We start from the raw sequence: 66,628 nt of genomic DNA, 5'->3' as shown, positions 1-66,628 counted from the left end.
CTATTACACCTTAATCTCAACATTGAAACGACTGCTACAATAGTTGATTAATACGAGTTGTTAAAAGCTTTTCAATAAAGTTTTTTTTTAATTTTTAATTTAATGGGTTAATCGGAAAGCTTATGATAGGCAAGTAGAAAAGATACTCTAAAGCACATTTTTCCGATAATTGTTGCTAAGAATGTTTGACATTTTTATATGTCCGGCTTAGTTTTAGAAGTTTTGAAAGTTAATTAGTTTAAAAAATCAAATCATTTGAAGGTAAGTTCATATTAAGTTCGTTGGTTTTTTTTTTTTTTTTTTTAATTTTAAAAGTTAAGTTTAAAAAAAACTATTTGGTGACTTTTATATAACAAATTCCTTCGGTTTTCGGTACAAAAGTAGCGTGAAATAACTGCTCATTGCGAAGAAAAAAGGTAAAAAAATTTTGATTTTAAATTTTCATTACATCTAAATGTGAATTATCTAGCTATTTTAACTAATTTTTGTTGCATGTAGTATAAAATAAGCAATTATTCTTTGCATAATTGCCAGAGACTACTTTCCTCGAGATAAAAATGGCACCATAATCTCGACATTGATGCAAATGAGGCAGTGAGAAGCAAAGGGATATAAGTGGCAAAATTAAAAATTTGGAGATAACCAGTACACATGGTAGGTGAAACTCTTCTCTGTTTTGGACCAAGAGATGGTACTAGCAGCTTTGGTAGTTACTGCTATACAGCTAGATTTAAAAAATTTCGATGAAAGACTACAAACTAGTATATGATCTTTAAACGCATTTTACTTAATAGAAAATTTTTCACTTACATCCCTTTGCTTCTCATTGCCTCAAATGAGAGAAATGTAAAACGAAAATACATATCGTGGTCTTCGAATAGGGCGCTCTACGGACACTAACTATTGACGTCATCAACCATTACCACGGAATAAAAGACGCAGGTTAACCATGAAGGCTCTTCAAGGCTTCTTTTTACAAAGAAGGAAGTATTGTATTCGCGAAAAAGTTTCACACTCAAAAATCGACATTAATTTCCATTTTACTCACCCCCGAATGAATGTTGAGTTTTTTTTTTCGACTCGACCACACGTGGATAAGTGCCTAAGAACGCATAATACGAAATATCCATTTTGACGATTCTCGAGTTAATTACAACGAGGTTTTCTCGTGACCTCTGTATGTACGTATTTGCGTATGTGCGTATGTGCGTATATATGTCGCCATTACTCAAGAACGGTATGTCCTAGAAAGTTAAAATTTGGTACGTAGGACTGCTAGTGGGGTGTAGTTGTGCACTTCCCTTTTTGGTTGCATTAGGGTATTTCTAAAAGGGTCTTTTGCCCCTTTTTGGGGGAAATCATTGTTAATTTCGATGTAAACTCAAGAGGTGTTATAATTTGGCGGACACTTGGCGATATCACCAGTATTTTTGGTCACCAACTTAGCAACAAATTTGGCGATTTTTTGTTTTTAAATCTGATTTCAATTTGGCAACTGTTGGTGATATTTAGAGAGTAAACTATAGAATCACATTAAAAATGCCAATAATGGGGAAATGACATTAAATTGGAGTAAAACGGAAGTCATTTGATGCACAACATCAGCTCGTTTTAAGTTAAGGGAAAGTAAATGTTTCTATAATTCGAAAGCTTTAAAACAAATCTTTTTTATTTCTCTCATAAAAGTCCCCTTTCTCTTTTACTGTTTTTTTAAAACAATGCCGCTTTAATTCCAAATTCACCCAAATATCTATTTCCCCTCTTTTCGACTGCAACTACTCCACCCAAAAAATAGAGAAACAAATTACTTTTACTTCCACTACACATTTCGAAAAAATAAAAAAAATTACTTACATTTCGTCTTATCGGAATCTAAGACAGTACAACGAAACGGAACACTATTTCGCCCTAATTATTACTCTTTGTTTCAGCCTTTTACTCCCAAAGATATCTGGCAACAAATCTCCTTATCACATGCCGCCATTTTTATGTGGTCGTGTGCCATAACCACAGATAGAACATTCCAACTGCCGGAAACTAGAGCACAATTCTGAATTGTGTCTTTTGCATTTTTTCACACTTTTGAGCAGTTGGCAGTACGAAGGTGAAAGTAAAATTATAGCTTTAAAAAGATAGTTTCTTTTTGAAAAATAGAGTGGGAGGTACAAACTTTTTTGTTTAAGCTGAGTAGGCGCATATTAAAGTTGAATTAATGTATTTCTTTCAGAAACTCGGAAAAAATTCATGTTGATTTTGTTTTTGCTAAGTTAAGTTTTGCGGAAAAATATACTTGAAACAAAGAAACACTTGGCTAGTAATTTCCTCTTATTAAATGTCTTTATTAGCTACAACAATAAGAAATTTTATATCATGTGTGGAGCAGTTTTATGGCTTTCTAAACGCGGAATATTTAAAAGAAATAATCGACTTCTCTAGGAGTATCTTTGTCGTTTAATTTTCCTAGCTATTCATTTTTTTTTCTTTTCAGTTAAAGAGTTCACGATGAAAGTAATTACTATTCAATTGGATTTTTTTTTCTTTTTTAACAGAGGCAAAAAACTACTTTAGTGTTTGTGTGTATAATATTAGGATATATACAGAGATGCTACCACGTTCTTTTCTTTTTTTCCAAGGCATGAAAACACTCCGTGAAATTTTTAGAGGAGTGACAGGAGAAGAAGAGGCTGCACACTATATTGAATTTTACCATTTAGAATATTCAAACTTAAAAAAAAAAAAAAAAACACTCAAATGTAATGACTTAAAATTTTTACCCCATCTCCCTTCTCTTCGATGCTAAATTTTTTTTACAAAGAGCGAAAATACGATTGTCTAAATACTTGAGGGGCACTTCCGATTTTCGACTAGTGAATTACTCCAGTAGTGGGACTATATATAAAATATGTCTAGGCTCATTATGGACAAACGTTTTTGCAGTAGAAGTCTCTCTTTTAAAACGTTACTGACGCAAATTTGCGTAGTGATAAAGAGAGAGAGAGAGAGAGAGAGAGTATATATTTTAAAGAAGACTTAATAAGACATAAAAACTTACTGGAAATACAAAGATTTTCGAATAAATAATTTAAATCAAGTTTATGATTGAAATTAATTATTCGAGAAATATCTACGCTTCAACTGTCAAAATAATTAACATTGTTTTGAAGTTTCAATCATGTTTCTGTATCAGCAGCGCTTTTTTTTTTCAGACGATTTTAACTTGTAATCTCTAACTCTGCTTCAAATCTGAACTGAGTCATAAATAATATTTCGTTCTAACATCAATAATGATTATTTTTTTGGAATTACTTTTGATACACTATCAATTATTTAGAGCTCACAGTTACGAAAATAATTCAGCACTGCAAGATAGACTTCTGTTCTCTTATTTATGTACACGAAAATCGCCCGTAAAGGTGTGACGGGTGAAAATTGTTTCAACATTTGAACGAAGTCATTGCCTGTTTGGTGATATTTTGATACTTGAAATTGCAACCTTAACTCCAGTGGATTAACTCTAAAGTCCAGTGGGTAGCGTTCATTGTTGATCATTTTTTCGTTTCTGCATTCCCCTAAAATGACACAGTCTTAATAGTAAAACAGTTAAGTTACCGGATCGAGTTCAGCCTTGTCACAATAAAGTCTTTCCCTGCATGTTAAACACTACCAAAACATATTATCAAATTATCAAGCCTTGGCGCATATTTCACTGTTGAAACTCGCGGTTTACTCGATCATTATATATATATATATATATATATATATATATATATATATATATATATATATATATATATATATATATATATATATATATATATATATATATATATATATATATATATATATATATATATATATATATGAGGATCTGTTAAGACATCAGTTAAAATTTAATCGCAAAAAGGATGAATAATTTGAAAAAGTTTAAACAAAGTTAACAGCTTCCTGATCTCTTTCTCTTCAAATAGATTGGTTTGATTCTCAACACCTTTTGTATTGAAAGCAAAAGTGCACAAAGCGTAAGAAAGCAAAAGCGCACCACACAAACTGCATTGTGAAACCAGCACATGGCCGTTGTAAAACCACAAAGAGTACACATTTATGACACCCGACTTCCGTTCGACTTCGAAATGATGAAGAGCCATGATTAATTTATTACTTTTATAACGAACTGATTCATTACTCTGTTCGATAATTAACATCCTTAAACTCAAGAAACTTGCTTCATATCTACATCCTTAATGCAATAAACGTTTGAACGATTTTTGAATGGCCGGAAACGGAATTGTTGAATGGAATCTACCTTCAAAACTTTACTCCAAATGTTTTTATGTTTTCAAGTGTCACATACCTCTCTGTTAGAAATTGTCCTTTCTGTGCGGTTTCACTGTAAGGAAAAAAACTTTCATGAAAAGGAAGAAGATAAAGAAAAACACGACCTCCTTAGGTTTGATTTAAGACTTATAGAGATAGCAATCAATTAAACAGTTACTTCTTTTGTATTAGTTTTTCTTGTTCTTCTTGAAAAAAGGAAACATAATGGAGTTGAATTCTGTAGGAGTTGCTTAGTTTTGATAAGAATGTTTTTTATAACCAATTAAATTAGTTTTAGGTTTTTTATGCTCAAAAATTGAAATAGTCGAAATGATTTAGTTAGAAATAAATTTTACGTGATTAGTGCTTCGATATGTATCAGAGTTCTGTAATTCATTACACAAAATTTAATTCGTTGTATAGTTTGAAAAATACAATCCAAGGCTCCGTGACGGAAGTCGTCATTAATGCTTTAAGAGTTTAGTAGCAAAATGTTTACAAATTTTTCACTATACTACCGTAATTAATTGATACTAAAATATAAAATTATGTGATGCTTTTACACGTGTTTTAAACACTTAAGATTAAAAGGAAATTACTGAAACAGACTTTTTAAAATCCTCAAAAGTTTCATAAGTTCTAAACTGCGTAGTACATGTCAAGTACTTTCTACTTTTAGTCCTTAAAAAGATTAAAAATGAAATCTTTTGTATCTTTCATATTTTCAAAACAAATGTGTATATTGCAAGGGGTAATGTCATATTTACATATGTAACTATTATATGAGACAACGAGAAGCAAAGGGATGTAAGTGGACATTTTCAAGTTTTGAGCAAAACGCGTTTAAAGATAGTCCCAGGTAGGCTTCCATTGAATTTTTTTCTAAATCATGCTGCACAGCAGTACATACCAAGGCTACGAGTACTATCCCTTGCCCCAAGACAGAGGAGAGGTTCTCCAACCATTTGTACCGGTTATCTCCAAATTTTTAATTTTGCCACTCTTATCCCTTTGCTTCTCACTGCCTCATATGTAGGGTAGGGTGGTTCATAAAAACATTTTTTCAGCTAGAGTCCAAGACGCTCCCTATTTTTTTAGACTTACTAATAGCATAATGCTGTAAAAGTTTTAGCTTCTTACTCAAATTTTAAGACGATGCTCAATGACCTCCCAATTTAACGTTAGCCGTAGCATAGAAAATGTCACAAATTTAGAAGCATTTAATTTCCCCAGCTGTTTTTTAAAATAATTGTTTTAATGTAATGCATATGCGTATTACTCGTGTTTATATTATAAAATGTAGCATTGTATTTCAGTTAAATGTATTTTTAACCCCCCTCCTCATACTGGTGAAGTTTGGGGGAGGGAGTTGAGCACCCTCTTTCGGTTGAAATAGGAAGCTAAAATTCTTCCAGTATATTGATGCCCACAAGTCTAAGACGGGGTGTCCTGGTATCTAGGGGAAACACTTTTTTAAATGTATTTTTGAACCTCCCTAATGTAGGGGTATTTATACAAGCATAAGTAACATCGAAAGTATCGCACAGCTTTTACTTTTTGTTCTGTCGATTGAAGGCGGTTAGACGTGCAGTATACTTCCATGGGAATGAAAACAGCAGTATCTGCAATTTTTTCATTTTTGTTATTTGTTGTACCTAAGCATCAGAATACAAGCTTGCTTATATGCTTTTCGCTGATAATAAAACATGAAAAGAAAAATCTCAAATTTCAATATTTACCTATTGGTTGTAAGGAAACCAAAGCACGTTTCATCAAATATTTCGAAAACTCATTTTTTCAGGTAATGCCCTTTACCTTCCCACGACAGTATAGGCGAGTATGTAGTGTGAATCCCAGTTCGATCAGCGCTTTTAACAACGCCGTTATTTGAAGATTTGCGATTAATTTCGTTACTTAGGGTCAGTTCTGTTGAAGGACAACGTAATTTCAATGTTTTTACTTAAAATATTCTTCCAGTTTTTGAATTAATTCAGGTGTAAAATTTTGTTCATTGTGTCCGACTACAACTCATATTTATTTCTTTTTCAATGGTAAGTGTTCGAAAGAATTTCATAAAGACAACTTTATAATTACGTAGACTTTATTAACTGACATGGAATGTAGAGGCCATCCTCACAGCATAAGAATTCTGGCATTCTGAAAGAAGTTTTCTTCCATTCTTTCTCACATAGCCTCCAGTAAATGCGAATTATTTTCCAACGCACATTTTCTTCTACCGCATCTGCTTTATCACACAGAATATCACCAACTGTGTAACCCTCTTTATCATCCACAGTTAGAGTGAAATTTCCGCCATTTGTCCCTTCAATAACCTGAGGATCACAGAATTATTTTATTGCAATTCAAATATGTCTTTTCACTATAAAGCAAGAGATCATTTTTTGATTGATTTCAGCAGCAGATAAAAAAATATGCAGATTAAAAAAAAAGCAGATGCAAAATTCACGCAACAACTCTATATAAGTAAAATATGAGTGCGTAACGTCTGTTTGTCTGTGTGTGTCTGTTACCTTATCTCCATCGGACTGTCAATGATCTTCCGGACTATCAGTACCGGAGGATATAGGATATTCGGAGGAAGCCATTCCCTTCTTTCCCACTCTTCCAAACCTTAACGAGCCGGAATTATAAATGGAAAACTATACCATTCAACTCCTTAAACGTAATATCAGCGGCGTCAAATTTGCCAACGTTAATCCGATTTGGCCACCAAAATTGGCGAGAAATTACCAGCACTTACCAGAAAATACCAGTTGGCAAATTTGTCAAAATATCACCAAATGACAGGCTGCAAAAGGGAGGAGGGAAAGGGACAAATTTGACCAAGGTCCACCGCCGAATGCGGGTTTGTGATCGAGGGTCGCTAAGAAGCAAACGGAGGTTGGCGAGTGAAGTGGAGCCCCCTAGTAATATTGCATAATAAACTAAGGGGTTTTTTTTTTTTTTTTTCAAAATGGAGCAGAAAATTTGGAATATTTTTTTAAAGAAGAGATTTAAATGCATAGTTAAAAAATAAACTCCTAAAAATGAAAGTGAAATACATTAAATTAAAGAAAGTAAATGTATCTAAAAAGAAAGTTCAAAGTGCTTATCAGACGTTCTGTCAGTTTGCGGATTATTAGTCGTCACACGTATTTATCTTTATAACTTCGGAAACATTAAATTTCACTATAGTTCCTCCAATTAAATCATGAGGTTACTGAGGTTTCTTTAGAATACGCTTACGGTAGGAAAATTCAATTTGACGAATTTTTAACACGTAATATACTTAATATACAGTTCGGAAAGTTTGATGATAATTCTGGCGCTCTAGCAGAAGTATTCTTCCTCAGACAGTCTCCAGTAATTTCGAACTGTGTTTCAAAGCATTTTTTTTTTCAATCTCATCTACTTTGTTACAGAGAATATCACCAAAAGTTCTGAGAGTTTAGTTTTTTAGCTAAATTAATAAAGCTAAGTGAGTTATGCGAACGATGGCAAATAGTAAACCCGCTTTCATTCCATGGTCGGCAAAATGAAAATTTAAGCCGCAATTTGAGGGCAATTTCAGGCTATCAATACTTCTTCCATTTTATTGAAGAATGTAAAAAACAAAAAATAAAACTTCAATGCCAATTCCTAGAACATATTGGAAAATGTTTGCCACTTTTTAATTTAGAAAAAGTGTTCGAGTATGATGCAATAAAATGTGTTCAAATACGCTCATCCAAAAAGAAAGTGCAGTGAAATTTGGTGCCAGTTTGTTACGAAAGTGGCTCTCACATTCGTAAGATGGCCTCAGATGGTCAAAGCATAATCATTGCCCGGTGGTGGTTGACTGTTGCCCCGAGAGATTGCTGTAGAATTAATAACAAAAACTACTGCTATAGTCAGAAAAGAATGCTCTAAAAAATCTTTTAAACATGTCCCAAAAAATTTGCTACGAAGTGTTCTAAAAAAGAAACATGTGTCACAGTTATAAAACTCTCTAAAACGCGTTCCCTGTTTAAAACATGTGCTGAGCCAAATAAAGGTTCTGAAGGATTTTCTCAAAAGTGTTTTGAAATCAGTTCCAAAAAGGGCTTCAAAGTGTTCGAAAATAGAGGATAGTGTTTGTTTTAAAAAAATGTGCTGTAAGTGCTCTTAAAAAAGTAGAAGTGGGCATTTTCAGCGATAAAAATACTAATCCATTGCTGGCAACCGTAATTAAAAAAAGAAACAAAATAAAAGCTTTTTAATAACTTTGTTTTGGTGATTAATAACAATAGTTTGTAAGAAGCTTTGTTACATGGAACATCTGAATGAAATTTTTACCTGTTTTTCCACTGTGCTTTTGCATTCCTCCTCATTTTCGTTGCTGCAGGAAGAGAATTCAGAAATAGTTTTCCCTGCATCTATAGGTCTTGCATTATTTTCATCTTTATCCTCGATGAATGCAGCTAATTCGCATACGATTTGACTGTGAGAATAAAAAATAAATGAAAAGCAAAAATTTGCAGTTCTTGCCGTTTATTTGACCACGGCAGTATAATCAATTGTACCATTTTTTGCTGACAAAAAATATGCAGATTGCAAATCAGCAGTTTGCAATCTATATCTAATTCTAAAATTGTAAATATTTTTCTATTTACAATTTTAGAAACAAAAGACAAGCAATAAAATGTCATGTAAGACATGCAATAGATTAACTAAATGGTTGAATGTTCTTTCTAAGTCATAACTTCCATGATGGAGATCATACTTGAAAAACGTTACAATTTGAACATTCGTGCCTTTGAAGTATACTAGTAGTATGTGGGTCATTCTCCGAAAATGAGTCAATTTTAGTCTCAGCATCTTTAAAAAAAAAATCACTTTATTTATGTCCGTGCTTCTTTTGTAACTACAAATATTAAGGGTATACCGGGGCACGTTTAAGCGGAGTTTACTCAATGAATTTTCTAATTTTTATCTTTTAACTTAGGAAATTTTAGACATTGTGGTTTTATGAAGCAGTTAATGGAGTCAAAATTGGTAAATTCACTTATTGCTTAGCTTGTGTTTTTAACCGTTTCAAAAATTATTTTTGAGTCCAAGTCGGTTCCTTAAACTTGGCCCGGACACTAGGCACGTTTACGCATATTTATTTTGACACCTAACTTGGTTCTGTTAGTGTTTTGAACATAATGTCTTACCATCGCAAAAATAAAGCAAATTTATTACATATTGAGTAGTGAATAAATTGAAGCTGAAGGGGGCATGAAGACAGCACTATATGATTATAATATGAATGTAACTTAATTAAAATATAAATGGTAATTTTCAAAACTAAATATCCGGAAAAACTAAAAATGTTTTGAGACAGTTTGGAGCGAAAAAAGTGTCAGGGCACGTTTAAGTAAGACACAGTAAGATCGACCGTAAGGTGCTCCGACGTTCGACGCGTAAACTTGCTCCGTTGCTGAGTTTGGATTTATTTTTAACGTGCAAAAAAATTTAATAACACTTCAGTTCATACAAATACAATTCTCAAAGAAGGATAAAATTCTGCTAGTTTTTATATATACATTTTTTTCTTAACTAAGTATTATTTATTTACAATAAGCTTCAAAACGTTCAACACAGAAGTTACTTCACTTGGTAAAAAAACAGATTTTTCTTTCTGCATGCTGTACCGAAGCTCGACTAATGCTTAAACACTTGCGAGAATATTTGCTAGGGAGTAGATCAATCTGTTATTACTGTTGGCTCTCCAGTTATAATTCGCTTTGAAAAAAGGGCACTGCGTAAACGTGCCTCGGTCTACCCTACATTACATAAGATCAGCTTGCATGATTTATAATGATATCTATTTGCATTTTAAAGTATGTGTGCAAAATCAGACCTTCGCGGCTTGTCCATATCCATAAATTTTATAATTTTTGTCTTTCAATGCAAAATAAATGCAAAGCTAAAAACTTTTACTGTGAATTTCTCTTTCGTGAGCTTTTGCAAATGAAAAAAAAATATCATAAAAAGTAAAATATTTTACACAAATATATTTTTATTTTCATAACGTTTTGTAACAGAACAAAATCGAATTTTCGAAAAATCGCTTCGAGGTTCACACCCCCATGCTACAAACTAATTTTGAGACAAATTTCATGAAAATTGGCCGAACGGTTTAGGCGCTGTGTACACCACAGAGACCCAGACATCCAGACAGAGATCCCGATATCCATACAGAGAGATTTTTAGCTTTATTATTAGTAAAGATTAATAGTATTCATACGATTCTTGAGATTCTATCCTGAAAAATTCTCCTGTTTTTGATCATTTCTTCGAATAACGCACCAGTATAGTCCTCCCTAGCTCTTTCAAAGTTCGTTAGGATTTTATCAACAAACAACTGTATTCCTTACTAGTGGTACCCGCACGCCTTTGCCCGTAGTAGAAAATTAAAAGGTCATTTGGTTCGCCTATATATTTACAAATAATGGATGATGAATTTCTCGCCAATTTGCTATGTTGAATGGCTCACCCACGTTACGCTTCCACGTTACGATAATTTCATAATTTGCTATTCCGCGTTGTGATAATTTGCTCGGTGAAATGTTCTTAAAATTGGAATAGAAAAAGAACAAAATTGAATTTTCGAAAAATCGCTTCAAGGTGCACACTCCCATGCTACAACTTAACTTTGTGCCCAATTTCAGGAAATTTGGCCGAACGGTCTAGACGCTATGAGCGTCACAGAGATCCAGACATCCACACAGACAGAAATCCAGACAGAGAGACTTTCAACTTTATTATTAGTAAAGATAAAGATTAGAGATAAAACAGTAAAATAAGTCAACTTTGTTTGCTAATAACCAACCATGCTTTGCCATCAAAATTAAAAAACATCCATATTCAAGATTTTTCAAAGCATATATAACCTGATATCATTATCATTAATGATTGTTTATAACTTCAGATGGACTGTATAGCTTAAATAGTCACTAATTTTTACGTAAATATGTACTTTAGATATACTAAGTAGACATCAAACAAATGCCTGCTTTGACGTTTTCATGGATTTAGCTAACACGTAGCTCTCATTTTCACTGTATCTTTGAGAAGGCAGAAACAGGAAGAGAGTTAAACGAAAGGTAGCATGATAAGGATACTTACTACAAAAGAAACTGTTTCCCTAAATAGATGAAACATTTATTGAAAGTTAAAAGACAAACCGAATCTCGCACGCCACAGCAACATTTGTGCATTTTAATGTAGCTTAATCAATACCTCTCTGACTTTAAAAATAAAATTGATGAGAGTCGGATAGTGTTAAACATCTCACATTGTTATCCTGATAAGGTAGCGTGCAGTAGTTGATTTTACGTTTGAAGTAGTATTTATGTTTCATTCATAAGGTGGTCATGAAGAATAATGTTGTTTTCTACTTTACTTCCTTGGTGGCATGATCATTCCTTGCTTTAAAACGAAGCGACGTTTCGGTTTTTAGGTTAAAAGTTGCTGAAGTTACACTTTTAAGGAAACTTTGAAGGATTCATTTGTAACTGGTTTATGACTATTGTGAACTTATGATTATCTGCGGAATAGGATGGAACGGTAACCACAGATAAGCGAAAACCGCGGAAAATCTGAATGGGAAAAAAACGATAATAGTGTACTCAATAGCTAAAACATATAAATAACACCCACACATACATTAAAAAAAACATTGCTACATTTCATCTACTAACATTGAATGTAAAAAAATATTTGTAAAAGCTAAAAGCGAACAATAAAACAAACATTACTTTACAAAATATTGAATAACCGTTAAGGAAAAAAAAAACGTAAAAAGACCCGCGGAAATTCCGACCGCCGATAATCGAGAGTTTACTGTATATAGATTTATAGACAGTACTGAAACATGTCATGAAAATCTCAAGCTTTTACTGGGTGACAAGAAATAACTTGGTCGCACATAATAAATACATCATAACTTTAATGTTAATGAAAATATTAAGACCAAACTTCAAAATTTATATGAATACATTATTTCGTCTAATTTATTAATAACAACTTTTTAAAGTGGCTGCCTTTAACTTTAATACAGAGTTTTAAATGTGTCACAAAATTTTTGACCCTGGGCTGCAACTCACTTAGTGATATTTCATGAAATGCCTTGCGTAAAGATTTTTTTAGAGATGCCAAACTTTTATGAATTCATCACACATCCTTGTCTCCAAAACTTTCTTGCATTGTTAATTGGCGTCAAAGGTCCAAATGTTAGGGTTTGGGGTGGGATATGTGCTAGTGAGAAAATATCACTTGTTTTTGATAATTAAGGGTTAAAGATTAATACAAAACCATATTTCAAACTCATTTTGGACGTTGTTGTCTTACCTTGGCTACAAAGAATCTTTGGAAAAAAAATGGACCTTCCAACAGGAGTCTGAACCTGCAGACAGAGCTGAAGGCACTCAAGATTGGGTCACGACACATTTGCCAGACTTCATTGGAGCTTAAGAATAGCTACCGTATTCCTCAGAGGTGAATTTAATTAATAAATCTGTTTGGTCCATCGTGAAGACAAAAGTGTGCTAAACCGTCCCAGAGCCGAAAATTTCGTGACACGTTTAAAGCTCTGTATTAAGGCCAAAGGTAGCCACCTTGAAAACTTGTGAATATACTAGATGAAATAATGCATTCATTCTTATTTTGAAGTTTGGTCGTTATATTTTCATAAGCATTAAAGTTATGTCGTGTTATGTGTGTCCAAGTTATTTCTTGTCACCCTGTAAAGACTTGAAAGTACCGTATATTTAATTTCATTCTGATATCTATATTTAAACTCGTCCATAGATGTAAAAAGATGACGGAAATATTGAGCATTTTAGATCGTTAAAAATAGTTTTACTATTCGTCCGGTATAAAACCAGACAATCCTAGAGTTTTATTGCTATTCTGGATAGTGTCCTGTTTTGAAACAATGTCTAGGGTTTTCAAATTTTATGACCAGCAAGGAATTTTTAAAAATAATTTTGTACCTATTTATTAAACTAAAATTGCCTGGTATAATTTAGGAGGGAGTGTACAAGTTATTAGTGAAATTATAAGTATTGCATAAATAATGATGACCTATTTATTGATAGTGTTGAACTGTACCATTACAGCGAGCTAAATTTACTTTAGCTATCAGTTGGTTGGCACACTCAGCTTCAACGAGAGAACATCTGCCTTCAGCTCGGTTATTGACTGATGAGTACATAACAAGAATGAACCTGCTGTCTCTGGATGGCATAACTGGACTATCGGTATCTTGCATGTAATTCTGCCTTAGCCTTAGCCTAAGTGACTTACTGCTTAACTGACGTCACAATTTCTAAAGTCCTTGAGTTTGCAATATTTTTGCTCAGAACATTCGTCCCGGTTGAGAGAATTTTTTCAGTTATGGGAAACATTTGGAGCGCAGAGAAGGATATCTTTTGGTTTCTAAAGTTATACCTATGCAATTTTTTAAAATTACATGCTGTGAGATTTAGAGGAAATTAAAGCAAAATTAGCCTCTTCTTTAAAAAAATCAAGTGTAGTACAAAGTGCAGCTGAGTCACTCCACGTAACGTTTTGTGTGTTATTTTCAATAAAGTGTTAAGGCTTCTACGAAGTTTTAATAAGTTTTTTTCAAGGCTAGGAAAATCAACAAAAGATTAAAAAAACAGAAATTTAGTAATAGCAAGTTCCTTGTAAATGTGTTCGGTGTTGGGTCTAAAAAAGACGATTAATTCTCGTTATAAATCATTTTTTCATTTCAAGCTCATTAAAGGATATAGTGTATTTAGACTTATTAATTTCAACAGCGCATAGTTTAAACCGTGGATACCCATCCCCCCCCCCCAAGGGTGATGGAGTACCTCCTCAATTGCTACCGAGAACGAGATCCCACGAATGAAATAAAAAAAAACTAATGCTGAATGAAATCAAAAATACAGACTGGTGCAGTCTGCTTCATGAATCCTCCCTCGTTGGCATCCTTGGTTCAAACACATCGAGAAAACAGACGATATTCAAATGAATTAAAAAGTAATATGAAGTGAAACTCATTACTAAACATCCCACATATATAAATACAGTGGATCAATCAAGTATCGTACAATGGCATCCTGAATGCGTCACAAGAAAATTTACTCGTATGTATAAAGCGTGAGTTAAAAATGGTTGTATAAATGTGTATTTACAAATGTGCCATATAAGCATTAATACACACACGTAACACAAAAAGATATTTACAACAAATTTGAGTTTACATTCAGAAAAGAGTTTGAAAATAAGTTCTTGGTATGTTGTAAAACTCAAAAAGATTTTTTGTGTCTTAATAAAAATCCAAGAAAGAATCCATTCGCAGCAGGTAGGCTTTATTGTTAAAACAATATTTTAAATACATCCAAGAACATTACTAAGGCATGTCGAAATCAAAAGTTTTTTAAGAGACTCTATTGGATTGCTGTCATAATTTAAACTTATTGATGTTTTGTGAAAAGGGAAAATTTGTCTTGACCCTTTCAATACTGCTGTCTTCTCCCAACATAAAATTTTTAGGGCGAAATAGCGATGTTTTTAAACTCATTCGCCTGCATGAACTTAAAATAAAAATGTCTTTAAACGTTATTACTTTTATGAAAGCTAATGTTTAATTCCAGCACAGAAAACAGAATCACTGTTGCAATTTAAATGGCTATATCGGATCATCTTTATGACTTCGTGTTTTCTTTAATATCCATTACGACATTGCTGAAAAGGAACAAACTAAAGACACCAACCCTGCTCCTGTACTCTGCCAATTGAGCTTTCCAACCCTGCCCTACCCATTCCATATGGTATCGAATATCATAATCCGAAGCCAGTTTGTTTCGTTGGGGTTCAGATTGCAACGGCAGATATATCCACGCCAAGGTTCAAAGTCATTATTTAAAAAGCCTATGCCGTGCGGAAGGATTGAATGGACAGTTGATAATGGGCAAGAACAAATTTGGGTTACCGTAACGAACAATCGAGGTTTCGTTCCGTTCAAAAGACGGGGGGAGGGGGTATATGAAGAAACGTAGCTCGGTTGATATGATAGTTTATGCCTTTCGCGGTCGATTCGATTGTATGGAACAATGTGTGATTGCGTAGTCATATGTTTCTCGAAACCATTATTAAATGCCCTTCGGTATTTTTGGTATGTTTGGTGGCTTATGAGATTGTTAGTCAGAGATTGTTAGTCATTATTTGATGAAAATAATAGAATGAGAAAGAGAGATTATTACATATATCGGAAAGAAAGTGAAACATTACATGAAAACATTTGCTACATTTAGGTACATAAAACAATTAGAAATGGTCATGGCCTCATACATTTTTAATGCAGCATTTTGAATTCAGCCTGTAAGCTGTCACTCAGTAAAATGTAATACAAAAGTGTAGAAATTCTCGGACGAACAACCCTGAAAGTATGGGATGACTTTGACCGTTGTACTTTTACTCATTTAGTTATTTATTTTTTTGTTTTTATCAGTTTCCTTTGCAAGTTAGGTTCATGGGCCTTTTCCCGATTTTTTTCTAATACAGTCATTCGTAGTTTTATCAACATCCTTAATAACTATAATTCATGCTCATAATAATGTTTTAGACTTATCGATTATTTCGCGATTTTTATTTTTGTTGTAATTAATGTTCTTTTTTTTTTTCATATTATGAATTTACCGTAAGTGTATTGTAAAATCAAATATAATCTGTTTCGGTGTTCAAAAAACGAGATAGGAATAACAATCAAAAGTTTGAAGCATATGTTTTTTGAGTTTAGAAACATTATGGACACTGTTACTGCGATTGTTATTTAGCTCTGTTTAAGAGGTCTTTTTTTTCTGTGGAAAGTGAATCACTGTTTTTTTGCTCAGTACATTTTAACGGATAAGTATTAAACTACCTCTAAGGATAATTCCCGTTTTCTTAACAAAGTTTAAAAACTTCTACATTGCTTTGGAAGTACTGTACTTTTGGAAAAAGTTACTCTTTTTCGGTTCATTTTAAAAATAACTGTACGAGAGTGCTTCCACATTCTCGAAATAAATTGCCCATTATTCCTTTTGAGTGGATATCTCACCACTTGAGAACGCAGAGTTTGTAACAGTTCATATTTACTAAAACATTACGACTCACAACTTTAAAAAAAAAAAATATATATTCATATCGGTGTTTCTAATAGACCAAGACAAGCCAGTTAGTCATTAATATTTATTTAATTCAAAAATCTAGTCACAGGCAATGCCAAATGAGTATTTTTAATATTATAAATCAAAATGTAAAAAAATATATTCTCAATAAATATAGATAAGCAAAATTTTGTTTAAATAGTTGCGTTTTACAAAAATGATTAAACGTACGTAATTCATGTACATACATTCTTGTGCTAATGGAAACTTTCGATAGTGACAGTAGAATAAGTAAAGAATTAATAAAATATGGAAAAAATCAAAATATAGCTAAAGAACGTATCACATTTTATAAAGCTGAAGCAATTTCGAATATTAAAATGTTAATCATACAATACAAGAACTCAAAAGGTATCTTTTTTTGTCACAATCTGTTTAAGTTTTAATAAAATAAATTTAGAGTGCTTTTTAACAACGTAAAGATACTCAGATTTAAACTCCATCTTTCATTTAGCGATTAGCAGAAATAGGAAGTAGATAATTGTTACTTACTTTTTGCACTTAACGTTATACACGGTCAAATATACCCATAAAAGCAAAACAATTTCCAACTTTATAGAAAACATGTCAATTTAATTCATATTTCTGTTCCTGCTGGGAATATCTGGTATCTGTTGACGTAATCAATTTCATTTGAAGTACACGTGTGTTTCTTCGAGATATCTTTATCAGCTAAACGGCCATTAAATAGCTTTTTTTTCTCTTCGTAAATATTATTCCGTTTTCACTTTCATATGTTTTAAGAATGTGACGCAGAATTTTAAAAATATGATCAGAAATACCGAAGAGTTATCTTGATACGAACTCCCGCTACAACGAATTTCTGGTCTCGCATTCGTTCAATCCAGCAGCTATTTCTGTCGTTCATTCAAACAATCACGTTCATTCGTTTAATCACTCAACCACTCATTCAAATTATCTAATAAATCATTAATTTAATATAAATTGAATAATTCATCAATTGTTCATTCATTTATTACTTCTTGTGCTTCATCGTTCGTTTATTCATTCAATCATTCAATCAATCGTACAACCAAACTACACCGTCAATGCTGTACTTCAGTTGCATGTTATTTCATTCATTCACTCAATGAATCAATTAACCAATCAATAACAGTTATTTTAGCACAAGGTCCTTAACAGTTTCATTTGAATAAGAACACAGATCGTATATACACGCTCGTAAACATTGTTGTTGTCGTGTCCGTAGCTGATAAACACTGCGGAAAGATATGTGGCATTGGATCGAGAGTTAAACTTATTTATCTACTTACATATGAGAAAAAACAAGAAAGCTTTACTGCACACAGATATGAAATAACACCCAGAGCACCGATGGGAATCGAACCAACGACCCCCTGCATAAAAAGCGAAGCTTCTACCGCAGAGTCATGGAGGTTCAGTATATAAACGTTTATATGCTAATATACTTATGCACCATGCCTTGAAGATTAGAGATTTTACATGAGCGTCATATTTTTCTTAGTAAGAAAATTTCGAACGTATCACTCCACCTGGTGTTTTAAAATTTGTCTAAACCGATCTTTCTCTATAAATACACACTTTTCAATGCACATCCTTTTAATTAAAGTTGTAGTCATATTTTGCAGATTTGCCATAACTGCTTTTGTTAGTTCTACAATATTTCCCTTATAAACAGGTTTTCTTTCTAAATCCATTTCTCTACGAATAAATATTTTCATTATTAAATGTATAGACAACCCGACATATGTTTTTAATATGAATAACAATATTTGCTGAAAGTGCTGCTATACAGCACATTTCGTGCCATTAGTAAAGATTTTATGGTATGTTTCAAATGTCGTGAACATAGGTAAACGTGCGGTAACGTCCCAACATATTAACAATATTACTAATGAAATTGACTTGCATATTAATGCATGAAAATATTGTGTCATGTTCCATAAATAAACTAATGTCTTTATATTCCTGTAGTTGCATACAGATATGTTTGGCGATAAAGGTCAAAACAGTTTGGTAATTGGGCGTGGAGTATGACTGCTCTCGTAGTAAATGCCCCTGGCACTCGAAATGCATACAAATGTGCTAGGGATTCCCAACCACTTATTCGGCAGCGAACCCTATTTTTAATTTTCGGAAGAAGTTCGGACGTGTAAGTGTCTCGGTCGAGTCCCTTCCAGAATCGTGATTTAGCAAAGCAATGACAGATTCCATCAAAATTCACGCCTTTGGAACACATTTAGAATGGCGTCGCATGGAAACGACGGTCTGTTTTGGCTTTTCACCACCAATTAATGTTCAGGCTACCGTGACCAAATTCATTTGCCTCATGCTTCGGAAATGTGAGTAGAAATAACCCCATGTTCCAAATCACCCCCAACTAATCGCACTATATAAGCTTGCAATCATCTCGCCCTTGCAGTTGTCCATGCATCATTCCACGAATCCTGAATGTCTTTTATAACAGAAGTTCTAGCTGGAACAACTCCGAATCATCAATTTTTACAACATTTTGTATGACTTTTAAACAAAATTTTAATTGGCCCAATGGTAAGAAATACTTTTAAACATTAGTTTCAAAAATTCAACCGATATTAGTTATTTCTAATAGTTAACATAGTATCATGATGTTATTCTATGCGATGATGCAAGATAAGTAAGTTGCATAATCGCTTCCTGCATCAATGTTCATTGAAAATTAATATTTGTTTTTATTGAATATCGTTCTACTTTCAATTTTTTGCTATCTGTAATAACCATTTATTGATTTTAGATTTACAAATTCAAAACATGAAAAGATATTTTGAATCAAAGGAATTTTATATATGTATTTTACTAGTCGATAGGGAAAACTTTAATGTTAGTCCCAGCGTTTTAAACTTTTATGAAATTTATGCTTTAGATTTACGCAATAAAGCAAAAAATGTCCTTTTTAGAAATCAATACTCGTTGAAAATATAAAAAAATTTTATACTAAAACACGGAATAGCGAATTATTTTCACGATAGAATAAAGCACAAAATTTTTTATAAAAGTAAGGAAAAAAATGATTGCCTTGATTATTTATCTGACAGCTGAAGAAAACAATCTAAACGTGATCTTTATGCCATTGAACATTGTAAAGAAATTTGTGCTTAAATTCTACGTCATAAAGCGCTTTAAATGTTTTTTATATTCTTCTTGTAAAACATTGTATTGAATATTTGATTCTTTCCTCAAAAGAATACAGTTTTTATTTATTTTAATTAAACTTTTTAAAAATTATACCCGTGCTTTATTAGTGAAGTCTAGTGTGTGAGAAAAAAGTTTTTAATCAAAAAACATAAATATTGCAAAGACGTGAGTTAATTTTATCTTTGCCATCTAGCTGAGGGAACGAGGAAGAGTGATTACTGTGAATTTGAAAAATAACTTGTGTCTCAATTTCACACTATGAAGCCCTTAAAGTGCGATACATATTACTTTTGTTTCTAAGTCATATTTTAAATTAGAGTCAGTTCTTAATCACATTATCAATAAATTCATTTGCTTAAAATATTTTAAAATTATAGTTTTCCTACAGAGTTGCAGCTTTAATTTCATTGCTTGAGAAATAATTTTGAAGAAAGATTTTAGCACGCAACTGTGTTTTAGACGGAAGTTAAAATTGATTGGTTTGACTGTTTTTCAACTAATAAAATAATTATGTAAACTATACTCTTATCCCATAGACATAAAAATTTTCTCTAAAATTGAGTGCCTTCTATCATGCATTGAAGCAACTGAAATGTCATTTGTATTTTTTTAAGCATCAATGTATAAAAAACTTCAACCTGTCAGCATATAATACTGTTACTTTATATGCTGATTATATATAAATATAACATGCGATAAGTTGTAACCTTTATTAACTTGCAAAACGTTATCTTATCAACACAGATTCTTTAATTTCACTAAAAGACATTCTTCGGATAAAGAATACAACTACTTTTAAAAGAAATATCTCGTTCTCGATCCGATGATAAAAAATGATGGAAAATTTTGTGTTTAATTTCTCATTATAAAACAAATTATTACGACTTTCAGCGGAATAGACGACTCTTTTTACATAGAATATCGTTTTCATATTAACAAAATGATTGTTTTTAATGTATAAACTTTACATACTGGTGTTATTAATCTCATATTAGCCCATTAACTAACGTTCATTTTAGCAGTGGAATGATTTGTTAATTTTCTTTGTCTGAAAAAGGCAACTACTGAGTTTATCTTTTGCAATGACGGAACAGTTAAACAGGAACAGTCAGATACCATTAATACGTTGCCAACTACTCCCATGGAACTTTTAAACTTGCATGCTAAATGTGGAGAAATTACACATTGAATTAAATTTAATTACAACTTGCTTGCTGGTGCAAATAATAATAAAATAATTTTGAAAGCCCTGAACTAACAAAATAAGCATTCTTGAACGGAATTATGACTTTTATAGTTAAATAATATCACATAAATATTCCCATTTCGTATTTATTCTATTTAAATTATTCTTTTCTATTGTTTCCTTACAATATGCTAAATGTTATATTTAATATTTATCCATAGTACCATAGCTCAAATCTTCAACATGACTGAAAAAAAGAAAATCAGATAAGTTATTTTGAAGATTCCCTGAAACAGACCGGAAAGAAGCTGTTGTACTATTGATAGACAAAAGCTAAATAGCATACCATTCATATCAAATCGTGCTACATCACAAAATGACTCTTTAAGCCAATTTACTAATCCCGAATCACCTAAATCATTCTATCTCAATTCCAAACAAATACGAGGTAGACATCATTACTGTGTGTCAAGATGACATGAAATTTTCCTTGACAAAGGTGATATCTCATACCAAAACCAAACAATAACAATAACTTATATGTATCTAGATAAATTTAGAGTTTTTTTTTTTTTTTTAATGTTTGCTAATTTAAAAAACATGTGTCTCACTGTTCCCACTTTCCCTTTTTCCACCACTTTTGATTCAAAACATTTTTTCATGTATTGAACTTTTAGATCTAAAACACATAAATCGTTATTACAGATAGCAAAAAAATTGAAATTCGAAGCATTATAAGCAAATCAAAGCAAATGTAAGTTTTCAATGAAACTGCATTCCGTTTTTATTTTTTTCTGTTTGCGTGAATTCATAGTTTCTTCTAGATCCACTTTATAACACCTTTTTCAAAATCAAATATTACACCATTTGAAGAGATTTGATTTTTTTTCAATAATAAAAAAAATGCAGTTGAATTTTCGTGTCCCATTGTACTCTCTTTTCCCTTACGTAATTTTCTTTTCAAAAACTTCGATTTAATGGATTTAACAAAAACTTAATTTTCAAAGCTCATTAAGCAAATTATATAAAATAATTTTTTACGTTTAGCGGTCAAACAATTTGTTTTTTGTAATTTATTTTACTTACTGGAGACAGTTTATTTTTATTTATCTTATTTGCATGCAAAATTTTATTGATTAAACATCGTAACTTTGGATAACATTGGATTATAAAATACTTGAATCGATTAGTTCAGAAAGGGAGTAAGTCCAATGGATTTCTGTAGGACTTATGCCCTTTCTGAAACAATCGATTCACTTGTAGTTTACATCTTTTTTTTAGACATTCACCCACAAACGACATGAACAAATACACGAAAATATTTAAGTGATTATATTTTATTGAACATTGATTGCTCTTTTCATTTTTCAGATTAATGTAGAATGCAAACTAAGTGTAAATACATATTTTCTGCTACTTTTGATATCAATATTCTTCATATTTGCTGGTAAGTTAATGCTTGGTTGTATTTATTCTCTAAACGTACAAACTATTTTTTGAAGTAATATTTTCTGCAATTTGTAGTAAGAAATATTGGACTTCGTTGGATGTTCTCGCATCCATGTATCACGGGTTCGATTCAAATATGGGAACAAAGGCTTGAAAAAGGCCATGTCTAAGGGCTGTAAACGATGCGTAGTGTGTTCTAGAAGAGGAAGCATTATTGCATCGTTATCGTTAGCCAAGTTTATAGCATAGCACCATCAGTGTTGCCAGATGGTCAAATCCAGATTTCCCCAATTCCCTTCCAACTTTTCCCCAAAAAGCGATGTTTTCTATCAAAATTCCCCAAATTCAAAAATTATTTTTCCACTAATATTTTCATAAAATGAGTCGACTTCGTCTGATATTTTTGTCTCTTGAAAAACATTTTTTCCCCCAAATAGCGAAATTTTCTTATAAAATTCCCCAACTTTTTTTTCTTCCATTTTCGCTTTTTTTTTTTTTTTTTTTGTCTTCTTTATCTTTTTTTTTTTTTTTTTTTACTAATAATAAAGTTGAAAGTCTCTGTCCGGATCTCTCTCTCTGTCAGGATCTCTGTAACGAGCATAGCACCGTTCAACCGATTTTCATGAAATTTGGCAAAGAATTAGTTTGTAGCACGGGGGTGTGCACCTTTAAGCGATTTTTCGAAAATTCGATTTTGTTCTTTTTTCTATTCCTATTTTACGAACATTTTCCCGAGCAAAATTTTCATAAGATGGACGACTAAATTACCAAGTTATCATAATGCGGAATCGTGACGTGGGCAAACCAATTGGCGAGAAATTCATCATGAATTATTTGTAAATATACAGGGGAACCAAAATACCTTTTAATTTTCTACTACGGGCAACGCTGTGCGTGTGCCACTAGTCATAAATACAAGCACCTGACCGAAAGATAAGAAATAACCAAATATTTTCTTTCTACTCGCATTTACTTACTCTGCTTCTGTATGTACATTTAAACTATGATTTTTGTATATATTTATCTAAGAACATTCTTCATCACACTTATTTTTGCCTGTTTCACGTATCAACTAGTTACTCACGCAGAACTATTAATGCGAATTCCGTAGCATAATATTCCACATAATGCGAAATGCGAATTCCATAAAGTTGAGCTAAGCTAAACCAACGCTGTTTGATACAAACAATGTAACTACCAGATGTCAAGACGCGAATTTAAATAAAAAAAAAATCCTCAGGTTTTCCCCAAGGAAAAAATTTTTCCCCAAAGAATTCCCCTCAAAACCCATCTCCCCAAAATTTCCCCAGAGAGCACCAGATTTCCTCAAAATGGGGAAATTTCCCCCAATCTGGCAACACTGAGCACCATATCATCCCTCCTACAAACAGCTGACTCTCTTTCCATTATTTTTTCTGCCTAAGAACCCCATTTCCATTTTTAGACATCTTCTAAAACCAAAAATGATAGAAATTAATGTAGCTTGTAATTAATTTAAAAAAAAACAGCTAAAAAAGGTTAACGAGCACAAATTTCAGTTCAATTTAGAAAAAAAAAGGAAATTTATCTAACAAAACTGAAATGAAGCTTCTGACTAAAAAGAAAAGAAGAAGAAAAAATCTATTTTATGAGGTTGAAGTTTCTAAGAGACTTATTGAATAAAAACCAGTGTTCATGCTTTAATAAGCCTTTATTTATTTTTAAGTAATCCTAAATGTGCATTTAAATTTCACCACTAAATTATTTTCAATAAAAAAATTAAGAGTTTGTTTGAATTTCATGTTCTTAAACTTGACTACTAGTCCTTGTAAGTAATAAAATAACCGGTCAGCAAGGGGAGAGCTCCTAAAAAGTGTACTTGAAAAAAAAAACAAAGTCAAAATGAATTTCCTGAATTAGTGCTAAAATATGTTCGAAATACTTCTAACTACGTTGTTAAGATACACTAATCTCTTATTTTATAACGTGATACGTAAAAAGGCTTGCTTAGTTACATACTCTTAAATTGGATCGCCGGTCTGATATAGGAAAAATTTTTAGGTCCAATAAAGGAAAACACGCCATTTTTTATTCTTTTATTTATACCTTGTTAACAAGTGTCCCAATCGTGCATGTAAATACATTGCTGTAATCCCCGTTAAATACTGTATATAGTACTATAAAAGTATTTTTCTCAATTCACAAATTTTAGTGTTATTCTACTAGATTCAAGTTCTCAAAATAAAATCGAACACGTTTTCAGACACAAATTACATCCTAACTCAAGCTATGCAGGTCAAAATGTGACAAAACTTTATCCTCAAAGGTTTCAGACACAAATCGTTATATTTCCAGCATTAGAGTATAGCACACAACTCTACACTAGATTTTAAGCCCCGGTACAGTTTAAGCAGTGGTTCAATATAGGCGGTTTTCCCCTGTAAAACGGACTCCTTAATATTATTATTGTAGCATGTAAATAACGAGTAGTATAGTTTTTTCTAGAACGTCTAGTATAGACGGCTTACCGTTTATTACTAGCATAATAAACGGCTTACCGTTTATTATGCTACCAATTGTAATTGTTTCACGCAGTTTCCTCCACTTGGCGCCGAGCGGTCATTCTTTATTGTTATTTTAATCAAATGCCTGAGGATGCTTTTGTCGACATTGAAACGACTGTTATGATATTAAAAAGCAATTAGCTACATTAATGTTTTTTTTTTCTTTTCCTGTGATAACTAGGTGGTGCCAATCCCAAACGATGCGAAAGGCCATGGCGGACATTTCGAAATGTCTGCTTCCTGTTCGCTGACAACAACAATCAAAAGTTTGAAGACGCACAAGCTATTTGTTACAAGTTGGGAGGATTCTTAGCAAGTATTAGAAGTAGCCAAGAGCAAGGATTTATTATCAAAGTATTTGTCTTTTCTACCTTGACCTTGTTCTTTATTTTAAAAAGATAATTAGATTAATTGTTGAAAGCACAAGCAGTAATTCTTATGCTTTTTTATAAGATTTTTAAAAATGAGGAAAATCTTTTCACTAAAAACAAGTATCTTGTACCAATAGCTCCGATAGTTTCTTAAACTCTTATCTTTTCCCAAAACCAAAAGAAAAAAAATGTGCTTCATTATTTATCCAAACTTCTTTGAAACGTTCTCTTAAGCATCTTTTTACTATTTCTTGCACTATTAGTTATTGCAAGCGCAAATTATTCATTCCAGAACGTTTTATTCTTGGCAATACTTTATACCGTAATTCGAATGAAAAAACAATAGGTGCAAAGCAAATTTCATCTGATGGCAGTTCTATGTTCTTAAATGGTTTATTAAAAGCTTTTTCCACTGTCTCTGAAAAAGTAAAATGTTTTATTTTTAAAAAATGTCAGTTATTCTTTATTTAAGACCCACATAATTTTAAAATATTCTATTTGATAGCTTTATCGTATTTTTATAGAAATTTCAAAAATAAATATTTTAAAGAAATTGAGTTAGCAAATCACACATCAAAATTTTCTAACTAGTTGGTTTTCAGCATACATTTACAGTAGAGTGGATGAAAAAGTTTTTGTTTTTAACGCATTTTTTTATTAAAATTAGTTCAAAACTAAGTTTGAAAATGAAAAAAATTGTTCATTTCATTCTTTTACTTTGGGAGTGTCGAATTTCACATTTAAAGGTTTTTGGAAAATAAAATAAAAACCTGTTTTATCGTTAAGTAACAAGAAGCCTAACGCGAAGTTTTCTATTTTTGAGTTTTTCGAATTCTAGATCCTCACTCGCAAAGTTTCCAAATCGTTGTTTGCTTCCGAGTCAAGATCAAGTTGAAAGTAATAAAATAACAGACATTTTTGAGAATTTTTTTTTTAAAGAGTTAAATAGAAAATTTTCCAAAATCGTTTGTATTTTTGAGAATTTCTTAAGCGGGACGCCCGTATTTGATAATTGATATTGCATTTTGCCGTTTTTAAATGTGATGTAGATTAAGTATTAAAATTTTCATAGGAAAGATATTAAAATTAGAGGTTGTTCTTAAGAAAACTTTCAAAATAAATTCACAGAAGACAATGCTAGTCAAAACAAAAGTAGTTACCTAATTGTAATTAAAAAATGAAATACTATTTCTGAATATGTGAAAGGAGCGGTTATCCCTTTATCTAATATTAACTCTTTTTACAGACTGTCCAAGGAATGGGATCTTCTTTGCAAAGAGTGAGGTGGCTGATAGGCTTATATCAATATGATCCAACAGACAATAAAGCTTACCGGTGGCTTGACGGCAGTGTGTCAAATTTTCGGAACTGGATGCCAACTCAACCCAACTCGGTATACGAGAGATGTACTTTGTTAGACGGTAGTAATGGCTACAAATGGAGAGATGAAATATGCACCAACCGCGTCCTGTTTATATGCCGAAAAGATCTTGAAAAAGGTGAGACGTTTTTGAGGCATTGCAATGTTTTACTAAAAAGTTGAACTGACGTAAAATTAAAAAGATTGAAAGGTCAGTTATATTTTTGCTCTCCACAAAAAGGTTGTATTAAATCTATGTAAGTTAGCAGTTAATCCGTACACTGGTGATCTTTACCAACTTTTCCAGCACTTGTATGGGACTCACTAACTGTTTTCTTTATATGAATCTCATATAGGAAACTTTTGAACAATACTTAACTATAAAAGAGAAAAAAAATGACTTAAATAGGCCGAAATATGCAGGAAACTGATTACACGTGTTTTGGGGTTACGAAGAACCCATTTTTCAACGCAAAAGAAGTGAAGATATAGATACAAAGACAACAGACGGAAGCTTTGAATCCACAAGTTCACTTCTTTTGAATTGGAAAGGGATTTCTTGTAGTCCCAAAACACATGTTGCAGTTTCTTACAACAAATTTGCGCCTATTTAAGTTGTTTTAATTTCTTTTACTTTTCAAGCACAAAACTATTTATTCAGTTCTTAGTTCATTATGCATATCTTTGCATAATCACTTTAATATTTAGATATTTTTAAAACGATTCTTTTTTTTTTTTTTTTTTCACGATAAGGAAAATTTAAAGGTATGAAGTTTTTCCTTCTATACTAATAGTTTATCAAGCTAAACTTGCGCTTTTCGTATTCGTCTAAAATCTCATTTTCATTTTCAGCTTTTTTTACAGAAAGCAACTAACTTTTCGTATTTTTAGGGGGATCCATGAATTGCTTCAAAGGCCATCCTCCAGCCAAGCAAATATTAGAGAAACCAGGCATCAGTGTTACTGAATGTCTGGAACACTGTCGTGGCCTGGGCTTCCCCTTAGCCGGATCCATTCCTAATAAGTGCTACTGTTTAGGACCCGAGAATCTCAATGATTTGAAGATAGCATCACGCCTCGAATGCAACGGAAATTGCCAAAATCAACATTGCGGAAATAAGGATTTTATAACCATTTACAATCTCAGTAAGAGAAAATTATTTCATTCCATTTTTGCTTTCTTGGTAACCACTAAAATTGACTCGTGAAATATTCCGAATTCCAAATTTCTACAGAGTTGCGTGTTTTAAGGTGTGCTCAACCATCACTCTCTGACACAAGGCCACATCACTGGTAACCTAAAATTGCCTATTACGTACCAAACAAAGGGCCAAGTCAAAATCCTTTGTTGACTATTTAGTGCTCTCAACACTCGCCAAAGCGTGCGCCAATCTCAGATTGTTTCGAATCCTTCGCCATGTTTTTCCATATTGTCAATTTGCCGCATCGTTCAATGCAATCCTCATTTTTACAGGGAATTTAATTATACAAATATAAAGGTATTTTAGAAACCTTTTGCTGTAATGGAAAACAGAAAAGAAATGAAAATCTTTGAACTTAAATAATCTATAATGGATGAAATAACTTGATTACAATATAGGTAAGAATTTTTCTTTTTAAAGCCAAAGACATCAATATCGCATTTTTACAATGAAGGAAATATTTAATAAACATCTACATTTTAGATATTTTTTTGCATTTTTCATTAAAAAAATTGCAATCACTATTTTTTTGCTGTCATTTCAATAGTAATGATGATGGAATGAATCTACTAATTTCACCAGCATTTGTAAGAATACAGCTAAATTTTTGTTTTAATTGATTTATGAAAATTACGGTACATAAAGAAGAAACAATATATTTTATTATAAAACTTCAATTGAAACAATATTTTTTATATTTGGCTGTAAGATTGTACCTCCACAAAAAAGGTGAAATTTTTTTCCTTCTTTTTTTTTCATGGGGCAAAATGAAAAATAAAATATTTTCTATTTGATTTTTAATGACATTTTTGACAATTGAGTGTATTAATCAGTTGAAATGTACGATCCAAGTACTTACGTAACGAAATACAGAAAAGAAGAAAAACTCCAAAATTTTTTCAGTGCTGGGAATGTGAGTGGTCTATTTTTATGAAAATCTTATGCTTGAAATTTTTAACTTTTACTTACTCGCTTTAAATGCACTGGCTTTAAAATAAGAATATAAACGACATTTTTTCCGGCAAAATGGCTTGGACAGGGAGTCCCTCGGGACTTTGTCCTCAGCCCTACGCTTTTTTCATTATTTATAGCTGGCATTGAGGACACCCTCAGTGGAGATGAAAGTTGGATTGTTCGCAGACGACATTGTTATCTGGTGCACAGGAAGGGACTTGGATGAGATAGAAAGGAATCTCAACAACGCCTTTTCCTTTATTTTAGACTAGTGATACCCACACGGCTTTGCCCGTAATAGAAAAATCAAAAGGTCTTTTGGTTCGCCTGTATATTTACAAATAATGTATGGTGAATTTTCTCGCCAGTTGGCTTGTACCCATCTTACGGTTCCACGTTATCATAATTTCGTATTTCGCCAATTGGTTTGTGTCCATGTTACGGTTCCACGTTATGATAATTTCGTAATTTACTCGTCCATCTTATTTTTTTTTTCTTAAAATTGGAACAGAAAAAGAACCACATCGAATTTTCGAAAAATCGCTTCAAGGTGCACACCCCCATGCTACATACTAACTTCGTGCCAAATTTCATGAAAATCGGTCGATTGGTTTAGGCGCTATGCGCGTCACAGACATCCTACAGACATCCAGACATCCTCCAGACAGAAAGACTTTCAGCTTTATTATTAGTAAAGACTACGCATTGGAGTTCAATTTTTGTTTTAATCCTGAAACGTCCATCGACACTTTCTTTACCACCAACAAAATATTGTACAACTATGAACCAAAGCTAAAGACGGACAACAAGAATCTTACTTATGAAAAGCACCCAAAATATATCGTATATGTCGCAGCTCCTGAATAGTCAAGTCATAAGCACATAGAGTATATTGTCTCTAAATGTAGAAAACGCTTAAATATTCTCAAATTTATTGCGGGCAAATACTGGGGAGCCGATGCTGTAGCGTTGAGAGACACCTATTCGGCTTTCAATAGACTTACCCTGGAGTACGGTTAACCTGTGTACTGCTGCGCGTCGAACACCAACCATGACAAATTGAAAAAGATTCAACTCAGCGCTGCGAGAATAATCACTGGACTGAGACGTAGTTGTCCAAAAGAAATAGTCCCCTACGAGATTGATCATCAACCTTTCCATACTAGAAGCAAGGCTATCCTCGCCAAATATTTCAACAAACTCTCTAGCTACGGACATCATAATAAAACCTCTTTATACCTTAACAACTGGCATAATAATCAGAGACTGAAGAGAAACAGCCGTTTCAGTCATGGTTAACAACTGCATCTACCTTCTTCTAATGTCGAGGTCCACTCCTTAAAATCTTGTCTGAGCCCTTCTGAGGGACTCTCCAAAGTCCATTAGGCTTGTCTGCTCCGGTCACAAAGCAAGATCTCATTCCGGCTCATCTTAGGCATCTGCCATTGGAAGTTATAAATGAGATCCCCTGCGATGCCATTAAAATTTACACAGATGGCAGCGGACTGGAAGATCGTGCTGGTAGTGGGGTCTACATTGAAAAATCTGGGCATAACTTTTCCATTAGCTTCCGTAACCCAGATTTATCCGCTGTCTTTAAAAGTGAACGTATCGCAATTAATCTGGGCCTCGAAGCAATCATTAACGAAAATGACTTTGGGGAACTCTAGATCCTATTGGACAGTCGCAGCTCCCTTCAACATCTATGCAGTTGGACTCAAGTTGGAGACAAAACAAGCATCTCCATCCTTCATAATCTCCAACGTATATCAATTCACGATGTTCATTTTCAGTGTATACCATCCCACGTAGACATATTTGGAAACGAGCAAGTGGATCGCTTAGCCAAGGAGGGCTGTAGTCTCTCGACACTCTCCTCCTCTGCCTTTACCTACTCAGAGCATCAGTCCGAAATTAATCGTCACATATCAACGGAGTGGAAGACCCCTCCCTCCCACCGCTGATATGCGTCCAGGGTACCGGACTCTTCTTTTCACCTCAACTGCGATAGAGCGTCTAAATTGGCAATGTTTAGATTAGCGCGCGGACATACGAAGAGTCTCTTTCTTTGAGGGCAGAAAAATTTTTGCGGTCTGCTCCAAGTGCAGTGTTCAGCAAGCCTCAGCCGAACACATCCTGAACTGCTTGGGTCTTACCAAAGAAGACTTATATGCCTCCCCTCTTCTTGTCCTTGATTTCTTAAGGGTCAATGATTTACAGAACCTTCTCTGACTCCGTCAGACAACCAGAGGATTAGAAACAACAACAAACAACTGCAGACATTTTTAATCATATAAAGTAGTATATAAAATAATAAATGAAGAAATGAAAATAAAATGAACCAATAAACGAATAAATTACAAGATAAATAAGATAATATATGAGAAAAATTAAATGAATGAATAAAAAAGTAAATGCATAAGAAAATAAGTGAATAAATGAATAAATAAGGGAATTTTTAAATGAAAGTATTTAAATGAAATAACTAATTAATGAATGCGTAAGTGATATTATAAAAGATTGAATAAGTAAATTAAATGAACTATTTCACTTTGCCCCATCCACTTTGCCCCGCATGCTCTTGACTAACTGTACATGGCGTTTGAAAGACAAATGAGCTTAATATTAAACAAATAAATACTGTAACAAATATTAGTAGGTCTCAATTAATATTTAAAATGTTAATGACAATAACGTGATCATTTAATAACAAAAAGGTTAATTTTTGACTTACAACAAAATATTACAATATGGATGTCAATTTTTGAAAATGGGTTGTATTATCATATTCTTTGATTTTCCGAGTTATTTTTTTCTTCGCTTGAATAGACTACACGTGTTACTACATAGTTAAAATATTACTAGGTAAATGGTGCTAAAAGCAGAGTAAATGTATCATCATTTCACTTTGTTCCAAATTCCCGTACATTTTATTGTTTAAATGCTTATTTTGTGCCTATAGTCGTGTTACCACATAAAGCTGACTTTAGCAAACTTTCCTTGGTGTTTCAACAAAGTTACAAAAGTGACTGGGAATAGTGATTATTTTTGACTAAAAGACTAATTTTGGTATATAATCATCATTTAATATGTTTTGTTACGATTATTTTGATTTAATTTTAATTCCATTTAAAATCTGTTTGAATAATTTTAGGTAATAGAAAGAAAATAAAAGTTAAAAACGTATCATTTATTTTTTATTGCAGCATTTTATTCCGACACTGCAGAATCCTGCGAAGATTTATCACAACTGGGATTATCAAATCCAAGTACTTACGTAACTAAATCTGGAGAAGAAGAAAAACTCCAAAATTGTTTCAGTGATGGTGAATATGAGTGGTCTATTTTTACGAAAATCTTATGCTTGAAATTTTTAATTTTTATTTACTTGCTTTAAATGCACTGGCTTAAAAATAAGAATTTGAACGATTTTTTTTTCAGTAAAATGGCTTTTACATTCAATATATAATAATCCTGTTGATAATTACCGTTTTTATTTTAGCTATTAATGTTTTTCAACATCAATACAACTGAAAATCATCAAATAATCAACACATGTTTACATTGAACTTTTGGAAAATTAGAAACAAAATGGCATCACATTTTAGTTTTTAGAAATTATATTGTATTGTTTGTGATATATTTATCCTCTTTTTTCCTTAACTTTGCATGAAACCACATGCAAAATATTCTATTCTCTCAGATATATTGTGCTTCCATTCATGGATACGTTAAGGTAAGTTAATTATGTAATAAAATTTTACTACTCAATGAATTGTTTTTAGAGTTCTAATCTCATTTGCATCTAGTCTTTTCTTCCCGAGTTTTTTGTTTTCAATTTAAATTTTTAAGGAAATAGAAATTTTTCTATGTATTTTTTATTTTCATTTTCACTATGCTTTTCCAAATAGAATACATTCCAAATACTATTTATTGAAACAATATAAATCTATGTTTTCCCTTAAGATACATTGTCTGATTTGCTGTTATAAGGTTTGGATAATATGAATCAGGATTAAAGTAAGAAAATTTTGTTTAGTCTAACCTTGATTGTTTTTTCTCTTTTTATATTTCTATATCTTTCTTTCACTCAATCTTCTTCTAATAGCTTAGTTAGGTACGGATATGTATTATCAATGCAGTTTTGTTCCACAAAAAATTTAAAAGCTTCTTAGCAAATTTCTTAGTCCGTTATTTCTTTTATAATGCTTTAATAAATCCCAATTATTATTTTGTGCAATTTAATTTCATGTGGCATACGCTGAAAAAAAATCTTGCATATCTTTTATTAGTGGTCTTTACATATTATATTTGAAATTAAATTATTTTCATCTTTTTAAATATAAAATGACATGCTTTCGATGAATTATAAAAAAGCTCATTTTAATCTTCCTCTTAATTTTCTGATCCTAAAAATTTCATTGATAGTGCATATCTTGATGCATATTGTTTTACCGCCTTATTTTGTTAAACGTTTCTTTAATTCAGAGTCTAGTGAATCTTTCAAAATCATTTTAAACAAAGTAGTTTTTTGCGATATCTTATCTCAGACAAACTCTAGTAGGTTTCTTTTTAAAAAATACCTATAGTGTGTGTCAAATTCGCTAATAGAGCTTTTCTTTGAGTTTTTGTGTTCAGGTACAAGAAGTGGAATTATTAAGAAACGGATCTCAGAAGCAACTCTATGGACGTCATTATTGGAAACAAGTGAAATAGGTAATGTGTATATTTAAATTTTAAATAATATTTTACTCTATAATAATCACAAGGATAGAATTGGGAACATCATACATTCTAAAACAAATATTTAAAGGTAATTCGTTTGCTTAACACACACACAAACGCAAACTATTTCACAAAATAAATATTTTTACTCGCAAAAACTGCTCTGTTCTTTGTTGCAATTATTTCTAACTATCAACGCTTTTGACAGAAAAATTTAGGTATCAAACTTTTTTTTCACATGAAATAGTTTTAAAGCTTTTAAAGACAAATTTTAGAAAAATAATTCATCAAACTTTTAAGCACTATAAGAAGTCGAAACTAGGTCAGAAAAATAAAGGAATAAATCAAGTAATTTCATACGTTTCTTTACTAAAAGTGTCAAATTAAAGCAAAATGCAATAAGTTTGCAATAATTTGATTCGTTTTTATCTTTGTATCTTAAATGCAGAACACATTGTTTTGTTTAAAACCGTTATCAAAGAAGATAAATAAAAATTAATAAATAAAAATAATAAGAATGAAAACAATGTACCCACATCTGAAAGGTGCTTGTATCAAAAGAAAAATCTTTTGCACCTCCTTTATTGGTCGGATCCAACCAATTTAGATTTGTTTTTACTGAAAATTAAAAATTTTAAAAATTTTTGAAGCTATCACTTTAGTTAATTTTAATTCTACGGATAAATTAATCAGTTTTTTATTACTACCATTTTTCTATTGTTGTAAAGTTTAAAAATACGCTCGGAATCTCTAACGCATCATAGATTTTTTGGTGCAAACAGACACTTTATGGGGTTTTTTTTTTTTTTTTTGGTTTTTTAGACAATAGGGTTCTTGTTTTCCAATAGACCCTAACGTTAGACATGTCTTGTTCAATATGTAACCTTAGAATAACAAACTAAGAAATTATTCTTTACCACCTGCTTTAAGTTAAACCTTCTCTCCGTTCGAGTTTGTCCGAAGCATATCTGACCAATAAATAAGGCTTTACATAAAGTCAGACTTCTCCTTTGACTCAATAATTCAGTTTTTGAATAGTTCAAAATTGGGGGAGAGGGAGGAATTGAACTGAAAAATGAGACATATGGTATGCTGTCGGTAGAAGCTTTTGCCAAGAAAAGCCGTTTTCGCAGTCATTTCTTCAAATGTTAAGGGGGAGGGAGGGAGGAGACATATTTATAGACTGAGACACCTACTTCTTTCTCTCAAATGACTACACTTGCATTTTTATTTTTCATCATTTATCTAACATTTCATTTATTTTTGACTTTTTTAGGGATACTTTCAAAATATTCCGAGCCTTCGTTCACGCTTTTTAGTGTACCTTCTGGTAAAAATTTTTTTTAAATAATAATAATAAAGACATGGAAGAACGCTCACTGTATTGTAAACATATAGCTAAAAACAAGAAATAAATAAAAAAAAGTTAAATACTCGTTTAATACTGGAAATAAATCATTTGAAAGCAGAGTATTGCAATGACATTAGCGACTACGGGGAAAATTAAGGAACATAAATCTCGAACTGAAAAATATATTTGCTTCAAAAACTCTTTATTTTAAAGAGCGTTAGACGTTGAGCATGTGTTCAGAAAAGTATTTTTGAATATTTCAAAATGTTTTAATCTTAGCTAAGAACTGTTGAAATTCAAAATTCATTTTCTTAAAACCAATTAAAAATAAAAGTCATTTTTTACCAAAAGATTTCAAAGATTCCGATTAAGATTTCCGTCTATTGGTTACGTGAATAGAAAAAGTTATTAATGGAAACAGGAGTAGTAGACTTATCATTGACGCAAGTTAGAGATTAATCGGTAGCAGACTTATTGAACCAAAATGAAATTAATTCAAAATGCAAATAATATGCTCGTGCATCCTAAATGAATTGTTTAAATGTCTTTTGTTTAAGAAATTCTTAAGTCAAAAAGTAATCATGTATAATTGCTGTTTCGAAGCGTTTAAAGCAAAATAATAGAATAATAACCAGAAGCTCCTACAAAATAATAGAATAATAGTTCCAATCCGAAAGAAAAAGACAAAAATAGGGCAATAATTTTAAGAAAAGATTTACAAGATGAGGTTCATTTCTACAACAACAATACCTATAGCGATAAAAAAAAATAATACCAATATTAATAATAATAATAATAAAAGTTAATTAATTAATCGAACAGAAAAAAAGAATAACGTAAAATGAATACTGGATCTATACATGCAAAAAAAAAAAAATAAATAAAACAGAACATCGTTTAAAACTCAGGAGAATGAATTTTACTGCCCACGACGAAAATGAATCACGAGGTCACGATCAACTAGTCGCTAAAACAATAAATTTTTAAAAGGTAAACATCAGGATTTCCGTATATTGAGAACTATAAGCAAACTTCATTGCTCAAAAACACTGGTTGTTAAATCGTCTGCAAGCGCACACGTGTATAGTCTGGCTCTTGCAAAAAGATTTTGGATCTTGAAAGCACTCATTTTTGTTTCAGTTGAAAGAGGAGAATTTTTTTAGACTGTCACAAGGCTAATAATTGCTATTAACAACTCAAAGTCGTAGTTTGAAAAAAAAACTGCTTTTCTTCCCCCCCCCCCCGGTCAATAAAACAGAATCGTTGAATCTTCAACAAATGAAACTGAAATAAATATTTCGTGTTCTTATACTATCACCGAAAATGTTCGAAGTCATCCTTTCGCATTGGGCAAAAATTTTCTCTGTTTCTTGGATATAATTCTATAGTACTATGTAAACTTTTGTTAAGTAAATATTGGAAAATTTTTGTAATAAATATTTTTTAAAAGCTGAGAGGTTTTTGAGTAAATTGAAGACATATTGTTTATTGCTATTTGAAAATGTCAGTTTGTTGCTTGCTACTTGAGTTTAGACTTTTAACTAACGAATATGAGCTATTTTTCTCTGTTTTTCACTAACTGTATTTTAGTTTCGTGACCTATTTTTTAAACATTAAGAATTAGCCACACTTTTTTCCATTGAAATATACCTCAGAACACAAAATGCTCTCTAAAATTTAAAAAAATATATCTGTCTTGTGTATATTCCTTTACTTTTTCGAATGTATTCAAAATGTAATGTTTCCTTTTTTTCACTTCAGGAGTACAGAAGAAGATTTAAAATATTAATAGTTGTGAGCACTTAGTGACTTCTCTATGAAAATAACAAACCTTTAATTAAGTATTATGTATCAATTACATATACTACAAAAGCATTGCTGCATATTTTGTAACTCGAAATTGTATATGTAACGGGTGCGAGTTCAATGTTTCAGGAATTAAATACTTCATGTCTTATTGCAATGATTTCATTTTGTCTATCATGTTAAGTTTTCTTCTATTGCAATACTTCTGAAGGGGTTCGAAAGTAGAACATTTTGAGGCAGTGATCAGTGGTCTCAATTCAGTTCCCAATCACTTGACGTGGTGGGACCTTGAAATTAATGAGCTATGTGTGGTTAAATATTGTTGTAAAACCGACTATGGCTTCATTAAGTACACTATGTCTTTTGTTTTGAACTGCCCGACACAATGTATTTAAGATTTTTCATAGTAAAGTTGGATTTGCGATGTCTGTTAACCATTTATTAGTAAAAGTGAGCGTGAGTGAATGTGTTCCATAACGGCGTCAAATGTTTTTGCTAATAGGCAAAGCAAAAGCACCGCTACACAGCTGTCATCAATTATTTAACATTTTATCATTATGTTCTAACTCAAAATATTTTATCTTATATTAATACGATTATAATCTTCATCTTTAACTGGTTACAAAATCATTTTCTCATCTAACACTTAAACAGTGTAGGCAAAATACAGATTGAACTTACTTTGGGGCCTTAACATGTTAAAATATTTTCTGAGTGATTCGACCAGCATAACGCACTATTCCAATCAATTGAAAGCATTTTTTTTATATATATATATAGAATGGCAGCATCTTGTAGCTGAGGGGATAACAATTAGCAGCCACTAATCGATAATTTATATCATCCTTTAGTACGGAATGCCATTTACAAACTATATATGAGGCAGTGAGAAGCAAAGAGATGTAAGTGGACATCTTCAAGTTTTGAGTAAAACGCGTTTAAAGTTGGGGTCCTAAGTAGACTGAAACGGTTGACATTGAAACTGACATTACCAACAAAACTGACAAACCAACATTGAAACGGTTTTCTTAAAGCAACACCTACTAGGGCTAGTAGTACCATCTCTTGCCCCAAGACAGAGGAGAGGTTCACTTACAATTTGTACAGGTTATCTCTAAATGTTTTGTTTCGGCACTTACTTCCCTTTGCTTCTCACTGCCTCATATGTCATCAAACGCCAAGAACGTTGAATGAACTTACATTATCCTTATAATAAGCTTTCTGTCGGAAAGCCATATGGAAAAACCAAAATGCATACTACCGATAGGTCGGTATGAACTTATATTTCCAAGAAAATATTTTAAAAGGGGCTCTTTTTTATATCGAGAACGCTGAATCCAAGGGTGGAGGTCTAATTTTTCTCTACTCTCCCATTATCGATGTATAGGTGATTGAAATCTTTACTAATAATAAAGCTGAAAGTCTCTCTGTCCGGAGGATGTCTGGATGTCTGGATGTCTGTAGGATGTCTGTGACGCGCATAGCGCCTAAACCGTTCGGCCGAGTTTCATGAAGTTTGGCACAAAGTTAATATGTAGCATGGGGGTGTGCACCTCGAAGCGATTTTTTGAAAATTCGATGTGATTCTTTTTCTATTCCAATTTTAAGAAAAAAAAATATTATAAGATGAACTAGTAAATTACGAAATTATCATAACGTGGAACCGTAACATGGGCACAAGCCAATTGGCGAGATACGAAATTATCATAACGTGGAACCGTAAGATGGGTACAAGCCAACTGGCGAGAAAATTCACCATACATTATTTGTAAATATACAGGCGAACCAAAAGACCTTATGATTTTTCTTTTACGGGAAAAGCCGTGTGGGTATCACTAGTACAGCATATAATGATATATTTCAAATCGTAAGTTTCGGTAGTTAGCAATACAACGTTGATGAGATTTTCCAGTTGTTAGTGGTCATTCTTTTAAAGTGCAAATTAGTTTCCTATTCCTAAATTAAACTCGGTGTTCATATATGAAGTAACCCTAATTGAGTTCGAATATCTAAAAGGTGCATGAAAATTTTCCAAATCCTGTCCGATAATTATGTTAAAGAAATGTAACATTTTCAATCGCGTATATCTCAAAAACGGGAAAATTGCAAAAACTTAGGCCCCTAGCATTGGATCCAGCGTGCTCGATATATGTACTCGTAAGAACCATGTTTCAATTTTATTTTATGGAAAAACAAGTTCACACCTTCCCCTCGTAAGCTACCAATTTCGAAAAAGAGTGCAATCAAAATTCTCTTCATATTTGAAATATTAATTAAATGAATTGAGTGAGGAAAAAAATGATTACCTTATAATGTGAAGCAAGTAGCTTTTAACGACTGAATTTCAAAGTTAAACTAATCGTTGATAGATTACTTGAAACTTGATGTTAGTTTAGAGGTGAAAAAACAAAACAGAAGTTTAAATAGTAATAAAATAAATACAAAAAACAATTGCTGTTTCATTTATTTTATGAGTTATTTAGTGCACTTTAGTAATAATTAGAATTTAGCCTAGCGATGGTTTAATTTATCGCACTTTATGAGTTAGTGCGTGAATTCTAGTTTTAAATAAGTTTAACAAAGGGCTGAAAAATTATCCACAGATTGGGTTCGGTATGAAAATGTGTCTTAATATTTTAAAAAGGAACTCTTTCAGTTGATAGTAATATAAATTTTTTTGCATATAATTAACATTATATTAGAACAGTGATTGTTTTTTTAATTAGAAATAATGTTTTTTTTTTCACATTCAGAAATGAAACATATAATAACATTTACGTGCTGTAACATATTTTTTCGATAAGTTTAAGTCATCAAAACCAAAGTAAACAATAATTAACTATTCTAAAAAAGTTCATTAACTATTAAATTATACCCTTCAAAACCTCTCAAACTCACGCACTGTAAAGACATCCATCATTGTTGCTTGGAAACCTTTTTCTGTTATGCGGTCAGACCCACCAACAAATGCTTCGCTGCGGTGCAGAAATCAATGCTTTTAATCTAGTAAAATGTAAGATTAAAAATGCATCGCGTATAGTATATAAGACTGCAAATTCATCGTTGAGAAGTTTCTAGCCAGAAGCTTTCCATGGCGTTCAACTACAAGTCAGAAGTTTTTAAAGGATGAGTGCAAAATGGTGTTAACATTTATTCAAATATTAGATTAGTTATTTCAGATCCAATCGTAAGTGTATTTTATCAAGAAGGTTATTGCATCGATACAGATAAAAGAATACGTAATCTTATTGAGTAAAACTAATTTTCATTTAAAATAAAACTCAAGGCGTGAAACTGCAAGTCCGAAGTTATAAAGGATGAGTACAAAATGGCGTTAACATTTATTTAAGTATTGGATTAGTTATTTCAGATCCAATGGTAAGTGTATTTTATCAAGAAGGTTATTGTATAGATACATATGAAAGCATACATAATCTTATTGAGTAAAACAAATTTTCATTTAACATAAAACTCAAGTCATGAAACTGCAAGTCCGAAGTTATAAAGGATGACTACAAAATAGCGTTAACATTGATTTAAATATTAGATTTGTTATTTCAGACCTAATGGTAAGTTGTATTTTATCAAGCAGGTTATTTCATAGAAATATAAAAGAGATTATGTAATCTTATACAGTAACTAATTTTTCTTTAAAACAAAACTCAAGCAGCGTGTATGGTACGAAAAAAATTGCCAAGCGCTACAAACCGGATGAATATGCTGATGTTTTTCGTAAGTTTCATCATAAACCAAAATATTTGAAGTGATCTTTATTGATGGAAATAAATTTTACATGGTAAAATTCACAGACATAATTTTATAATAAATATATTTGCGAACAGTCTATGAGTAAAATCATATTCCATATCCCATTCGATGAAAGAGCATTCATCTAGCATTCATGACAGTAAAAAGTAAAGACTACTTGATAATGACTAAGAGTTCATTATTAATTAGTATACTTTTGGTCTTTTTTTGGGATTTTTGGGTCTTTTGGGGGGGGGGGAGGGCTTTTGGTCTTAGGAGGTCTTTTATATTATATATTTTGATCTATTTTTTTATACTCGTAAATTTGCACATTTTTATGTCTACTTTCACTTTCGAAGAATAAGTAAAACCAATGAAGATGAGTTGATATATTTATGTTAAAAGTTTCTTGATGTGTAACAATTTTGCTTATTTCATCAATGTAATTTACATTTTTATTTTACTTAACAGTTATTAATTCAGTACCCAAAATGCTGTTTTTAATTTCCTTTTCAACAGTCACCTCGCCAACCAGCTGGCTCCCTTTTCTGATGTTAATAATAGGCACATTCCTTACCACTACGTTGCTCTAATTAAAAATTTAAAGAGACGTCACCTGTAGGACCAGTTGGTCTACAAAGAAAGTGTTCTTTTTTAACTCTTATTTTCTTACAGCGCAATATTATTTTTAGACCTTTGTGACTCTAGCAAAATCAAGAATTGGCGACTTACGGCGACGAATTACTGGCATTTGCATATATGGTAGGCTAACATTATTTTCGAAAAATAAAATATGTGACAGTCTAAAGTGATCTCAGGAACACACATTATTAAAGTGCGAAAAAAAGCTCGTTTTCTTCATAAATGGAAGCAGTGAGAAACAGAGGGATGATAAGGACAAAATTTAAAAATCGATATAACCTGTACAAATGGTAGGAGACCCTCTCCTCTATTTCGGACAAGAGATAGAACTAGTCTTCCTGGTAAGTGCTTCTGTACCTACCAGAGTAGGTTTAAAAAACACATCAATCAAAGTCTACCTAGAACCGGAACTTTAAACGCATTTTCCACAAAACTCAAAAAAATTACATTTACATCCCTTATCACTGGCACAATTGAAATACGTATGAAAAGTACAACAGAAATATTGCAAAACTCTTGGTTGCGAAGTGTTTAACTGTAAAAACATTTCTCGACATTATTTGAGGGCAATATATGTGGAGACTTTAATCGTCATTATATTGTTAAACATTAAACACTATTAACAGTATTATATTGAATATTTATTATGAATATTTTCTTACATTTTTACGAACAGACTTTATATCATGTTCAAGTACCCTCAAATATGCACCGAGCTGCATTTCCTACATCTTGAAGTTGTTTTCAAAAAGCTTATGATCATGTTATATTTTTAAAGACCAGAAAGTCAAATATCCTGGTATCATTCATACATACTACTAATTCGAGCAAATCATGCGAAATCCATACAATGGAAACAGAGGCAAATAACTGCATTTTCACAGTGTGGTTATATCAGTTTCTAGTTGAAAAAAAAGGGAACGAATCTTTTTATGAGGTACATATCGTGGTCGACTATTTTTTTCTATCAATTTAATGCAGTTTGAGTAAAGAAATTTGAAAAGCAATTTGAGTTTTCAATATTCAATTGAACGCCTGAAATCTACAGAGTATCAATTACATCTGGTATTCTATAAAATGCCTTTCGATGCATTGGCGGTAACACACCTGTAAGGAAAATTAAATTTCTACGCTAATATAAATTGATAGATAGTAAAAGAAAGTTATTTATTATTTATATTTTACGTTATTTAAATTCAAAAAAAAGCATGGCACAAACAATTTTGAATTTCATTCATAAAGAACAGTGAAATGATGAAAGTAGAAAAAAAATGCTTAATATTGGTTCGGATAACTATTGTTTATATTTAGGCTGAAGAGAAAGCCAAAATCTTAAACAAAATGTGACGGAATGCATTGTATTTCTGCCGATTACAAATTTGAAGAGTATCAGTGTCCTAGCAACAGTTTTCTTGGTTTTGGTTTGAAATTGTGTTTTTAAACACTCTTGCACAATAGTAAAACTTGATTTGGTTCAGAGTTTGTAACTAGTAATGTCAAAAAAATGTGAAAATACTAATTGAAAACTGCTCCAAACGTTTTGCTTGTGATAGACATTTTATAGGCACCAGAATGTAAATTAGCAACTTTAAACTAGTTAAGCCGGCATTTTTAAGGTTTAGAAACCTGATTAGGTTCAAAAAAGAGTTAACATTTTTTTCTTTCCTTTTTGTTAAACAACAGCTAATCCGTCAGCCAGCAAAGATCACAATCAATCAAGTGGATGGAATGAAAATCAGTATGCTGTGAACACTGATAGGCGGAAAACGGTTGTGGTTTTCATAATGTAAACGATACTTCTACTTTTCTGAATGCAGATGTAAACTGCCCTTAAATCCTTTAAATTACTTTACGAAAAGAATCTTATAATCTAATAAAAGCTCTATTTTCTCACAGACATTTTCTTGAATAGATTTCGACATCCTCTAACGCAGAGGTTCCCAACCGGTGGTTCGCGAACCCCCAGGGGTTCGCGAAAATTTCGGTGCAATGGCGGATTTTTCCTAGTTTGGTAAAAAATTATAAAATATTCAATTTGCACACATAGTTACTAAATTTTTTTTAAATTTGAAAACGCGCCAGACTCTTGTATTAAGCTCAAAAAAAAAAAAATCTTTCAGCGGTTTTATAATCTTGGTTAAAAAGAAATTTTCTCATTTTTTTCCCGATAGACAACAAAAAGAGATATCCTTCCTTCTTTATTGCGAGGCGCCATGCAGAAACGTTGTATTAAGCTGTGGCGGGGATCACGATGACCTTAAAAAGGCGCCATCGCGTGGAGTCAATCAAACAATATACATAATATACATATGTCGAAGAAAATAAAGAATTCTCAAACAATGCATCATAGGGGTATTATTTCTAATCTGGTTGAAATATAACTCGGGAATTTCCGTCGAATTCAGTCATCGAATAGCAGACATGACAGCAAAAGGCTCCCAGCATGCTCATAGTTCTGGGGAAATAGTTGTTAACAGACGTATTTAGAGATACTTTAGAGATGCTTGAAAACAAGTGATTTTGTTTGCAATTGGTTTTGCTACGTAAACTTGCTACTCTGTTTGTGAAGTTATAATCGTGTTGGTAATTTTTTTGATTTAATAACTTTCTGCTGTTATGGATCGATGGTTGAAAACTCGTAGTTTGGTTGAGCGACAAATGGACAAGCAGTCAATCGATCAACCCTCAACATCAGCAGTAACTTTCGAATCAACACAGGATATTGAAATAGATAGCTGTAATGAACTGCCGCCTCCAACGACTAAACAGAAAAGTGAACTAGGGGAGAAAAAAGGAAAAAAGCGAAAATATGACAGTGACTATTTACAAATGGGCTTTTATTTTACTGGAGAAGAGTCTGAACCTAGACCGCTTTGTCTTCTCTGCAACGAAGTTCTAGCGAACATCAGTTTGAAACCGTCACTTCTGAGAAGACACCTCAAAACAAAGCATCCGACACACAAGGACAAACCTATCGAATATTTTAAAAGAAAATTGAAATATAATAAAATGTGTAGCGTCTCTACGTTCCTGTTAGAATCCAACAATGATAGTAAAATGGCCCTTGAAGCTTCATATCGAGTCAGTTATAGAATTGCAAGACCTGGACAGCCACATACAATTGCAGAAAATTTAATTGGACCATGTGCTAAAGATATTGCTAAGTGTATGCTGGGAGAAAAGTCAGCAAAAAAAAATTGACCTGGTTCCGCTATCAAACAACACAGTATCACGCAGAATTACTGATTTGGCAAGTAATGTGGAGAAAGAACTTGTGAATAGAATAAAAGAGAATAATTTTGCGATCCAGCTTGATGAGTCGACTGATGTAGCAAACGCTGCAATATTACTTGTCTATGTTAGGTATATTTTTAACGATACAATTAAAGAAGATGTACTATTTGCAAAACCTTTGAAAACCAACACAACTGGAGAAGCAATTTTCGAACTGGTTAACAGTTACTTTGAAGAAAATGGAATAGATTGGTCTTTGTGTGTGGATGTGTGCACGGATGGTGCAAAATCAATGACAGGAAAATTTGTTGGCTTTGTGGTGCGAGTAAAGAAGATCAACGAGAAAATTGAATGGACTCATTGCTGCATTCATAGACAAGCATTAGCATGTAAGCGTATTCCCGCAGAATTATCCGCTACTTTGAATGATGCGGTAAAAATTGTAAATTTCATAAAATCACGTGCCACAAACTGCCGTCTATTTCACGCGCTTTGTGAGGAATTGGGAAGCCTTCATGTTACTTTACTTCTTCACACAGAAGTTAGATGGCTTTCCCGTGGCAAAATTTTGACACGCTTATTTGAATTGAAGTCAGAAGTCCAAGCATTTTTTGTTGATCATCCATTTCACTTGTCCACTTGCATATTCGATCCTCTTTGGATGCAAAGGCTTGCATATTTAGCTGACATCTTTTCAAAATTAAATGAATTAAATCTATCCTTGCAAGGTGCAGTTGTTAATATTTTCGTTGTATATGATAAAATTGAAGCTATGGTAAAAAAATTGAATTTTTGGATCCAATGCCTGGAAATGGGTGAGTTTTCTTGTTTCACTTCTCTTAGTAGTTTTTTATCAGAAAACTCAATGAAACTTGATGAAAGCGTTAAAAGAAATGTATATGAACATCTGCAACATCTTGAACTAACTTTTGACGAGTATTTTCCTAATAGGCGTAACGTCCCTCTCTCAAACAACTGGATACGCAATCCTTTTGAAGGAAATCCATGCTTAGAGAACACCCTGACATTACCTGAAAAGGAAATGCTCATCGAGTTATCTTGTGATAATTCATTGAAAACTACCTTTAAAGAGCTCTCGTTAATTGACTTCTGGCTCAGTGTAAGAAATGACTATACCGTTTTGTCCAAAAAAGCAATTCGAATTTTATTACCATTTTGTACAACATATCTGTGCGAGAAAGGATTTTCCTCCTATACTTATCTCAAAGATAAATACCGAAGCAGATTGAATGCAGAGCCTGATTTAAGACTCAAACTGTCAGACATTGAACTAAACTTTCAGTTTCTTTGTTCCGTCAAACAGCCACAAATATTGCATTAAGGATTTTTTCCCCAATTTAAAGTATGCTTTAAAAAAAATAGTTGGTTTATAAAACTTCTTGTTTATAATTTTTCTTGTAGATGTAGTTTTAACTTTTTATTAATGTTTGCACTTAATGATATTTTACAATTATATTTTTGTTTATTGCAATCAAATGCTGCAAAAAATGGAAAGCAAACATGCTGTTTTTTTATTGTTTCTTACATGTTACTAATTTCAACATCAGGGGGTTCGCGAACTTTTTTGCCTGTTCCAAGGGGTTCGCAAAGAGAAAAAGGTTGGGAACCGCTGCTCTAACGCAAAGAGAAGACGCAATTGCTGGAAGACCTATGTTGATGGAAGACTTGAATCTGCAACTTAAGTAAAAAACGGAGTATTTAAAATCCAACTTGCCCAAATAACAGGGTTGGCAGGTTTCTGCCGAGGCGGTAAAAACCACTAGTAGAAACCGGTTAAAACCGGCATGGCAAAAACCCCTTTCTGCCACATTTATGGCAGAAACTGGCAGAAACTCAAAAAGTGACATAAATGCAATTCCTGACATACAATAGAAAATGTGTAAGAAAAATAATTAAATATTAACCCAAATACAATTTATTTACAACACTATCACCATTCAAAATCAAATTTTACATTGTTTTCACACTGCTGCAGCCTGTCACAAAATAAAAGTTTTGACGCTGTTTCTAAACCTAACCAATTTCTCAATTTGTTGTGCACAACGGAGAAATTTGAAAAGATTCTTTCAATCACAGCAGAACTAGCAGGCATTATCCTCAAAGAACAAGCAAGATTCACAAAACTTGCATCTATAGCACATTTTTTGAAACTGGACCACCATGCGGTATTTGGAGTAGTTGTTACAACGTGATTGGGAAAATAGGTTTTGGGAAAAGGGGCCGATTTGTTTTGTAAAGCAATGGTATAAAGTACATAATCAGGGTTAATATTTGTGAGTAAAGTGTGGGCACTTTCTTCTTGATTACATGATAAATTTACTACCTAATACTTTGGATTGAGCATATAGGCGAGTAAATGATTATTAGTAACTGCTTGATTAAGCTCTTTGAGAATAGCTTTATTCAGTTATATTAAGTGTAAAATGACAAGTTCTTGTATTTTAGAGTTTAATGAAATAAAATAAATCTGTATTTATTTAAATATTTGATATATATATTACACTTTATATTAAATGCAAACAAAATAATTATAAGTAACAAACTGAAAAATTTGTTAGGTTTACAACATTACAAGGCTAAAATTTCTAACACATAGCAATTTTAACTATGATAAATTTTACTTTGCTCTGGAAATGTCAGTCTTGTTGTTTAACATATTTTTACACTAATTATTAAATAACTATTACATTAAGTTTTTGAAATGACGAAATGGAGTTATATTTTTCATTTTACTTAATTGCCTGTCATTAAGTAATTACTAGAGCTATTAAAAACGTTTTCTAGTTTTTGCCAGTTTCTACCAGTTTCTGCCGGTTTTTACCGATTATAACCAGTTTCTGCCGCTGGCAGGGCAAAAACCAGTTTCTGCCGGCAAAAAGCCAGCCCTGCCAAATAAACATCCTTCGATTGATTCTTTTGATAAGTTTGACGTTGAAGGATTGGGTATCAAAATGAACGGTCTACATTATCTGAACAATCGTGTCTGAAAAATTCCTTCTAAATGATCAATTATTGCGCGGTTCAAACTTTCGAATGAGTTCAACAATTTAAAGGATATCCATCCTATTTACTGGGAAATATTCAACTTACAAATGACGATGATTGGACGTTCAAACAAACTAATGAATGTTCACACACTTCTGTCAACATTGTTTGCACTGCTACTGTTGTTAGAAAATACAACAGGGCTACCAAACAGACGGTCCACAGAACGCATGTGGATCCTAAACAATTTTGAGGATGTGAGAAATTATTTATTTATTCAATGATTTTCTTTCTTAATTTTTATTTTAAATTTGTAGCAGCTTCTGGTACGAAACAAAAAGTATAACTGCTGCTTAGTCTTCTAAAGCCATCTTTTTTTTTTTTTTTTGAAATGCATTGAAATATCGACAAAAACAAATTTGTCATCTAAAAATACATGCTCGAAACAGTTTTGGATACTAACTTCCCATTTAGATATAATTTTTAAAACACAAAACACCATACAACGTTACTCCAGGATCCCCTATATCCGCTTTGTGTTTTATCAAGATTCTCATGACAACTCCACCAGTTGCCTCCATAGAACTTATTGTGAAGAAATAATTTACAGCTTTGTACAAACTATAGGAATGTTATAAAGCATATACATGCATATAAATAATACACAATGCTAAAAACAAAATAATGCGAACAATGTAGAAAGTTCAAACTTCAACTAACAATGACATTTTTGTAGCAAGTTACCACCCTAAGCCAGGGCTAAAGCAGAAAGACTTAAAATACACCGCGAGCTCAGTTATTCCATGCGAGGACTGCTTTTCAGCACTCATCAGCCCGGAATCGGGATGATGAGTTCTGAAAAGCACGAAACTGCAGTCCTCGGATGGAAAAACTGAGCTAGCGGTGTATTTTAAGTACCAATGACATTGCCTTTAGCATCCCGTTCATTGACAAAACTTTTTGAATTGAACAATGAAATTAAATGTATTATTAAAACTTGGTTCACGCGCATCCGTTCATGTAAAACAATGGCACAATATTGCAAAAAGTCAATACTTGTTGAAATTTAAAGTTTTAAAAACAAATGCAAAACTTTTTGAGATTGCAATGCCTATGTACATAGCAAAAATATCTTACAATATATATTTTACATAAACTGTATATTCTGTATTCAAAATACCATGTACAAAACTCACACAAAAATGGTATATCATTTTTTCAATTCAAGAATAAAATACAAAAAAATGTTTTTTTTAATTTAACAAATATTTTTATAGGCTTAATTAGCACTTAAAAGTATTGAATAAAATCAGTATACGATTCCTTGATTACAACATTCAAAAATGGCAGTTAATCTTAATGCCGTTATTTATATTTATTCTAAAGCAGCCAGTAAAATTTAAATTAAAACTTGAGAGAAGAAAATGGCGGTATAAAGCTTAGTACGAATAGCTTTCACTGTACTGACTATAGATCTTTTTCTCTTAATTTTTAATTTAAACTTTATTGGTTGCTTCAGAATTAACCTAAATGTATATTAATATGAACTGAAAGTTTTGAGTCTTGTAATCAAGAAGTCATATGCTTATTTTATTTTATTCTTTTTAGTATTTACCAAAATTATATATAAAAAAACGGTACAGACTTTCGTTTCAACATACATGCATTGCCCATATGAAGAACTTACATTTACCGTTAATTTGCTCTAAATACTGCAAGCTGATACGTTGGCATTTAAAAGAAACTTTGAACAGTTAAAAAACAAAAAAGCTTTTAAACTGACAACTTGAGTTGAATCGATAAAAGCTTTGAAATCTGCCGCATTTGAAAAATTTCAAATGCCCAAAATCCACAAATATATGCTTGCTTAAAAGCTCAACCTTGAAATCAGTTTACTGAACTTATTTTAAAGAATTAATGCTAAAACTACTATTATTTTTCATTGTTTTGGCAGCAATTAAAAAGCGGAAGTAATCGGCACGAGGTATAACTTGTATTACTTCTAATTGTTTTTGTCGACAATTAAAAATCAGAAGTAATTTTTAGGCATTATGGCAGAGCAAGTAACTTAAAAAATAGTCTTTAAAAACACGCTAGATTTACCGTATTTCACTCAGACAATAAAGCTTATTTTGTGGAATGTGGGGCAAAATGAAATAGTTAAGACAACTTAGCTTTTTCAAAATGAGCAAATCAGAATTATGTTTTGAAATTTGTAGTACGTAAAGAAAGAAGAATTTATTTTACATTAAAACTTTATGATCATCAGGAGTTTGCTTGTACTATCATATGCTTTGATCCTCAGAGGTAACTTTTTACTGGAATAAACTACATGTGCCGCTTTATAGTTGAAATATTTCCAGACAGGTGGTGCGAAAAGCAGAGTAAAGATTTTACCGTTTCGCTTTGCCCCGCTATTTCACTTTGCCCTGCATTCCATGCTTTAAATAAAGGGAGGGGACAACACCTAGGTTCTAGATTTGGTAGCTTTGAATTTTTATAGGCAGATTGTGTGTCAATGTTCAACTTATCGCTTTCCTTCATAAAAACCAAACTATGTAAAATTCTAATGATCTTTTGTTTTAAAATTATTATTTTTTAACAGACATCGCAGATGCAAAAACTAAACCTAATACACCGTTTTAGATGCAACTCAAAAATTTACACCCCAGTAAAAACTGATTAAAAAACAGACTGCTCTACCTTGTTTCTGTAAAAACTTCAATTCAAGTAAAACAGAAAACCACCTACTTTACTTTAAATGGGTTTAATAGCACAAGAGAATTGTTAACTTTACAGAAACACTTTTCCTGATAACATGTCCGCTTTATCAGCATCAACACACAGTCCAGTTTGAAACCCATCTTTCAAATCAGCTTTTCGCTGTCTTCAATTAGAAGTAACAAGAAGCTCTTATCCCGTTATACCAATATCGACTTTCCAGTATCTAATCAATATTCTTTAAATTAGCTTAGACTATAAATTGTGTCACACATTTACTTTTTAGTTGATTTCTAGGAACAAAATATGCCTCGCTCATCTAGTGAAATAGAAGCGTAGAATATAAATAAATGAATAAATAAAGTAGTAGAACCTTTTAAATAATGCTGTCAATGTATATATTTTTCATAAAAAAATCTCTAATTGCTAAAAGAATAACAGGCTCATCAAAACAAATACAGTATATCAAAAAAACAAATATTTTTGTTAAGTTCTTTTTTTCCTTTAAAAATAAAGTGCCTCGAATTTATTTTTCCTCTGTTGATTAAAAAAATAATAAAAATAATAAACAAATATACTTTAGGGAAATAAATTAATAATAACATGATCTCTTAAATAAATAATTTTCACTACATATAAGAAAAAATCATCTGCACAGCCTTTCTGTTAAAACATAAAGGACTCCGAATTTCCCTATATTTCCCGTTGCTAAGAATAGAAAAAAATATTTAGAAAGAAAATAAAAACGAATCATATCTACAATCTTTATTTCATAGAAAAAACTAGCGCTGCGGAGTCGGGAGTCAAAGGTTTAAATTTCAAGAGTTTCCCTCAATGTGTTGAACTCTTCCAATACTTGAGAAGTTGCTGTCAGAGTCAGACAAATTTTGGTGTAAAGGAGTTGGAGTCGAAGGCTCTAAAATTACCGGAGTCGGAGTCTGTTTCTTTGACTCTGTAACTCTAGTAAAGACCAGGGCTGCGGAATCGGAGTCAGACTAATTTTGGGATGAAGGAGACAGAGTAGGAAGTAGAAGGCTTTAAAGTTCCACGAGTCGGAGTCATTCATTTACCCTCCTAGTTTGTATTTCTACCAACAAAATGGGATAGAGATTTTGGAGCACAGGAGTCAAAGTCCAAGGTCCTAAAATTGCAGTCTGATTTAGAGTAGGGTCATTATTTTCCCATCCACTCCACAGTCCTGGTAAAAACATTTACGATTTAAATTCATTTCATTTTGATTCAATCATATTTATGTATCTCTGATTCGCGTCAATGTTAAGTCTACAAAATATTGTATTTTGATTTTTTTTTGTAACTTTTTTTTCTATTTCTTGAAACAAAAAATTGAGAATAGATTTAGAAGATTTTCAATTTTTTGTTGCGAAAAATCTATTTTTTGCGTTGATGTTGACGCTGAGATATTTTGAATTGTTCAAAACTACCTTGGGAATAGCTAAATCATAAAAATGCTCTGTACATGCTTATCATCAAGAGCATTTTCCAACGAAGTTTGTTTGAAGCAAATCAGCCTTTAAATTCAGAAACTTTATTCACCTGAAGTTTACCCGTAGTAGCTAATGTTAAGGGTTTATGAACTATTCAAAACTGAGCGAATTATTATTAAATCAAAAAGATATTTTCTAAATATGTTTTTTATAAAGATCCCTAACTCGTCTTTATGTTCGAGGTCAAAATTTATCTTTAATTTCCGTGCAGGCAGTAATGTAAAGTTTTTTGAACTGTTCAAAATTCAACGAAAAATCGTTCAAATCAAAAAGATATATTCCATACATGTTCTTCATCTAGAGCTTTTCCCAACAAAGTTTGCTTGAAGGATTTATATTTGCCCTAAATTTCCCAGTAGGTGCTAATGTTAAGTTTTTATTTAACTGTTCAAAACTAAACGAAGAATTGTTCAAATCAAAAAATGAAATATGGGAATGAAATGTTCTCTGAGATCGTTCGAACAAAAAAAGGCTTGTTGATCCTATCCTAATCAAATAAAATTTTATACTTTACCTTAAAACATCATTTGGCACCTTTTTCAAGCCGAGCCCGATACAAATCAGTTACTTTTGTTTTCTACATAGAACGGCAATCCACTCTACTGTCCATGTTAAAAGGGTTAATGGAAACTGCTTCGAAGAGACGCCAAGGCTTTTCATCACTCGAATCAACTCAGATGAATCAATTTTAGAACGAGTGGTAACTAGTAACTGTGCCTAGTGTGTTGAGCACACCAGTCACATGTGTTCCACTACCATTCTCATCCTTATGAGTGTAATCAACTTTTAGTTGATTGCATTCATCGGGACATTGCCAAGCGTTTGCTCTACACACCAGTAAACGAGTAGAGGGTCAACTAGGTTCAGTTTTAACAGCGTTTTGGAGCAGCTGCTCAAATAAATTCAGCTCATTGGAAGAATAGTAGATTCAACTAAGTTGCCTATTGTGAAAACAACAAAAAAGAATGATTCGACTAGTTGGCAGGCAACGTTTCTGAAAAGTTGATTCCACTAACTGCCTCATGAGTAGGAAGTCTAAAACTCATGTTTAGAGTCTCTGCAAGCTGGCAACGGATAGTATGCATTGCTGTCATTGTATCCAAGGAAGCTTACTTTAAATAGATTGTTCTAGTTATAGCCTATAGTGTGCATAACGTGATTGATTCCCTGATTGCTGGATCCTCTCGTGCATTTAATGCCCGTTTGCCTACTGAGCCGCTATGGCGCTTGCCTTAGTCTTCTCTAATTGATATAACTTTAGTCAACAAGCTGGCTAATGAGTCTTCTATACACAAACCCACCAAACGAAGCTAAATACTAACCGTGAGAGAGTCTAAAAGGAATTTATCTTTTTTTTTTTTTTTTTTCATTATTATATTCAAGGTGTATTTACTTACGAGCTCGAATACCAACTGCTTAAAATTCTGAGTTCTGAACTTTAAGTGAGAGTTACATACAATATGAATACTGCTGATCTCGACTACTAAATAACATTAGCTCCTACCAGTTTTTCATGTACACGTTTCTTTTTTTTTCTTTTTGACAGTTTGGTGAAATTTTATAAGAAATTGAATGAAATTGATCATACGTAAACTTGCTATATATTTCAAGAATGGAAATAAATAAGCCCCGACTAGCTATTTAACGGAGTGCCATACTACCTTAATTATTCGTTCACATTATTAAGATAATTAACAATTCTTGTTGAAACTAAAACAACTCAGTATGTTAGACATTTTTCTATTGTTACAATTGATTATTCTATTGCTTTATTCACCATGCCAGACATCAGTTGCTGAATTGTTTAACTTTCAGTAATTTGTTCACCGAGGCTTCAGAAAACAAAATAATTTTACTGTAATATTTATTTTGCATGAAATAGTTTTTACAGTCAAAAGAACTCAATAATCCATAATTATTATTTCAGCTTAAAGAATTTCTGATACATTGGCCAAAAAGAAATTATTTCGCATTATCATTTTTCGCACTCCTAACTTTAATCGGTAAGTTTGTATATTTATTTATTTTATTTTATTTTATTTTATTTTTTTTTTTTTATTTTTTTTTTTTTTTTTGCATTAAGTGAGCTGTATTTTTTGTACTAACGTTTGCTTTGAAGGAAAATAAATCAAAAAAGAATTCAATTGTTAAAACAAAAGTTTTTGTTAAATTATCATTGAGTGAATAAGAAAGCTTTAAATGAGAAATGTGACGTAAAATAGTTTGTTGTGTCAATACTAACCTATAAAATGACATAAATATAATATGTATTTATTTTATTGCTATTATAATTATTTGGAAAAGTTAAAAATTTTGTTTCTTAGGTGCCTCTAAAATTGATTCTCGTTGTCAGTATAAAGATATGAAGCAGCTTATAAAAATTATTTAAATTACCTTATTTAACACCTTCGTAAAACAAATTTTAACTAGTTTTGAAATCATATTCTTTAGAAAAAGAGGAGTCAAAAGAGTTCCCTTTCTTATTCAATCTTCTTCAGGTGTTTGGACGTAATGATGCAGGGTGTAACAAAAAATTAATAAATAAATGAAAAAAAATTAATTTTCAATCGATTTTAAGATGTTTTTTTTTCTTTTTGCAAGTTTCAAAATTAGCAATTTTTGGAAAATCCTTACAAAATGAAAACTGGTATGTTGTGGCCGTCACGAAACTTTCTTATATATCTTTCTTATGAATTCTAATCCCTCCCCATGTTTGACAAGAGAGCAATATTCTCAACAAAAACACATTAATAATTATGCAAAAACTTGACGACCATACCAATTTCCGAATTGTCACAAAAACAAAGCAAAGAGCGAAAAATTAAAGTTATTTTAAAAGCCTTGTTTTTATTAATTACAAATATTTTATTTATTAACAAACACAAGATGGCAACAGTAATGTTTAAATCATTGAGGTTTTCCGGTCATTTGCAACAATTAAAATTACGTAAAATACGCAGACGACAATCGATTACGATTTATCTTTCTTATTGTTGCATTAATGAAGCTATTTTTATTAGCACAAAAAAATCCCCCCCCCCCTTTAGAGCGATTGGCCAAAATTCAACCAACGCCTGTTTACATATCGGTTTACATTTATTCGACATTCCATCCAGAAAGTAGCATTACTTCATGAAATATGGCCCTCGCAATGAAACATAAAGAATGTTTGATTGCACCATCCCCTTTTCAGCTGTTGACGCTAAAGAAAAAAAAAATCAGTTCGTGTACCCTTTAAGAACTACTTGTCGATAAATTTTTGTTTTATTCCCTTCATTATTTCTTGAGATATATCAGTCACAAGTGACGACAAAAAACGTTCAGTAGCTTAGCCCTCGCTGTTTGAGATATTGACACCAAAATTTAACCAACACCTTTATCTGTTATTGGAAACATGTGGACCGAGTTTTGTTTGATTCCGCCAGTTACTTCTTGGGGAATAGCAGGCACGCATAACTCAAAAAGCGTTCCATTGCTCAAACCCCCTTGGAGGAATTCGCTCCAAAATCTAATGGGAACAAGTTCGCATAGGGGCACATGTGTACCAAATTTCGTTCGATTTCATGCAGTAGTTTTTGCTGTAGAGCGGCCATAAAAAACCAGTCACACACATACAGGGCACACGGACACACACACAAACAGTTATTTTCGCAAAATTATCGAAATGGACTCAGCACACCTCAAAACGCTCGAATCCGTCGAAATTCGAAATTCGAAAATTTGCTCGAAACCAGTACTTTCTTCTATGTATTAGATATAGAAGAAAGTAATGAGGCTATTTTTTGAATCAGCATTGAAAATTGTATACGTTTTCAAAGCACACGAAAAAACTTCAACTTAACTAAATTGTTAAATTATTTATTTATTTATTTTTTTTTTTTCAAGATCTTGTCAAATTTTTTGTGCTTTATTTTAGGAGCTGCTAAAAAGGACAAATGTGAGAAACCATGGAGAACTTTCAAAAACGTATGTTTTTACTTTTCGGATACTAACAACCAAAAATTTCAAGAAGCTCAAAGTTATTGCTACAGACAAGGCGGATTCTTAGCCAGTATCCGAAGTAGCTCAGAGCATGGATTCATCATCAAGGTAAGTTTTGGCACGCTGTTACAACAGTTATGCACATTTTAGACTGCTGTTATTTCATTTCTTAAATAGTACTTCAAGTATTCATTTCTTTCAAGTTGTGATTATTTTAACCTACGAAGGACTTTTCGACGAGTTGCATAATTTGAAGTCACTATTTATTTGGCAATTTGGGAGATCGCTAGTAGATATCACTCTGATCACAGCCTAATGTTTATACTTCATGGTGTAAGAACTTCTGTTATCTTTGTCATATCAAAACAGGTCGGACCTGCCACGCGAATCTTTTGAGATTTATTAAATGTCATATCCAAAAACGATTGCATAAACTTGAGTTTTAAGCTAAAATTCGTCAGAAATTCAGCCTTATTCTCCTATTCGTTGAGATTTTTTTTTTTAATTTGGACAGGAACATCAGTGATTGTTAAAAATTAACCCAAATAAACGTTGAAGCAAGAAAATAAGCTAGATGGATGATTCACTTGCTAAATCGACTAACTCCATAAAACAAAAAGTAGAGAATAGTTATGAAGAAGATGGTGTTATACATCCATAGGAGTAAATAGGCCCTTGTGTTACATTTTCTGCCATCATATGGTCAAAAATGTACTGAACCAAAACTTCATTATAAATTCACATGTTGAGCATTGATAAAACACTATTAAAGCAGAAATGACGATTTTTTTAAAAGTGGAGTTAATCGATTTTGCAATTGAGGCATCCATATATGAAACGTCATTGTTGCAAAAGTTAATTGTAGCATATAATATCCCGCTTCATCATAAACCTTTCTAGAATATATTCTAACTGAAAACCTGTGCGAAATTTCGACCTATCAACATTTCCAAGTTTCAAGAGAATAGTTCAAATTGATTTGCGATCCAATGATAGCTGTGCCATTTTGAATATTCTAATAGATGTTACTGCTGTGACGATTCATGGTGATGAAATATGGGGAATTGTACTTGAAAATGTACTTTCTAGTCAATGTTCAAGCTTAATTAATCAGTGGTTTTCAAAGCATGTTATGACTAAGTGAACGTATCAACCGTTAGTTAGCGAATAGTAAAAATCTTACCTGGAGGCTTCACAACCAGACTGAGTCCGCGCCTGTTGACTGATTCCGCGCCTGCACAAACTCTGGTGGTGGAAATGTATCTTCGTGGTTCAGTCATGGAAGCGGTCTATTGACGGCAACCTTCCACTATATTGTAATTATACTCTGTTGAACGAGGCATTATTGCAAAAGTTAACTAAATTAGCAGAATTCCTTTGACTGGTACTTTTTGGAGGAATAAAGCTTTTTAGGTTTGAACAATTTCGTCCAAAAATCCAACTCGAAAAAAAATTGGCATCCTCTGAAAGACGAAAGAAAATTTAAGTTTTTAAAAAATTTCAATTGTTTGGCTGAAGCGCGTCAAATTTTAAAGAAATAATATGAACTCGGTAACTTAACCTCAACCAAACGAGGAGAATCGCCCATCCGGTGAAGAACACGTAAATGTGGTAAATATCGACTTTAAAACTGTCACCCTTTACATTTGCTTCCAAAATCGCTTCTCGTGAGTTCAATTATGTATAATTTTTAACCCAAATTCACTTTTTGCAGACTATCAACGGCATGGGATCTTCTTATCAACGAGTGCGTTGGTTCATCGGTCTCTACCAATACGATCCCAAAGACAACACAGCATATCGGTGGCTTGATGGTAGTGTATCTAATTTTCGCAACTGGATGAGCACTCAACCAAACTCCATTTACGAACGCTGTGCCATGCTCGATGGAAGTAATGGCTACAAATGGCGAGATGATGTCTGCAGTAATCGAGCCCTTTTCATTTGCCGAAAAGATTTGGACGATGGTAATCTGAGATTAATACTACATAATGCGATTAACTGATAGTATAACTCTAACATAGACGTATTTGCATAAAACACAAAATGGCACTCCTACCCACCAACTACACGAAATTTGCTTGCAAAAATTATTTTAAATATTAGAAGTTGTTTTTTTTTTTAACAGAGGGTTCAATGAATTGCTTCAAGGGCCGCCCTCCACCAGAGCAGATATTTGACAAAAAAGACATCAGTGTCACGGAATGTCTAGAACACTGCAGAGGTTTAGGCTTTCCACTGGCTGGCGTTGTCCCCCACCGATGTTATTGCCTTAATCCAAATAATATGAACAAGCTTTCTTCAGCATCGCGACTCAAGTGCAATGGAAATTGTGCCAGTCAACACTGTGGCAACCGTGACTTTATTACCGTTTATAACTTAAGTAAGTTCTGCTCACATTAATGGAAACTTCATATGACTTTATACGTTTTTAATTTTGTGAAAGAATCAATAGATAGGGTAAAGTCAACCTATATGACACTAAAGAAGAGACATACAAAAAAAGACATATGTACCCCATATTATGCATAATAAGGGGTACATATGTCTTTTCTATACATGTAATATTATACAGCATCTTCGGAACTAGATGTCTAAGAGTTGATGCTTTGTGTTATAACTAGATTCAGTGGTCTGAGCTACAGCTGCGAATGTTATTGGTGTTTGCTTGTTTCACAGTTCCAATTATTTTTTTACAGTGCTGGAGTAATTAGTGCTTTTTTTGCATGAAAGCACACCGGAGCTAAGTAGTAAGCAATAATTTGGCCACCAAAAGCGATCTTTGCCATAAGGTCCCCAAATTGTTATTGTCTGTACTAAAATTAACACTGATTTGCCTCAAAAAGATGTAAAAGACCTCTTTTGGGACATCCTAAACGGCACCAAAAGGGAAGGTACCCATTTAGACCCCATGTATTCCATGCTGTTATAATGCACATTTACTGTAAAAAATATATTACTTTGATCTAAAAGAGGAAATACTGCAACATATAAAATAAGTTCAAAACGACGATTTTTAGTTGATTTCACGTAAATTTGCGGCTTATGCGCGAACTAAAAACTGTAAGGGAATGTAAATATTTTCAAAGATACATTAAAAGACTGTTAAAAGGAAGCTTGAAAATGAGCCATTTTTTACCTCTTTTTAAAACTTTGCTGCCAATGCGCGATCTGAAGAAAAATTATTATTATTTTTTATTATTTTTCCCATGTTTAGGATGGCAATACACAACTTATTTTTGCTATTAGAAGTTGCTTATCAAAAATTTTCTTTTTTCTGTAAACCCTAGTGTACAAGTTCGCTTATTTGGTTTTTGCTGAAACAAACTGCAAAAAAAAGTCTAATTGCAACATTTTCCCACTGTTAGTATTGAATCCAAAACAAATTTCTTCAAATATCTCGAACATTAATCTTTCTAGATACTGCAGTTTACCTGCCCGCGGCAGTATTTATATTCAGCTTTAGAAATCAGCTTTAAATGCTAAAAAGGTATGTTTGACCTAATTTTCAGTCTTAGACAATTTAAAAAATGTTGATCATTTTCTAGAAAGTCGATGATGATGTCCGGGAAAGTTCACTCGTTTAGTTTTGGACGAAATTTCTTCTTGCTTGGCTAACTATTTCACACTTTAATGGCATAATTTTGTTTTTTGGCGGTTTATTTTTTCTCATTGAACTTGATTTATTTTAAAATTTAATAAAAAGGTTAAACAATGGAATGGTATCTCAAAACAATTAGTATGTATAAAATATTAACCGAGCATGGCGATTTTATTTTACTAAGAATAAAGCTGAAAGCCTGTATGTCTGGATCTTTGGATATCTGGATGTCTGTTACGCGCATAGCGTCAAGACCGTTCTGCCGACTTTCATGAAATTCGGCACAAAATTAGTTCGTACCATAGGGGTGAGCACCTCGAAGCGATTTTTCGAAAATTTGATTTTGTTCTTTTTCTATTCCAATTTTAAGCTCATTTTATCGAACGAATAACCACAGCATGGACGAGTAAATTACCATAACATGGACGAGCAAATTACCATACAATGGACGAGCAAATTAACACAGCATATTCGAGAGAAATTCATCATCCATTATTTGTAAATATACAGGCGAACAAAATGGTCTTTTAATATTCTACTTCGGGCAAAGCCGTGCGGGTACCGCTAGTAAAGAATAAAATGCAAGTAATCGCCAAGATTTAAATCGGGTCAAGTGACGTACATATCAGGTAAAAGTATCAGAACTACTAATGCTCATCAAAGATGCATTTTGGAGCTCCTAGATTTTTTTTTTAATGGAAAAAGCGCCGCTAATATATATAGTATTGTAGTACAGCGCTTGCGCGATTCTCATAAAAGGCACAGACTTCAATGATATTACTATAAGTAATTTCCATCAGTTCGTAGTTTCCTTCTCCAAAAGATCATGAAAACATCAAATGATTTTATTGAAGAGTCCGTCGAAATTCAATCGTGTTTGATGATAGCTTAAACCAGAGGTTCCCAAACTTTTTCGACTCGTGGCACCCTTTGAAAAATAAGAATTTTTTTACGACACGCTAATCTATCTCTGTTACATTCCCCACTTTGGAAACCCGTGGCTTAGGCCTTAAACCAGCTAAATACACGCATTATTATTTTTTTTCTCCCAACTTGGTAATTGTTTCAAGCTGAATCAGTAGAAGAAAATAGTAACGCCAAATGTTGTCTACCCATAGAGAAATTCGTTGTATTCAACCCACTAACTACACCACGTACTACAAAACCAAAAAATGTTTTTATAGCTTCCGGAAAAGTAACCTAAAATGGAGTTAGTTGGGTTTACAGTTTGTAAAAGTCGAAGGCATCGCTACGCTATCAAAACGCATTTGCTTCATAACATTTCTGTCTGATGCGGACCTTTTTTTTTGGGGGGGGGGGGGGGGCGGGGGATTTAATATTAACAAAATAAATTAATTTCAGTCCACATGTCTACTGGTCCTCACCGACCTATCTCTTCAATTAATTTCAATTTTGGATATATTTCTTTACCTGTTAGAATTTACAGATATGTGACGATTTACTAATGAAAATAATAATTTTGATCATACAGCTGTCCGTTTAAAAAAAATTTCAACAAACAAAAAAGAAAGAAATAAAAGAAAGCCTAAAACCCAAAATAAATGCACCGTTAAAAAAAATACTGAAAGATTACTACAAAAGTTACTGGCATCCATGTTGCCAGTAACTTTTACCGCAAAATCCTATTTTACTGTAAAATTTTACGGTAGAATAAGCGAAAGTTAAAAGACGTACTATTCGAGAAGCAAGTTCGAACTCGAGACCATCGCATTGGCAGGCGGCTTTGCTGACCACCATACCAGTTGGGTCACCTGAAGTGAAGCGAAACACGGTAGTATATGATTTGTACTGTAAGTCACGTGATGTATCAATTCACGCTGCAATTGTTTATTTATTTTTATTTTATTTTATTTATTTATTTTTTTGGTACAATTTAGTGTATTTTTTTTTCTGTTCTGTAAACGCACCATTTTACCGTAATATTTTCCATAAAAGTTTCCTGAATTTTTAACAGTGTGTGAGGAAACCAATAGTGGTATTCCAAAAAAAAGTTACTACTGATTCTGGATAAACTTTTTGTTCAGTATTTTTGTTCAGTTATATGAATATAATGTCATGTAATCAAATAAAGTTAACGAAAGAACTTTTTTAAAGCTTTTTATAAAGACACGGCGGAATCCTGCGATGACCTCTCGCAACTAGGATTCTCAAGTCCCAAGCACATACGTCACAAAAGTTGGAGATGAAGAAAAATTGCAAAATTGTTTTAGCACTGAGGGTAACTATGTTGAAATTATTGCATGCAAGTTTGCATGTTGCTATTCATATGCATAATGATTAGTTTTAGTTGCAATTGTTATAAATTAAGAATCAACATGATTGATATATGAAGGAATTTTTTAATGTAAAATTTATGCATCAATTTTTATTATATTTTTTGGTATTTTTTTAAAACTCACTACAAAATGGCATCACAATTAATTATAAATTATTAAATATTATATTATTAAAATTATTTAAAAATGTTATTAAAATTGCATCTTCATTTTCTTTATTATTTTCCTCTAATTTATTATTTTTATACTGTCCTATTTTTGATGTGTGTTCTACATGTGTGTTTCTGTTTTCAATGAATTTTCTTCATGTTTTCCTATGCTTTAATTCTCGAGAATTTCACGCAAAGTTATGCGTGAAATATAAAACCTTACCACTTCAGATATTATATGATTTTTGGAAAATCATAACTATGAAGAAAAGACTACATGGTTGAGGAGAAGCAATGATCTGTCACGGGCAGCTAAGAGAAATCATAAAAGTAAGAAATTCACACTGTTTGCAACAACTCAAAAGATTTTCTTCTGAGTTAATATTTCATCATTTGTATTGTATAAAATGCACTACAGAGCATATTTCAAAAGCATTCAATCTCTGTTTTATTTTTTTTTTCCTGTTTTTTTTTTTTTTTTTTTTTTTTTTTTTTTTTTTTTTTTGATGCAATTTCTTTTCAAATTGCTTTGGTTTTGCCAGTGACTTTGAAAAATTTCGTACACAAACAATTTAAATTAAAAATGATGCCGTTAGCCAATTTTTTTGCTCAAATTTACTAATACCCGTTACAGTTTATATTTACATTTTAAATCTCGTATACATGCTATACTGAAAAGTAATAAATTTTACTGAAGTAAAATTATAAACTCTAATGTGTCTAAAATTTGATATTTAGAAGTGATTTTAGAATTTAACCTTAATGGTTTTCAAAATCCAATAAAAATATAATATAGTAGTCATAAATGCTGAAATAACAGGTAATATCTCAATACTTTTCTACTGTTTCTGAAATCTTTTAAGCAGAAAATTAATTCAAACTAATTCAAATTTAATTCATTGCCTGAATCCTTCAGAAGCATGAAAATACTATCTCCATTAAACAAAACGCATAAATTCGTGTGCAAAAATTTTAATAGTGATGAAAACTTTTTAAATATAAAAGAAGTATTTTTTAGATAATTTTTCTCTTCTACAGCATTAAAAAGAAATATCAATATAAGAAACATTATGTTCTTTGTCGTGATTAAGGGTTTGTAAAAGAGTTTTTTACTAGAAAACATTTTTAAAAGCCGAGTTAGTTTCTAAATTTTTTATAAGAACCACCATTGCGTTTTATCTTTCAAGTTAACTTACAAATAGACATATTTGAATCAGATTTCATTTTTAAACACAAATAACGCTTGTTTTCGACAAAGCAAAAGTTTTGATTCATGAACATTTCCGGCAAAATATTTTAGGAGGTACGCGAAATTTATAGTTTTTATGAAATGGCAGATGGCATGTGTATCAGGGAGCAAGTCATGAGAAATAAAACCGGCCTTTTTAAGAAAAAGATCTCAATGCATTACAGTTTACAAGCTCTCTGTAAAAATTGTGCAAATACAATACGTTTATATAATGATAAGAACTATGTATATTTTATGTCTTTGAAATAGTTAGCCGGCAAAAGTGACGATAAGGAACAGCAAAAACAAGAAATTCTGTCTGGAACTAGACGAGCCTACTTTCCCGTATACCTATACTACTTTCTAGTACCTGATCAATATTCTCAAAAATAGCTAAAATCGTTTTTTCAAACATATTTTTAAAATACTTTAAGCTGATTTCTAGGAATAAAATATTTTTCACTCATCTAAAAAAATTAGATACGTAAAAAAAAGCAACAACTTTTAAACAAAGCTGCTAATACACTTTTTTTCCATTAAAAAATCTTTAACAGCTTTCAAAACGGAAAAATATTAATTAAAATTAATATGCTCATTAAAATAAATACATCATATCAAAAAAAATCGTTTCTTTTCTCCCCTGCTGAAAAATAATTTTTCAAATGAATTAATGCACTTACCAAAATAAATAAAAACAATAAAATGTCAACTTAAAGAAATAATTTTCATTGTCAAAGAAATAAAAAATTGTCTGCGCAAATATTTATGTAGAAGCATAAACGACTTAGAGTTTATCCGCCGAAAACTGAATACCTAAATTTAAACTTCAGCGTGAAAATAAAAACAAGTCATATCAACAATAATTATTTCACAGTCAAAACCATAGCTGTGGAATCGGAGTAGGAGTCAATCTCATTTTGGGGTAAAGGAGTCTGAGTCCAATATCTAAGAATCGGAGTCAGTCATGTGTCCTCCGTGTATGAATTTTTGCCAAAGCTACGAAGTCAGAGTCGAAGTCGGGGAGTCGGAGTCCGATTAATTGTCGGGCACAGGAGTCAGAATCAAGTATCCCTAAATTCTCGGAGTCGATGTCTGGAGTTTGGCATCAAGAGCTATTTCCAACAAAATTTGTTTGAAGTAAATCCGTCTTCAAGTACGGAATCTACTTTCAGTTTTCCCGTAAGCGCTAATGTTAAGGGATTTGAACTGTTCAAAATTTAACGGCAAATTGTTCAAATCAACAAGATATTTTATATACAAGTTTTTCATCAAAAGCTTTTTTCCTACAAAGTTTGTTTGAAGCAAATTCACCTCACAGTTCGGAATTGCCTTGAATTTCCCCGTAGGAGCTAATGTTAAGTTTTTTTGAACTGCTTAAAATTGAACAAAAAATAGTTCAAATCAAAAAGTGAAACATGGGAATGAGGTGTCCTCGCCGAGATCTCTCGAACAAAAAAAAGTTTGTTCGAATCGAACTATTCATCCGAAAGTTATTGGGGAGGGGGGGGCAGACAGACAGACCGACAGTCATTTTTCCCCATCTCAATACCCTACTTTCCAATTTTTGATATTTCAATGTTTATTTAATTATTTTATTTATTTTTGACTTTTTTTTTTGCGATATTTTTAAGATGCATTAAGCCTTCTTTCATGCCTTTTTCTTCTTTTTCTGACTTTTACTGGGAAAGTAGGCTAAAAAAGTTTTGGAGATGTTAATACTTCCTTTAAATCCTTCGTATATTCACAAATCACTCTTTAAACATATAAAATAAGAAAAAGAGTTTTAAAAATTCAAAATTTCAATGACTATAGGATTCCCCCCCTTTTTTTTTTGGTTTATCCAAATTCGTGCCGACATTTAAAATTTTCTCCTACCTTTAATGTATCAGAAAGTAAGGTTGATGGAAAATAGGGGGGAAGGAAAATTCGTGTCGGTGAAAAGTAGGAGAAACGTTTTCTTTAATGGGGTTGTTTCCTTCAGTAAAAAGTACTACTTTTAGTCACTGAAATTGATAGAATGCGTAAAAAAAATTACATGGACCCAGAATATACTTTCATTTTCCCAACAGTTATTTTTTAATTAAATTTTTACATGTCCGATTTTGAAAACAAGGCGTGGTCATTATGACGTCACAAATGATGCAATTTGGCGCATCATTTTACCACGTTTCAGCGTTATGATAATCAAGAAACGAATTAAATATTGCGCTCTAAGCTTGCTATACGTGAGTAAAGATGCGAATTAAATATTTTTCTCCGTGAATGGCAATATGAATGGCATTTCATCATTTGTGATGTCTCACGACAGAAACGTAAACAATGAAAGCGCACCGATTTAAGTAATTTTTTTAAAATATTAAACTTGAACAAATTACTTAAAAAATGGTCAGATCCTATATTTTTAAGCATGCTCTTTCAGAAAAAAAATACTTTTAAAATTTTGGAAACGACTCCATTATGCTTCTAAATTGAATTTTGCGGAGAATGTTAAGTTACTTGGTGCCATACTGTACAGCTATTTGACACTTTATAGTTCACTTATGGATATTTCAGGAATAAGGATTTGTTTTGTACGACAATTTTAACAGGGAAAATAATGTAAATAGCAATAACCATCCTAAAATTCAGTAAACTTCTTTACTAATAATGAAGCTGAAAGTCTGAATCCCTGTCTGGATGTCTGTGACGCAATTAGAGCCTAGACCGATCGGCCAATTCTCATGAAATTTGGCACAGAAATTGTTTGCAGCATATGGGTGTGCACTTCGAAGCGACTTTTTGAAAATTCAATTTCGTTCTTTTTCAATTTAAATTTTAAGAACATTTTACCGTGCAAATTATCATAACGTGGACGAGCAAATTACCATAACGTGGTCGAGCAAATCAGCATAACGTGGGACATGGGCGAGCAAATGAACCCAGCAAATTGGCGAGAAATTCACCACCCATTATTTGTAAATATACAAGCTAACCAAATGACCTTTTAATTTTCTACTACGGGCAAAAGCCGTGCGGGTACCGCTAGTATGCTCTAAAGGGACATGAAAATGACATAAATGAAAAGGGATATGCAGTTCTCAAGATACAAATCCTTTTAGTTCCAGTGTGTTAAACAATCGCTCTCTTTTTAACGGTATCCGAAATCCATCACGTAAAATTATTGTGTTTGATACAAGGCTCTAAGTGACACTCACCTTATCAATAGAAATCAGAACGAGACCACATTCGAGAAAACATTGTTCAGATTACAATTACCAATTGTGAACAATAGCGGCCAGATAAAACGAATTTTGCAGCAAATGAAATGAACTGAAGTACATATTCCAGCATCTATTCACCAGTAAGGCTTTATAGTAAGCCTGTTATTATATCTGACCTAAGCAAAGAATGACACAAAATGAAGTTATTACCAAGAGCTGGCCCTGATAAAGTTGGAATTCAAAAGTTGCTTTTGTTTCACTTTCTTTACAAATACCTTTTGCTACACCACACTCAGAAACTGTCCTGCGGAAGCTTTTTATATGTATGTTATTTCTAAATTGGTGTTAAATTTTAATACCAATGTGTTGAAATATGTGTAAAGTAATGGGTAATTAGCTCCAATAAAATTCATTGAGAATGAAATGTTGGAATTATTGTTAAATACTTAAATTGCTCTTTATTTTTTATGCTGCAACAATATAATGCCAATTAACGTTCAATTAACCAGGCATCTAAAGAATCCAATATCTGACCCAAAAGCGATATTATTTTATACGTTGTACCAGGATACCGATAGTAAAAGTGGTATTAGATACTTTGGAAAAAAGATATGCAAAACTAGTTTCTTCTGATCGTAACTGAGAGTTTTAAGCAAAAATGAATGAATTACTAAAATATACTCAAATATAAATCTTA

At 32.2% G+C, this 66,628-nt stretch overlaps 3 protein-coding genes across 3 annotated transcripts; 2 read left to right on the top strand and 1 right to left on the bottom strand.

Annotated features, from left to right (window-relative positions):
• Window positions 1–6,404: 6,404 nt before the first annotated feature.
• LOC129216717 (uncharacterized) lies at window positions 6,405–17,150 on the bottom strand. Its single transcript, XM_054850937.1, has 3 exons — window positions 17,010–17,150; window positions 8,629–8,773; window positions 6,405–6,647 (listed from the first exon to the last, which is right to left on the bottom strand). The coding sequence occupies exons 1-3, from the start codon at window positions 17,081–17,083 to the stop codon at window positions 6,405–6,407; spliced, it is 462 nt and encodes a 153-aa protein (XP_054706912.1). The 5' UTR covers window positions 17,084–17,150.
• A 1,780-nt stretch (window positions 17,151–18,930) lies between these two features.
• Window positions 18,931–36,994, top strand: LOC129222605 (C-type mannose receptor 2-like). Its single transcript, XM_054857125.1, has 8 exons — window positions 18,931–19,049; window positions 22,231–22,306; window positions 25,033–25,205; window positions 26,469–26,721; window positions 27,474–27,728; window positions 31,945–32,064; window positions 33,377–33,454; window positions 36,576–36,994. The coding sequence occupies exons 1-8, from the start codon at window positions 19,047–19,049 to the stop codon at window positions 36,593–36,595; spliced, it is 978 nt and encodes a 325-aa protein (XP_054713100.1). The 5' UTR covers window positions 18,931–19,046; the 3' UTR covers window positions 36,596–36,994.
• On the top strand, window positions 36,977–61,482 carry LOC129216707 (uncharacterized). The gene is given in 8 exon segments (XM_054850926.1): window positions 36,977–37,007; window positions 39,752–39,807; window positions 53,403–53,478; window positions 55,392–55,564; window positions 57,171–57,423; window positions 57,585–57,839; window positions 61,173–61,231; window positions 61,233–61,482. Coding segments are annotated over 8 exon segments (1,023 nt in total). The 3' UTR covers window positions 61,353–61,482.
• Window positions 61,483–66,628: the final 5,146 nt, after the last annotated feature.

This window comes from Uloborus diversus, chromosome 1 (genome assembly GCF_026930045.1).
Source record: "Uloborus diversus isolate 005 chromosome 1, Udiv.v.3.1, whole genome shotgun sequence".
NCBI classification, from domain to species: Eukaryota; Metazoa; Arthropoda; class Arachnida; order Araneae; family Uloboridae; genus Uloborus; species Uloborus diversus.
The sequence above is the reverse complement of the archived record's forward strand: the minus strand, read 5'-3'. Positions and strand labels throughout refer to the sequence as shown.

Excerpts from the sequence above, each read along its gene's own strand:
- LOC129216717 (XM_054850937.1), bottom strand. The coding sequence starts at position 17,083 with ATGTTTTCTATAAAGTTGGAAATTGTTTTGCTTTTATGGGTATATTTG. Across the intron at positions 8,774-17,009 it reads TATAACGTTAAGTGCAAAAA|TCAAATCGTATGCGAATTAG; the intron begins GTAAGTAACAAT and ends TTATTCTCACAG. Across the intron at positions 6,648-8,628 it reads AAAGCACAGTGGAAAAACAG|GTTATTGAAGGGACAAATGG; the intron begins GTAAAAATTTCA and ends TGTGATCCTCAG.
- LOC129222605 (XM_054857125.1), top strand. Across the intron at positions 27,729-31,944 it reads TATAACCATTTACAATCTCA|CATTTTATTCCGACACTGCA; the intron begins GTAAGAGAAAAT and ends TTTTTATTGCAG. Across the intron at positions 32,065-33,376 it reads CCAAAATTGTTTCAGTGATG|GTACAAGAAGTGGAATTATT; the intron begins GTGAATATGAGT and ends TTTTGTGTTCAG.